Genomic DNA, 68,162 nt, shown 5'->3' on the forward strand with positions numbered 1-68,162 from the left:
TTATGTGATATTAGGCTTTGAGGAGCATGATGCAGCGATGCATAAAAAAAGTACATGCAATTTTTAGCTCTTTGTTTCCTACAGCTATTATTAATTAAGGTTCCAATCCTGCAAATGCTTCTAGTCAAGCAAATTGCCATGAATGCAAACAGGGCTCTGTAAAAACACAGGAGTACTCCCACGTGAAACTGGTGAAATGAATAGAGCCTGAGCTCTTCAGGGCAGTGAATATCTTTCTGTTCCAAATACTAGCTAGTTAGGGGTTTCTGCTCCAAGTCTAGAGCTCATCACACTATAAATCATAAGCAAACACACCTGCAAAGTAAGTGACATAATCCCAGCAGCTATTAAAACCTAGATATTTTGTAGTTATTTATTCCTGGTCCATAGATATATGCATATGTGTCTTTCTCCCTCCAGAGCAGAGAAAATTAGAAATGACTAGGAATACACACTGTGAGTAATATTTTACTCATTAATGTGTAAAAGAGGTGATGAAGATTAGTGACTTATCACTCTCCTTACGTCCCCTGATGGAGGCAGAATTATGAAATATGCCCCCTGCTGCTGGTCCTGCAAGGGCCTGGAAATGTCAGCCAGGGGACAATAAATATTTCAGGTAATGGTAGGGTTTTTTCCTCTATTTCGGTCTTTGTAATGTAAGCATGCTGTGTATTTACCCAGTAAACGAGTGTAAGTCATAGCGTACAACATTTGATGCACAAAGATTTGAATCATCTGTATTTTTTATTCTGGGTGACTAAAACTTGAAGTATAATCAGCAAAATATTAACTGCGCAGCACAGTAAGAAGCAAGCATTGTTAAAAATACACAGTGCTGAAAATGCACTTCGCCTTTTTTCCATGCACAACTGTGTCTGTATTTTCAGTGGGGGCTCTGGTAAAACGTCTTTCAAATACATATACAGACCAAAATCCACAATGCAAATTGTATCAAACAATAAGATTAATAATATGTAAAAATGCCTTTTTTTTCTCTGTGATTAGTAATTTTAATAGGAGAATAGACTGAGTGTAGTGTCTAACTGTCAAGATCTGGAGAAATCAAAATGGAAAACATGTATTTCAGGCATCATTGACTTGCTTGCACGTGCACTTTGAATACATTTCTAAATACAAATGAAAGATACGCGTTATTAAAGTACCCTACAAGGCTTGTCATAACTGTTTTTTAGTTCAGCGTTCTTAAGTGGAGATAATACTAGAAAGAATGAAACAATTGTTAAATTGCAATATGACATGCAGATTGGGAAACAAATAGTATTGTGCAAGATGGTTCAGTTTGCAAATAAATTATCTATTTAAAACAAACACACACCAAAGTTTTGAAGACGACTTGTTCTGGGGCTTTTGAGTATCTAATGTGGAATGCAAGTTTCCCATAGCTTAAACTCTAAAAGCATTCCTGAAACATCATAGTTCAGGTGTGAAGCCTCAAGTGCCTTAACCATTTTAATATTTCATCAGTTTATTTAAATTAAATAGGAAGCATAAGATATTTTACTGGTTAGAGTGGGCTGGCAATTCAAATAACTTTTAATGATGTAATGCAAACTTGTAAATCATTTTCAGTGAGGGCCTCGTACTTCAGCACAACTTTTATGTAATATACTAAATCGCTGGCATAACTTTAAAATTTGTAATACTTGGAGATCATGAAAATTAGAACAGAATCCATATGTATACGGGAGAAGTAGCTGAAAATATGGATTCAGGCTTAACGTTTTTATAGATATGTTGTAGTCTTTAAAGCAGAAGTTGTGTCTGATAAGTGTTAAACCATGGCACATGTAAATGTTAAAAAGAGTGAAATGGAAGTACACCACAGAAATGCAATGTTAAAGTTATGTGGTACGGATTGTGGTAGTGTAATTTCTCACAAAAAATGTTTTTATGGCGAAGTATAGTGAAGATACTGGTATACCGTAGGTTGACAAATGGTAAATGTGATTATTGTCATTCTTAACTAGTCAGGGATTCAGTATTTTTGACAAGTCAGCCAACAAATTATTCATTTTCTGTGCAAGGATTTTCAGTTAAGGCATTCAAGCATCTCTGAAGTGAGGCATAATCGCCAGGCTTTATTATTGCTTATATCTGTAGGTTTCCATTGCAGCACAGGTATCAAGAGAAACGAATTATATTGCTTCTATGGGAGTTAAACAGGCAAAATTTAGGGAAAAAAGAAAAGACTGAAAATAAACATACATCTGTTGTGAATCTGGATTGACTCTAAGGTTAAATAATGATGCCTGCCTTCACCAAATTGCCATGGAAAAATACGAACTGATCATAATTACAGTACAATAAAACCTCGTCCTCTTGCTTTGGTAGGCTCTTGAGTACAATAAAATCTTTGGCTAAAATAAACTGAATTCATATTTGTAAGCTTTCTCTTTGACAGTAAGGAGAATATTCTGAAATAGCGTAAATTGCCATCTTTTTGCTGACTTCAACAAAGTTATGACAGTTTATACCACTCAAATGGTGGTCCCCAAGTATGACTATCTATCTCTTTGATTTTACTGTAATACGCATATTGCGAATATGCAAACCACACACTCAAAAGAACTGTTCAAGAATCCTACTTACATTCTGATAAATATTCAGGAAGATGGTTCTTTCAGCCTCCAACGTAAAAAAAATGAGCAAGACTACAAAAGTGCTGAGGAGGAATTGTACACTGGTTCATTCAGGTCAATTTTATATGATCTCTTTCCCCATAAATCGTAAGTTAAAAAAAGAAAAAACCACCACCAAACCCGAAAAACACAAAGCAAATGCAAATATTAGCCCATACATGAAAATATAAATGATGTTCCAAACTGTGTTGGCTCCAGATGTTTTTATGAGTTAAACAGTTTACTGTTTTCATATATTTAAAACATTCTATTTTTTCACTTGATGTTATAAGCTTTGGGCAAACTTGCTGGCATTGATTTAAGTTATGCTTTTGTACCACATATAGGTCAAGTGCACATTCTGAAAAGATATAATATGAACAAGAATTCATTCATTAATATTGAGAGGTAATAACTGCTTACACTTTCTTCAGCAATTATTTCACTGAGAAGCTTTGCACTGAAGCTTTCTTTGACTGAAAAGTCATAAATTTTTACAAAGGATGGTATCGTATAGCCATAGTTATTTGACAACTCTGCACAGAAACTTTTTGAAGCATTTCAGTAAGCGTTTGAAGTTGTTTATTTGCCTTAACATTAGTTGCCTATATTTGCATTCTCCTTATATAGTTTAAAATGAAAGCATAAAGCTGCATAGAGATTTGTATTTCCAGTTCTTGCATGGTTAAAACCTCTTATTAAAGAAGTAATAAGAACACTTGATGTAGGACTTGTGTACTTATTAGGGGACTTGGGAGCCCAAGGAAGCACAGTCCCGAATACTCAGATTTGATTATGAAGCTAATGGCAAACACTTAGCCGTGCCATTATAACTTTGCTATTGCGTTCTTTTTTTTTTTTGCTCTTCACCTTTTGGAGCCTCTCCTACCTCTCCCTAAAAAGTGCTATTTGGCTCCGTCTCTTATTTCTCTTGGAAACCTAATCTTTCTCCCTCCCCCTCGCACCCTCTCACTTTCTTCATTGTGCTTCACTTATTTCACTTTTTTTTTATCCTGTGCGAGAAATCCTGTGCGGCCATCTCCTAGAATTAAAAAAAAAAAAAAAAAAAGGCATTTTTACACTGGCTTCGGTTTGGGACTTCCCCGGCCCCTTCGCAGCTGTGGCGGTGTCAGGGCTCCAGCAGCGGCGGCGGCCCTTGCAGGAGGGGTCCTGGCATTCCTGCCCCCCCCCCCCCCGGCCGCGGCCCCGGCCCCCCCGACGGCGTCTCGCCCCCGCGGCCGGGGCGGGCGGGCTGACAGCAGCAGGTTGGAGAGCCGCGGAGGGGGAGCGGTGCGGTGCGGTGCGGAGCGGTGCGGTGCGGAGCGGAGCGGCCGCCGGGGGGCCGCCCCGCCGCTCCCCGCGCTCCCACCTGGGGCCGCCTGCGCCCGGCCCCGCCGCCCGCCCCCGCAGCCCTCGGGCCGCCGCCGGCGGGGAGACGGGCCAGGGCCGCCGGGGCCGCTGCGGGCGCGACGCACCGCACCGCACCGCGCCGCGCCGCACCGCGCCGGTCGCTATCTCGCCTCGTGGCACTGCCTGTTTCTGAGGGACACCACCACCCCTGTGCTCGCAGCCCGGCGAGCCAGCAAACCCAAGAGGGGTTCAGCCATTGAGTTTTCTTTGTACTCCTCTCTTTTAATATTAGAGCACATATTGAAACGATAAACACAATGAAAAGCACAAAATATTTCATCAGTGTTGTAACTGTATATTTCCTTTATTCTGAAGAAATATCAAGTTTTGAACAGTGCACAGAGGCAGCAACTTCTGCTTTGGACGCCACTCTCTTTTTAAAGACCGCATTGTTACAGTTAAATCTAAAGACAATTTTTAAAAAGCATTAGATGTCAGAAAAGGGGGGAAAATCTTACCGTCGAAAGACTGCTGCAGGTTCCAGCTCAGTCTGAAACTGCAGGGAAAAGTGGAGCAGCTGCTGAACAAAAGTTTTAGATTTTTTTTTTTTTAGAAAGTCTGCAAAACTAATTTCCCACAAAATAGGACTCAATTTCCGTTTAAGAAACTAGCTCTTGCAAATCTCATACAATTCCTGATTTTTTCCAACAGCAATTGAAATTCATTTTATCTTTCGCACATGGACCCAAGAATTTAGACTTAAATTGCAGGAGTGCAATGGTTTTCCTTTTTTTTTTTTTTTTTTTTTTTTATTTATTTTGATTTGGGGGGAGGAGGAGGAGGAGGAAGGTAGAACGAGGAGGAAGGGCTAAGAGACAAAACGTTTCCGCAGTGGGCACCTCTTTGGTCAGTAATCAATAAATGCGTTATCCTAATTTAAACCAGTTAACAGCCGCCTTCGTGGCTACTGTTAATTCCACTACACGCATGTTACAAAAAGCAAGCCAAGCCCAGACTCTCTAGGTTGTCCCTCTTGAGCCACTGAAGACCGGAACGAAGGAAATGAAGATACAGGGAATAAAAATTACGCGAGTTCTTGTTTCGAAGGGGCAGGGGGCAAGAAGGCAGACTTGTCTTTCGCCGGCCAGATTTGATCGCCCGGTGAGCGCCGGTGGTTTCGTTGCAGAACCAGCCCCCTGATGCTGCGGGGGACAGCGTGAGGTGCGTGCGGGAAGCCGAGGCAGCGCTGCGGCTCATCCCGGGCGCCGGGGCGGCGGGTGCGGGCCGAGCGGAGTGAACGAACGCCCCGCACCCGCGGCCGCACCGCGCTTCCTCGGCGCGACGGATGGCGGCGGCCGGCCCCGGCCCGCGCAGCCCCGCACGCCGCCGCGGCCGCCTGCGCGCTGGGCCGCGCTGCGCCCTCCCACCTGGGCGCGCAGGTGAGGCGCTGCCAAGCACCCTCCAGCCCCCGGGAGCAAGGGGCGGTGGTAGCCCCCGCACCCCCGCCTGCCACCCCTGAGTAAGCCCCGCGGGTTTCGCTTCACGTCTTTATTGCGGTCCCCTGCCCGCTTCCCGAGGGGGCAGTGGCACCCCCGGCGGCCCCGTCAGCCCCGACGGGGCGGCGATGGCCCTGCGGGGGCCGCGCGGCTGCGGGGGCACCGCCGCCCCCGCCCTCTCCCCCCCCCCCGCCGATCCGCCCCGGGGGGCGCGGGCGGCCTCGCCGGCCCCGGGGCAGCCCCGCCGGGCGCCGCGGCGGGGAGGCGTGCTCCCCGCGGCCCGCCCGGGGGCAGGGAGAGGCGGGCTGCGCCCCCGCGGAGCCGGCCCCCCGCCGCTGCCGCGGGCGCCCGGGGCGCGGGCGCGCAGCGCTGCCGCCCGCTGACGGAGCGGCTCGGCGCGGGGACGGCGCTGGCGTTTTGGAGGGAGTTTGCATGTGGTCAGTGCTGTGTTGCTAAGCCAGCCCCCAGCTCACATTACACACTACTGTATTTATAACCTCTCGGAGCTGTTTCCCCCTTCAAGCAGTTCTCTGGGACCACCTTCTATTGGCTTCAACCTCTCCCACTTCTTGACATCTGAGCAGCTCTGAGAAAGGCTCATCTAGGTCCGAGTGTTTATGCAGCGGAGACTGGCCACTAGGGCTAAAGACCTGGATTATCTGAGCTCAGCTGACTGCTGCAAAGTCTGTCGTTGCCGTTTTGGAAAAAAAATATCCCAACCCCGATCTGTTTACAGTGAAAGTTGACAAAGGGTGGTGAAGTTGGATCTTTCCTAAACTCTCCTGCCTGGAACCTGAGACTTGCATGCCATGGATCACACACTCTTTGGCTGCCTGCGCAGCCCCCATGCCACTGCGCAGAGCTTGCACCCTTTCTCCCAGTCTTCTCTTGCCCTGCATGGAAGATCTGACCACATGTCCTACCCTGATCTGTCTTCTTCTTCTTCCTCTTGCATAATAGCGGGATACCCCAATGAGGAGGGCATGTTTGCCAGCCAGCATCATAGGGGGCACCACCACCATCACCACCACCACCACCACCACCACCAGCAACAGCAGCACCAGGCTTTGCAGACGAACTGGCACATTCCTCAGATGTCGTCTCCTCCCGCCGCGGCCAGGCACAGCCTCTGCCTTCAGCCCGACTCAGGAGGACCCCCGGAGCTGGGCAGCAGCCCCCCCGTCCTGTGTTCAAACTCTTCCAGCCTGGGCACTAACACCCCCACGGGGGCAGCGTGTGCGCCAGGGGACTATGGCAGGCAGGCTCTGTCCCCGGTGGAAACAGAGAAGAGGTCCGGCAAAAGGAAAAGCGACAGCTCAGGTAACGGCTCTACGCTTTCCCCTGCGGGGCGGGACCCCCGGGCGGAGGGTGCCGGGGGGAGCTGCGCTGCCGGGCCCCGGGTCCCCCGCCGCGGCTCGGCTGGGCTCGGCTGGGCTGGGCTCGGCTCGGCTGGGCTGGCCCCCGCCCGGCCCGGCCCGGCCCCGGCCGCCGCGGTGCTCTCGCCGCCCGCTGACACCGTGCTGCCGGGTCGCTCCTTCCCTCAAAAGCGCTCTCGGGATCTCCATCATTAAAGCAAGCTTTATTAGGGCTACGGGGAGAAAAATAAAAAAGGAAAAATCCAGCACGTGATAGAGCCTGAAATCAAGGTGGTGGTGGTGGTGGGGGGAGAGTTTCCTACAGTCAAGGAGAGAAACGTTTGTAGTTTCGCTGAGGATTTTAGCATCTGGTCCCGCGTCCCCCTCCCCCCCGCCCGATACGCCACCTCTGCTTCAAAATTCAGAATATAGCGCGCTCCTTCCCCTCCGCCCCTTCTCCGCGGAGCTGACTGCGGTTCCGAGGCGATTGCACAACGCTTGGAAACTCTGCCGTGGAAGTGGGGATTCGGGAGAGGAGCTGGTGCCTTGCTGCTCTGTAGGATCTGGGTGCGCCTGCATCAAATCCTTAGCGTGGAAGGGGCAAAATCTGGAGTCTGTAAAGCAAACGGGTGAATGGGAGTTTTAGAAAGCTGCTTCACTTCAGTTTGCTGGTGGCGGGGGCGGGGGGAAGGAAGGAGCTGTCTGACTTTTAAAATCACTGCAATTCTTACTTAAAGACGAGCATAAAAACATGTAGATCCGCAGTCATTCTAGGGCGATGATTTGGCATCACTGAGCGTGCAAAAAAACTTGACATAATCTCCACTTTTTAAAACGGCAAAGCCTGTCAAAGTCCCACTCTGACAAAAGCCACTCGGCGAAGGCAACGCGACTGATGGCACTTCCGTTAGGGCACACATAAACCGGGGGGTCATCAAAAATATACTGAGACAGGCAGGAGGCACTTGAAAAAGAGAGGGCTCAACAGTTTGAAAACTCAAGAGCAGGCGTAGCGAATTGTTTGTTATCGAGGAAGAGAAAGTGAAAGGCTTTTCCAGATATTTATGAAGTTCACAACTGAAACTGTGACCTCTTTCACTCGAAATGTTGTGCGCGTGGTAAAGTGGTAAGCAACAGAAACTATTTTAAAAAATAATCCTCAAGGATACCATCATTTTCTTCATTATCCGTTACATTAAGAAACGTTTACAGTAATCCAGAACGGGTTTAACTGAATTTCGTCTTACATAGCTGGTATACAGGCTGAAAACTCTTCCAAGATTAAAAGCCGTATTTAGTTAAAACACTGGTGGCGAAATCTATTGTTGCATCTTCATTACATTTTATGAGATAAAAGGAATTCTCTGATTTTGTGAGGTGTATGAGCAATACTAAAATTTGAGTCCCCATTACTACTGGGAAAATAACTGGATGCCTGTCGGTGTAAGGATTTATTGTATTTGTCAGTCTATTTAAAGCTGAAGGAAAAAAGGAAATCGGTCCCTTTCACTGTCAGGGAAGTATCTGTATCGTTTTCTGTTTTGCAATGCAAACCAAAAAAACACCAGTGGGGAACGTCCCAAACCTTAGCCTGAAGTGACTGGAGTCTTCCACTGGATTTAGTGGACAAGGGTTCAAGCCTTTAGCCATGGTTACGCTTATCTTGTGCTCTACTCCGAACCTCACTTTCTAAGACTTTCTGAAGATCAAGGCAGGTAACTATTTCCTCCTCCTTTCCACTAAGAAAAAAATATTATGGCCATTCACGCAATTGTGAACCTCTTAAACTGAAAATAGGCATCTTTTGACAACAGCTGGGTAGCTGCTGCATCTTTGGTTTTTCTTCAGGAAAAGCCCGAGTTTTGGACTGAACATTTAACCCCACCCCTTTATTAATCGTGAACTCTGGTGCTAGATATTTAATGCCCTTCTAATGTATGGCAGCAAGAACTATTTTTAAGTCGCTGCGTTTCTATATTTGTCATCCATAATTGCCCCTCATTTGATTAAAAATCATCCCCTTTATTTCTCATTAATCGTTTTTTTTAAACAAATTACTGTACTTGAAAGAATTTCATCCATGCCTTCCCCACTTTTTGGAGACATATTCATCACACTTGGAACTACTTCAATAGACATTTGTATAAAATCCTAATAGTAAATAACTAAGAAGTGAAGAGAGACTGTTTTAAGTTTCAGTGCCAGCATTCTGAGACAATTATTAATGCTCTTGCTTATTTACAGATATGTTTCCTCTTCTTAAGCATATCACTTAAAGCCACAGAATGTTCAGTGTTCTCTTGAGCACAGAATCAGTTCCGCATTTCAGAGCTGAATTAACCTTAGGCTACCCCTTTCTTGCACTGCTCTGCTTTTATTTCTGAATGTTTAAGATCAGGAACGTTGATTCATAAAGCTGAGTTTATAGATAAAGAAAGTAAAACGTGAACATTCCTTGTATCACTTATCTCCCAAACTAGTAACTGTTGCTCAGCCATATAGATAGTCTGAAAATTTACCAGCAGAGATACCCCATTTTACCTATTTGTTATGATGGTGAGAGTGTAATTTTTTAAAATTATAAACAAAAATCCAGAGAGCGAGCAAAATTTTGGACGATGGACTGTGTTTGTCCCTGTGCTTGCTCTTTTTCCCTGGAATTCATATATTGCAAGGGAATGGGAGGATAGAAATATTTTGCGCTATGCTCTGTTATACTTTTGTTTGGGATTGAGAAAGCAAGGTGAAATGTGCTTTCGTGGTAGTTTTATAAACTGTCTGACTTACAGTTTTCTTTTGCCCTAACCCAGGTTTTAAGCAGTTTGGGAAGTTCCGTTTGAAGATATTGAATAGGCTGCTACAGAACAGGGTGAAATTGTCAACTGTTCTTGTTTTAAAGGTCCGGGAAATACTGCTTACTTAGTCATCGACCCCTGCATGCTACAGCTGTCAGTGTCTCCAGGTTTTGTAGTTGCTCTGTCATTATCTTCAGAACATTCCTTTCAACCTGCGTAGGCCCAGAAGTGGGTCAGTAAACTAGCCTGCGAGTCGAGGGGTGATGAACACAAATCTTTAGAGGTTAACGTTTTGCAGTGAATAATGGCATCTGCATCCTTGCCTTTGTAACTCAGCTCTGCGTATGTCAAGGATGTAGGAGTAAAAAGAAAATACTAAATTTGAGGATAGGTTACAAATAAAATTGCTTATTTTAAAGTGCACTAATGGTCAGAATTATCTGTGTGCTAATGAGGTGCGGATGAAAACCATGCTGAGTGTATAAAAAACATATTCTTGGAGTGCTTTGTTGCTTTGTGGTACGAGTTGTTCTATATGGAATATTTTGGATTTTTCTAATGCCTCCCCTTCTCATTACTTGCCTGTGACTTTTGAGGCCATTTTATTTCTGTTTTTTATAGAGTAGGTTTTGATTCTCAGACGATGCAGAACACATCAAATGCAAAATTACAACTGCGATTGTCTAAGTTGGCTTACTTAGGTCCAAGTTTTCTTAAAACTTCAGTCGGGAGAAAAGCATATTAATGCCTATACAGAAAGTGTAATCTAGGTTTACTGAGAAATACGAAAAGAAAGTGAATCTGGTAGCCTTAAGGAAGCCTAAAATGCTATGGCGAAAAAAATATCTGTACTATGCTGAAAAGACCAGGGGGAGGCTGAGTACTGTTGAAGGAGTTCTTCTAAGCACTACAGCTATTCAAACATTTAATTGCGATAGATAAATATATGTTATAAGTAAATTTGATTCCAGTTAAAGTCTAATGTAATTAAACACATGCCCCTAGGCATAAGAAGCCTTTTTTTTTTTTTTTTTTTTTAAAGTTTGACATGGAAAAATGTTTTTATATGGCGCAGATTTCCAAGGAAAGGCTAGCAGGTAATAACAACTATTCATATTTTTTACTGTATTTACAATAGTATCATATAGAAACACTGCTGTTAAACCTACAAAAACATTTCAGGAATCCAGTGTTTCAATAGCTGTTCTGCTGGGTTTTGTTCATTGACAAATCACACGAAAAGAAAACAATGCTCTTTTTTCCAGTGTTTTAACATCTTTTATAACCTAGCTATTCTCAACATGCAAGCAGTAAAAAGTTACATCTCCAGGGAATTTATTTTAAACACATCTAAATATCATAAATCATATATGCTTGTTTGAAATGGTCTCCAAAAAACAGGTCATTTTGATAGATGATTATAAATACTGCGAAATCATGGGTTTTGAGGACTTCTGATTGGTTTCTGAAACACATCAGTAAGAAAAATGAGCTGCACACTTGTAGTCAAAAAGAACTGTGTAACTGATTCATCAATATGTCTGTGCTTTTCAGCATGGTTGTAAATGGAAGCAAGAAAAAATACATAATAAAGCATAGCTTTTCTGGAAAGAGTTAATTTGTTTGGTATCCAGTATCAAAGCATCACTTACCATTAAAAAAACCCACCACCAACAAAAACCTCTGTAGATTTCATAAATGAAACAAGTTCAAAATCCGATGAATAATAATCATAGTTTTAGGAGAAAACTTTTAAGGCTGTGGCTTAGCAAATGTTGGGCTACCTGGTGGGCTACTTGCTGGATTGTTTAATAGATGAAAATTTGCAATACATTCACTTTTGCTCTCAGGAAATATAACCAGGAACTTTTCTAGGACTGTAAAATTTTTAAACACTATTTTACTGATACATTCTCAGAATTCTTTGCCCATAGCCAAAGAGTAATTTTGTGTGGACAGAAATAAGTGTGGCCTCTAATTATGTATTTCTCTCCGTTTATATATACCATTCAGTAGGATTTACACTTCCCCCTCCCCCGCCCCAACCTGCCCTTTTAGAAACATTGGGGTCCCAATCCAGACCTTCACTGGAGCACAAATGTTTTTGTGAGAAGGTCTATTGACCCTAGTGGAACTACTGAAGTGCTCAAGGTTTTTTAAGCCGTTGGAGCTTAATTCTGTTACTCTGTTTTAAATCTTTGGCACAGAAATGTAATTGCATGTTATTCTCTTATTATTTGGTATTAAGCGCTACCAAGGATCCCAGTCTTCAAAGCAAAGTCTCTGAGGGGTCTGGATGAGTAAGAAGTGTGGTACTAGAACCAAATGCAGAAGGAGATATGGACGCATGGGAATTAAAGATCCAAACATTCTGGCAATATCTGGAGAAAATTTCACTAAAACTTTTCAAAAAATCACGGTTGTAGTCACCTTTCAGGATTTTTAAACTGCTGCTGCGTGACAGGGAAAAAAAAATGCTTTATAATTCTTGCAGATATTTATTGATAAAATATTAGGATTGCCTGATTGTTTGAGCTTTGCCAATTCAGCGTTATATATGTAAATTGAATTTTAATTTCATTGGTTTTAACATCCTAGGATAAAATTTGTCCTGACATATCTAGCATAACTTCTCTAGTATTTTGCACAGTAAGTGATCAGTTTCCAGATTTTTATTGTCACATGCTAATTATTTAGTAAGTGTTTTTTAATTGAGCCTGTTAATCTGCATATAGTTTGCTGTTTGGAAATACTCATTCTTTAGTGATGTGATGACTCGATATGCTGTATCTTTGAAGTCCTTAAGAGTAGAATTGAGCTCTGTGTCTTGAAATTCAAGGAAAGGTGGCAACATCATTTTTGCTGCTGTCTGCTAATAATCTGATATCGCCCACTGGATTATTGCTTTCAGCAAATACAATGTTACACGGCAATATGAATGGTCGCTGTAGCACGTTTCTTTCAGTAGCAAAAAGTATTCTACCAAGCAGTTTTGCTAGTCTCCGGAAAGGAAACAAAATAAATCTGGTTTCATCTGCTAGAATGAGCAAAGTTTAAATCCATCATTAAAATGTAGTTTTGGTGGGGTTGGGTTCAATCTTTATTTTTGCTGTGTTATCCTGTGTCCTTGTTCTAATACACTTTAGAATGCAACTTGAAAGGACGCGAAAGGAAAGTCATATTTTTTTGCATAAATACTTGCATATGTCGCTAATAAGATTTCTAACTAAAATAGTGTGGTGTTAGAAAAGTTTGATAAACAGTGCTTGAGGCTACTTCATTACATCAGTGCACAGCTGGGCGCTGAACCCAGCCTTATGATCTGTCTCGAGCCTGTGCCCTATCCTTTTATGTCTGTTTCCCTAGTCTATACAATGACAATACCAGTGCTTTCCTTCCATTTGTAAAGTACCGTAAGCTTTTATTTAATGAAAAGCTTTGTGTGCGTGTGTGTGCGCGCGCGCGCGCTTTTTTTAGTAGGCTTTAAAGACTTACAGATCTACATCACCACTTCTCAAGTATTGCTGGTGGCAGGGTAGGAGCGAGATGGTGTGCAGTCACCCTGCAGAAAAAGCCTTCCTCCCACTACTCAACAGGGCGGTCGCATCACCTTCACCAGCGTGAGCTTGTGTGGCTGCATAGGTGTGCACAGCAAGAAGTCATTTGACTTCTGGGGTGAGTGTCTGGGGTCTTTGATGACCGCAGAGCTGCTTTTCCATTGTATTTTGAATTGTTTGAATTCAAAAATAGCCTGATGTAATTGTGTTGGATGCATACAGTCTAGTCTTGTATGTATTTTAAGTATTTGAATCACTAAAAAAAAGTTACTAAAATAAACGGTTTATAAACATACATGCTAAGGGAACTTTCACCGAAGATAGTCATGACAAAACTCCCACTGATTTTTGGTAGTACCAGATTTTAAGATGTGCGTTCTTACTATGAATGTAGCTTAGCTTGGGAGAAGGAGATAGACCAGTCAGCCGTGCTAGTGCTTATGCTTTTTGTGATGCGCTGTCTCGCATGCTTCCAACGGCAAACACAGCAAAGGAATGCTTGTTTAGAAAAAACACTGCTGCCATCGGTCTTAGTTTTCTAGAGTTTGTTGTCCTTGTTATTTATTAATATATATATTCCAAAATCTGTGTCCTTTGATAAGTTTACCTAAACCATATCCATTTAAAATAATATTTTAATAGACAAAAATTTAAATCACACTGATGTTATTCAGTCTCTGCTAATTTTATATATATATCTGTAATATCACTAGTGCAGAGTTGCTTCACTGTATCCTAGCATTCACTGAGTGATGCAAAGCGGAAAAAAAAATCATTAATATAATGGGATATAGTAGTAGACAGTTCACTGTCATACATGAAAGGTTGCTTCTGAAGTCTTCTATGATACATTATAAATAGACAACTTAGGCTGTCAAAATTCTACTTGTTAACATCAATGATATTAAAGTTGCAATATTCATTGTAGATTAGGGAGGATGTCCTACATTTTGAGATCTTGGACCTACAGAAGACAGCAACATACCTCCTATTCAGAACGTGAGTTTATTTTCCATGTGGAATTGTGAATTTTACAGATAGTTTTGGGGGTAGGTTACTTGACTGGAAGTTGTGCATATTACTAAATAGGCATGCGACTATACATCAAAAGAAAAATCAGAAATCACATTTGGAAATCGGCTACTGAATATTTTATTGCTTAATGACGAATGTAATCATTCAATACTATGCAGTCTGAAATCACTGGAGCTTCTTGCTCAACACAAAGAAAAAAAGCCATCTGAACTTTATATTGAAAATTACCTGTGCTGAATAAACCTTGCAGTAGTGGGAAAAGGGGCCCTTAAAATACATAAACAGAAGAAAACATACATGAAAACTTAATGGTCATTTGAAAGAGAAGTTATTTTGTACTTGAACCTATGTTTCTTTTTATCTTTCTTTTCAACAAATGAAACAAAATAATTGACCAAACAGCAGAAGAAACAAGTCTCAAAGGAATGAATCAAATCTTTCATTTATGATGGAAGAGCATAGTTTTACTAAACCAATAAAATCCAGTGGATTATGAAACCCTAACTGGAAGCCAAGTAATCTTTTTTCTGTCTGTCTTTTTTTTTTTTTATGAAGCTGCTTCTTGAACTAGAGAAAAATTGGTTGATTGAACATTATTTTATAGCAAATAGGATATGAAAAACTAAAACTGAAACAGATTACTGCAGGCTTTTAACAGTCCTTCTTCCTTCTGCATTCTCTCAGATCTGTAATAGCTATTTTTTATTTTTAGCAAGTGAGCCTGAACAAATCCTGCCTTATATAAACTGCGTTAGATGCACTTCAGTACCCTCTGCCACCACTGAGAGTTTTAATTCTTAGACTGTGATCCTACGATGATGCCAGTATGCATTTAATTTTGTATGTTGGGAGATGAAAGAAATCTTGGGTGTGCTGAAGTCAAAACTAACTACTGAGTGGAGCCAGGACTTCACAGCAGAAGTAGTTGTATTACTTTGATACAAACACACCTGAAGTTAAGCGTGTGTTTACACATTTTGGTGAATTGGGGGCATTAGTCGCTTACATTTACCAAGCGGAAAAAACTGTTTCCCACTTTGGTCCTTCTAAAAATAGATACTAAAAAATCTGTTGGACATATGTGGACTAACAATATAGCTCTGAAGAGAGTTGAATGAACCGTGGGGTTTTCTACCTGCCAAATAAAAAATGGCATATTCCAGAAGAATGCAATGTACCCTGAGTGTGCACGGGGGCTTCCTTGGAAGGGGGTGTTTTTGCAGGGTGAGTGGGGCTCCTCAGGCACATGGATCTCAGTAGCTTTTCAAGCCTTTCATTTGCTTCCAGCTGGTGCAGAATACCAGAACGCTGTAGGCCCCATCCTCGTAGGATATGTGGACAAGCAAAACCTACTTGTTAAAATGTGCTTATTACTGTAAAAAGAATGGTAGGAACAGTGACTAGATGTCTCCTAAATTCATGAAAATATCAGTTGGTTTAGTGAAGGAAAAAGAACTGAAGTCAGATGTGTTGATAAAGTTATTTTGCAAGGCTTTGGTACACGGAGCTGGTAAAAACAGTGTGAATGGAAGCCCGGGCGGCTACGGCGACGTCGATCACTCGAAGACGCGTTGTAAAGCTTTGTGCTTAGAATGCCAGACAGTATTTTCTGCCAGAAGAAACCAGCAGTCTAATGCGGGCTAAGGCGTGTTCACTCCTTTCAAATTGATATTTTCTGAACTAGACTTTAAAGGCTAGTAAAAGTTCATGAGTCATACTCGCCTTACATAGGGCTCAGGGAGAACTGAGAACGTTGCAAGTCCTTTGCACTTTGGAATTACTGATTTGATTGACTCAGAAGTGACATAGTAGTATTAAGCTCTTTTTTTTCTTTTTTTTTTTCCTTTCTATATTTTTGTTTTGGTAGTACCACAATGACCTCAAGCCACAGCTGTGTGTTAAGTCTTTGCGCTCCTGAGGACATTAGAACAATACACACTAATGGTCTCCCTCCCGGCTCCCTCTCCCTCCCTCCCTCTCTTTCTTTTTTTACACAAGTCCATTTCTGAAGGAGTGCATGCCTATATATCCTTTCAATTTCCATTTATCCTTGCAGAATGAGCACTTTCTTTATTGCAAAACAAAAAATACCACCCTTTACCTTAATCAGATTTCCATTAGATGTTAACCTACAATAACTTAAGAACCGTAGCGATCTGCTAAATAGAACAGTACTGTTAGGTAATGTCAGTCTGTTAGGCAATGCAAGATGAAACAGTTCTGGATCAGTGGAGCAGAGTCAGATAAAAATAGGAGGCTTCATTAGCAGTTGTTCATAAGGCGTCTTGAATCCACAGCATTATCTTTTCTTGTATTATTACTACTTTAATTTACATGATTTTCTAATAGATTATATTATTGGGCCAATAAAAAGAGTGACTGTTCTGTCTGTATTATTTGTTTTTATGAAACAATATATTATTATTAAAAGTAGTAAATAGAACAACTTAAATTATAAAGTTTTTTAAAATTATGTGAATACATACAGGAGAAAAAGCTGGAGACAAGGGCGCAAATATTTTGGATTGGTTTACATTATGAAGAAATATGCTGCCAAACTTTCATGTAGCTTTGGTTTAGCTTTGCATTTTAATTTTTTTTCTCCACTCATTTCGACCCCTTTGCTTTTTACACTTCGATACATTGCTACAACTTTACGAGGCAAACATCTTTATTGCTTTAATATGAGAGTATGTACAGAAATCTAACAGTATTCAAACCCTATAAAGCTATCTTTATTTCACTGGTTCCAAATTGAAATTTAGACATGCAGAGAAGGCGCCAATCGAGTTTGCAGTCTGCTGGCGTGAGAAATATCAGAGATTTAATGTTTTTGTATTTGCAAACATATCAGGAGAGGTTTGCCAGACATGACACCCAAACAAACACTTTTTTTGGATAGAGATTGTGCATTTCAAGTACAGTGGCTAAATGCATCCAGCCGTTTTGAAGTATGTTTGGTGAAATATAACTTACAGAATGACCCAGTCCTTTAAAGTTCTTGGGAAAGCCGTTTCCTTCCCTCCTGCAAAAGTCACTCACTGCTTTGCCAGTCTGTGTACTGATGCTCTAACCCTGTTGAAGCTTAGGTTACTGTGTATAATTCTCTTGGAATTAACAGTATAATGTTGAAAAAGTTAAGCACAGGCATGTTGGTTGCTACTCTGTCATTGATTCCTTCAGCTTGATGGTGTGCGGCTAAGAAATGTTTGTAGTTCCACAACATATGGGTAGATACCATAAAAATATTATTTATGGAGGCTCTGGCTTGCTTTGTGTTTTTCAAGCATGTTTTCACAACTAATTGATACTCTTAATTCACACACACACACACAAACTAAAAGCTGCATCCATGTTAACCTTGAAACATATGGTTGACTTCATTATGTAGATAAGTGGAAAGCTTGATGCTACCCATATACTGGAGTCTGGCTACATGTTATTGCTGGCCTATTAATTAAAAGGACCTTGTTAATGTATCAGCAGACTCTTATTACAAAAGGCGGAGGTGAAATCCACACAGAGCTAGAAATGCAAGAAGTACTGCTCTTATCTGAGGTGTTCATATGAACCTACATAGAGTCTTACTAGTTCAGAAGTTATTTGGCGAGGGGTACGTGTTCCCTAAATACCTCTGGAAGAGTATTTCTGCAAGTTTGGGAACTGAATTAAGTCCAGGGAACGTGTGTAGCATGTTGCACAACAAGCACAAAAAGAAGGTCTCACTAATCAGCCTTTGCACCTTCCTGGCCATGTCATTTAACGTCTCCTATATCTCTGCTCTCCATAAAGCCTAAGAGCTAGCTTTATGCTGTTAAGGTCAGTTTCTTTATAAAAGCAGACAGCATTTCCATTCCTTCCAGGGCAAGAATGCACAGACGTAGGAAAAAAATGCTCACAAAAGAGACCTGGGGGTAAGCACAAAGCATCTTTTTACAGGGGCAAAACAACTTTGTCCTTGGTTTCCCCAGTACAGGGCCATGGGCTGCTGCTTGTTCTGAATAGGGTGAGAACTATGGTTTAGAAGATCTTATTTTGCCACCAGAGTTTGCAAGTTGCTTTTATCAATCTTCTCTCTCTCTGACATGTTTTCAGACTGCTTTGCAAATGACTTTTACACCACTTAGCAGAAATCGAATCCTGTTTTCCTGCCCTGGCCCTCTCTTGGCTCCTATTTTAACCCTGCCAAAACCAAAGCTGATGAAATGATCCTACCTTTCAATCATACCCTTTTGAAATTCCCTTCCTAGAATCCTTCTTCTGGTTCCAGCTTATCCTCTCAGAGTTAAACTGTTATTTCCCTGCAAGGCGTTGCCCAACTGCTGCTCAGCCGGTGTTTCGGATCCTGTTTCTTATCTACCTCAATGTTTTCTCTGGGCTGTCTTAAGTGTGTTCTTCCTTTCTCCATTCACACTCTTCTCTGTCTTCTGTATGGCTCACGTACATGCAAGAAACATCCAGAAGCAATATTCTGTCATTATCCCATCGGCCCCAAACCATTAATTGTTTTGCTGTGAACTTACTTTTGATAACTGCAGGTCAGTCATGGTTCTTCCATGAATTTATGGTGTGTAAGAAAAGTGTGCAAGGCTGGGAGTAAACAAAAAAAAGGAGAAAAAAAAAGACTTTTTGTGTGCTGTCTCTTCTCTTCTTGAGGTTTTAACTTCATGAGGGTGTGCACCACAGAGCAGATTGTGTAAACAGCTATAGTGGAAATCAGGCATGACCCAGACATGACAATGCTGATGGTTAATATTTAATACTAGTGATGTACCCAGCATCGAGCAGAGCCTTGTGTAAAAAGGTAGTATTTGAAACTAAGCCAAATGGGTGAAAAAAAATGAATCTAACTTTCTTAAAATGCACTCTTTTAATTCCAAGATTTTAGGTAATAATTACTTGTGCCAGAAGGAATGTGCTTCAAAGAAAGTAAAGTCTCATTTTGAAGGGGCCTGTAAACTCTTTAAATAGCATTGGCAATTTGTCCTTTCAATCTAGTTTTCTGTACAAAGAATTTTGAAAGCGGTAAAATATTTTTTTGTGGTTCTATTTCATTGATATAATGGACATGAATACACATTTGTTGTGTGTGTGAGTGTGTGCGTGCATGTGTGTATCAAACCTAAAATAACAGCAGATAGGAACCTGGGATAGTCCACTTGATTTGACTGGACCAGCACTTGGTTATACTGTGCTGTTTTATTTCTAAATGTGTTTTAAAAACAGTTTGGGGAGAGTGAGGGAGCTGCAGGCAGGGAGAGGAAAGAAAATGTACAGGAGTCTTGCTGATACCTTTTGAATGCTTGGGCTTGGCAATTTTGCAGTTATTTTCAATATCTAGAGTTTTTCAACGTAATATCAGCAAATAGAGTGCATGGTAAAATTACAGAAGATATTAAATTTGAACTCTGGAGACATAAATTCACATGAGGATCAGATCACAAGATTGGCTGCTTTCCGGCTAGTCTCCAGTGGGCTTTTTTCCATATCACAAAAATCACCATACAGTTTGGCACAACCTTCAGGCTCAATGAAGAGGATTCTGTTCCAGGACTGAAATAGCCAAAAGCACTAGATGCCAGAATTGAGGTGCATTTGCAGTGTAGGACGGAGACAGTTTTACAGCTTTTGTCTCAACTCTTCTTTCGCGTTGCTAGGAATAAATCTCTTTGGGTTTTGGTAAGAGTTCTATCAACTTTATAGAGGAAGGAGGGAGGAATGAGACGCTAACCTTAGTATTTGTGACTTTATAACTAACAAAAACCTAGAAGTGTGTTGTGTCAGTAGCTCACATTTCTGCAGCACACGTTAGAATCTAATAGACAGTGTTTGAGAAGATTTAAAAAAATTGGTAAACAGATACTTTTCTGGTCAAAATGAGAAAAAATTTAAACAAGAAAGTTGCAGACTTCTGAAAGTGATGGAGTCCTGCTCCCTTCCCCCACCTCCCATCAGCAAGCTGATGTTTGCAGCAACTTCAAAAACAGAAGACTTCTCTGTAATCCTAAATGTACATAAGGAACAGATTAAAGTCCTGATTTGCGAAAAAATTTGAGCATATGCTTAAGAACCATTGACTTCAATGGGAGTTAAACATGTCCTCACACACGCTTCTTGAACTGGAGACTAATAAGGATATTAAAAAGGATCAAGAGGCTGCCCCCCTTCAGGAAATGCTGCAAAACTGTCATAGCTGAAAGCTTTTTTTGTCATAATCATACTGACTTTCATCACTACCCTCCTCACCTCACTTCCAACCTTCACAAAGAGGAGAAAACAACCCTTCTCTCCCTCTCTTCCCCTCTATTCTCCTCTCTTCTCCGATGCCACTCTATGCCAGACTAAGCTTTCTCTGGCTCCAAAAAGGAGAGGAACTACAGACTCTGCAGTGTCCATTAGGGATGCCATTATTTCCAGGGTAATGAATGTGGAAGATGGTCAGATGGTACAGTGGATGGTGGCTGAACAATCCCCCTGAGGGAATTAATTACAACATAACTAATTACACTGCTGTCTAGCTATGCAGACCTAGGAATGATTGGAAGGACATAAAATACAGTACAGGTTAAGAAAAAAAAAAAAAAGAAGGAAAGGAAACGTTGCTAAAAAGTCACACATAATTTACCTAGAGGAATCCTATTTACAGGGAAAAAGGTACCCCCCGCCCCCAAACAGCAATCTATATTTATATTCTTTTATTAGACGAGTGACAGATGGAGTGAAGTAGTGATGACTAAAAGGCTTGAGTGTGGGTTGATTTCTTTCAATTCAGTATGACAAAACGGGTTATGTATATGGTTCGTGAGTGTGGTACTAATTTATTAAATGCTCATTTGGACTTTAAAAAATAGCTTGCCTTCATTAGCAGTCTCAGGAAACAGACTCCATGGTGTAATAAATCTCACTTGCAGGAATTTTGGCCTGATACTCATCTTAAAATGCTCCCAACTTTCTTTTTCTGAACCTTGTCTCATTCTTTACTACAGTCCTAAGTAATTTATCCTTTCTCTTCATCCTCCAGCATTGGAAGGCAATTCTCATGCATCCTTATACACAGGATTAGTTAGTTTGGGGATGAGTCTTTGTTCTTATCTTCAAGTCATTCAGTCCAAACTTTTTGTTTTATTTTCTTAATGAAAACTCTTTCTACAAATGAAGGTCAGAGGGAACTTTGGCATAATGGCTGTTTAGCTTAGTATCACTTATAGAAAATAATTTATGTAAGAATCATAAAGCAGTAGGAACCTTAAACCTGAATACAGTTTGGAAAAGAAAATCTGATGAGGAGAATGCTCATTAGGTATAGGAAAAGCTGAAAATGGACTGTATGTTTCTTTCCGTCCCCCAAATTTTATTAAATTAGCTCATGTAAATTAGTAAAGATGTTTCCTGCCAACTCTGTTTATATGCTTCTTGAAGCAGCTTTCTTTCATTCAAGTCAGAAAAAAACACAGATTTCCATCAGTGGTTTTGTGTTTTCACTAGTTGCCGTTTCCTTTGCTGCTGTGTGCGTTGTAAAACTAAAATGAAATATCCAGTTGTTCTTTACTTTTTGTCCAGCTGAGTCTACTTATTCATGAACCTGCTTGATAGTGTTGAATGTTTCAGTATTCACTGTGATAAGCCTGCAGAATTTCTGTGTTCTTAAGCAGAGACTTTCTTAAAATGTTTGAATTCACACATTTCTGCAGAAGGGGTTTTCCCATAGTGGGAAGAGGACTGGGAACAGACCTTTACTCTCCCAGGGTCAGTATCAGGTAATGCTGTGCATTTCCTATGTCGTGTTTTAGTTGCAGAGGTGTGGCACTACCACGTAGTTACATTTGCCTGTCTCAATAGTTGCCCTCTAACATTTAAATACACAGTCTTATGGCTACTTAGCACAGCTTTCAACCATCTTAGGACGTATCAGGGTCCAGACACAATGATGTATCCTCTTGCAGAGCATTGCAGCTCCTGTATCAGGCTCCGCACCACTGTAGGATGGGCATAATTGTCCTGAACAGCAGGAATTATGTAGCCTTAAAACTTCCCTTAGCATGATGTGGCACAGCACACATTGACTTATGTTCTACTTCCACATCATGACGTGATCTACTTTTTGTTTTCTTATATAATTTACTTGGTAATTTTCTGACTGTTTCTGCTACTGTGTTTTGTTTTATGCTGATTTTCAGTCTGTTCTGTCTTCAAATCTGTGAGTTAATCTGTGACCACTTTTTGATAGCCAGGAAAGATGGATTCATATTTTTTTAAATGTATCAAACCAAAAAATCTTGTTCCAAAAGATATTGTTTTGAAAGATATATTTTTACAAAGACTTTATACAAACTTTATGTCTGCTACTAATAAAAAAGAAAATATTGCAAATAGTCCCTAACTGGGCATTTTGCTAAGTTAGTGTTTTATTCATCTTATTATACTAAGGAATTTAAAAGCTAGAAAAGCTGGCATTAAACTGAAAGGGCAATGGAAAGTTGGTAGCCTAAACATTTGTTTTGATTCATATAGAAGGAAAGAATTTGGACCAGATGCTTGAAAGAGCTCAGAACCCAGCAGCCCCCATTGTTCTTCATTTAGGTGCCTAAATGGTAACAGTCGGGTGTGCAGCTTTCTTGAAAGCTGATCCTTTTGTGTTGTGGCAGATTTTAGGCTTTAGCCTATCTCTTCCTGGCTGTAGAACTTTAACTGTAAACATTTTATTCCAGAATTGGCCCTCATCTATATCCTTCAAGCATTTGCTTATAGTTAAGAGATCTATTGTTAATATTGCAGGGCTGCAACCCCTTCAGCATGTCCTGAGTTTTAAAAAGATGTGTCCCTCACGTTGCTTTCATACTGGGGACCTACTTCTCTGCATCTACTGCTTTGGTAATACATTTTCAAGGACTTCAACCAGCGTGTGGACTCTTTTAAAAATGCAGTACAGTCACATGCTTTTGTTTGCTTTAGGTTGGCAATCCTGCAAAATATAACGTATTTTAAAGAAACCAGGGCTGTGCACTTTCTTCTGTAAAGTAAGCTCCCAGTCCTAGAAAATTTCTTGAGTGAGGCTAGTGTATAGGATGCTTGCAAATCATTATGCTTATACATTAAGGTTTATAATATACAGATTATCATAATATATGTAATCGCAAGATTGGGTTAAATCAAGATCAAACAAGGCATCTAGTGTGCCTTCTTATAGTTAAAAAAGATAGTAAAATTTAGCTCTTGATTTTACATAAATTCTGTATACACACACACTTTCACACACAAATACAAACACAGTAAAAATAACATTTCAACTTTTATTGTGCTGTGGGCTGTATAAGGTGTTGTATTTGATTCAAAAGTGCCTTTGGACTTCATTCTTGGATTACAAGTTTTTAAAATTTAGATATAATTACTAAAAGGAGGGGACTATTAGTGGGCTTAGAAGACTAATTTTTAATAAATATGCCACCATGCTACCCTGCACATCAAAAGTAGAGAAGATGGGTGGGTTTGAAATAAGACACCGGAAAAAAATCAAGGAGAAAAAAGTTGAGTTTCCAACTCTGCCGTAGACTTCTTGTATGAATTTGTCTACTAGAACATTGCACAGAAGCACCCAAGCAATCTCCAGGGCTGGAACTTAGCACATACAGGTCAGCATCATGATTTTGCCAGGCAAACTGCCCCTGCTGAGAAGCAAGTACGTTATTTTGGGCAAATCACCCTGACTACACTCCCTACAGAAGTCCTTGTGTAGACCCACTAGTTTCATTTCCTTCAGAGTAATTTCAATAATCTTTACACAGTGCTATAGTTATTCCATACTTCAGATCTTCAGTCTGTAAAATGGGCAAAACTGGCTTACAGTTCCTTATGTATAAACAGAGCTAAACTATTCAGGATGTCAAGCTAGACTGGGGAGTAGGTGGAATCAAAATGCAATGATAATTCCAGTTCCTAAATGCTGGGTGAATTACCGATCAACGTATTTTTGAGCAGGTATGTGGCTCCAAAGAATAAATAACACTTTTTATTTTATAATCTTAAATAGAGGCATTTTTATCATTTTGATGATTTTTTGAGCCAATTATTGGCAGATGTGCTTTAGCCAACCATATGTATAGAGGTGATGTACAGATATATTTCTCTGCCTCAACAAATATTCCAGCTTCTTTCCAAATGGTGTGTTTGTTTGGCTGATGCACGACCTCAGCCAGACATTTTTCTGAAATTGAATCCAGATCAAATGGAATGCCCTGCTGACTGGCTGGATCTCAGTGCTTGCCTTGATCAATGTTCCTTACCCTTATAGAAAACGGGCAGTTGTCAGGTTATCTGGGATTTTCAACACAGGTTCCTATATCTTATCCATAAATCTATTTTACCTTCTTTGACAGATGCAAATATCACATCCAGTTAGCATTTGAAGACTATAGCAACATAAATTTGGTACTATCTTGCTCTAGAATGTTTTATTTATTTATTTTTCACATTGAGACCATGCAGTTCTCTGAGTAAACCTTCATGCATTGCAAACCTACCAGATGTTGAAAACCCTGTGCCTTTTCCTCCTGTTGGACTGAGTTTGATCAGCTATATTGTACAATTTATATTGGGTCCTACTAAAGTTTCATATCAATTTTCATGTTTTATTGCTCCGATGTAAAATTCTCCTCTGCCTCGTTCCATAGCACTAGGAGCTATTGCCATGTTGTGAATTCTCTCTCCAGAGCTAAGAACTTCTCTTCTATCCTGAGATTTAATTGGAAGAGATTGGACACCCAGTTTTTCCTTGTCTGTCACTGACTGACTTATTGCCAGGAGATATTCAACAGTCTGGCTCCTTTTGCTGTCTTTTCAAGTCTAAATGTAGGCCATCAATATACCTGGATATTTTTCAGTACAGTGGTTATTACATTTCTGTACAGAGCTCTTGGAAATTGTGTGAAGGGTGCTATATAAATGTACAGATTAGAGTGGAGTGGATTAAATAGGACTGGATTTCTGGAATGCACATCACCCCTTACTATGAGTTCTCATAGTGTGGTTAGAGCCAGCCTGTACTGCATGAAAATTTTTTTGTGATGTCCATTTAACCAATAAATCTGTCATCACTGACTGGTCTCCATTTCCTCTGAAATAAACAAATCACTATTAGGTTCTTTGAAGCAGCAGACTGCCAGGAAACACAAAAGTCACTTTTGCTTCATCCACAGAGATAAAGTAGTTAGTAAGTGGAAATGAGCTGCAACTGAAGGAGCCTCAGTGTTCTCACACCTGCTAGAAAGTACAGTAGATTTCCACACAGCAGGAATTCAAAGAAACCTCAGATCACTGTGTTCAGTGAAAGTGAGCTTGCCTAGCCAAGAAATGAATTGCAGGCCCTTAGAAACTATTTAAAGAAAGCCAGTTTCACAGGGATGGAGGAAATTTGAAAGAGTCCAGGAAGATCTTCTAGGTCCATGACATCCATTGAGTCAGCTGTTGTTTGCCTGGTGCCATATTTCTGACCTCCACACTTCTCTGGCTCCCTTTTTGAACTAGATGGTCCTCTGCTTGCTGCACTTGGTGTTTCATCCATAGCTGCGATTTATTTCATTCCAATCTCTGTTTCCCAACAATCTGTGGCTTAAGTCTTATCTTTTACCTCTTTTCAATGCGAGAGTCTTGAAAAGCTGGTAGAGTCCTTAATTCACTCTGGTTGTTCTCTACTGAACTACTTCCACTGCTGAAAAATGTTATGAAAATTAAACTTCTGACAGGCGAGTGTAGTGGTTGTGAAGGGAAAAAAAAAATCTTGGTTTTAGGTTCTGTAACTCATTTTTAGGTTAACTAGTATAGTTTACTTCTTCATAAAAGTGAAGGAAAATGTTCCTGTTAAAAATTTGCAGTTATTTTCAGCAAAGTAGCTTTAAGCTTTCTTCCTAATAAAAACTGACTTTTGACTTGTGCAAATGTCTGTGAATATGAAAACTACAAGAAACTGCTAATGGAAGCTGAACTCATGAGAGGAACAATCAATAATAGAAGATGACTTTTTTTAGGAAAAACTAATGCATCTTCATTAGGGGTGGACCCCTGGCCCAGCAAAGCTAATGAGATTTTTTAAATGAGACAGCTTTACGACATAGTTTATAAATAGTGTTGAAAAACCTTTCATATTTCTTTATCCATTCCATTTTTTATGCTTGTTTCTAAATCATTTGATGCTTGTTAAGAGTTTTAACATCAGTATTTCCAATGACATCTTTCCTTTGTTGGAAAACAGTGTTAGTACAGTTTCAGTAAAAGTTCTATCTTGGATTTGGATCCCCAGCCAGTAATTTTTTTTTTTTTTTTTCCTTTAGTCCTATAAATAAAATATTTAATTTTGTTCTTATCCAAATCCTTTTAAGTGACTTATTTTCAGACTCATGCTGATATTCCACTCTATTTTTTATTGCTAGAAAATTTAATACTTCACATTTTGAACTCACGATAAGGTAGAAACTATTCTTGTAATTACTGTGAACATAAACACAGGCTTCAGTTGTATCCTGTCCAAACTCTTATTCTAACCCCTGTATTCAGATTGTCCTCTGATGCATTGTGTGTATACTGGGTTTTGTAAGTTAATATGGACTTTTAAAAAAATTTACATGTTTTTACCAGTAGTGACTTAAGGGGACATTCCTGTATCTCTCCCTTTCCTGCCATGGACTGGGTGTTTGCATGCTCCCAGCACAGTGCCAAAGTGTCTCTACCTTCCTTAGTGGGAAGATACTGGAGGGTTGAAGGGAACTGGAGAGAAAGACAGAGCTGTGCAGATCCAGGGGGGTGTGCTTCGCCACAGCCTGTCCTGAGCCAGGAGCTTACCCCATCGCACGACCTCATGTGAGGGTGGGATGGGGCTGCCCTTCTTCCTTTCTTTCTTATTCTCTGGACTCTGGATTGCACTAGTGACGGGGAGATGTAAAAACAGACCCCTGGTAAAATGGTATAAAACTAAACCAAAAGCAGTATGGCACTTGCTGTGGTGCCAGATGCCAGATCTAATTTGGAAAACTTCTGGAAATAACTTGGGGCTCCAGTGGATGATATATATTTCCTGGCTCACGTTTAATCCCACGTAAGTGGTGTTTCTGTCAATAACAGAACAAAAGTAAGGAAAAGAAAGGCATGTATCTGTCTGCCATACGTATGACAGTTCAATTCCTACAAAGTACACTACTTGTTTATAAAACTGGGATTAGTTTCCAAACTGCATTTGCCAAAATATTCTGAAATGAATCCATATACACTCTGAAAAAGTGCTTAGAGATGATTTTTCAGGTCTGATTTTGGTAGCTTCAAGTCCTGAAAGACACGTTTGTTGAAACTACACAACTGTTTAGGTCCTGATGTATCACAGACATAATCTGTGGTCAGTAGGAATAAATAATGAAATAGTGGGAAGAATTGGAGAGAACAGGAGAGATTATAAAAATTGAATTTCCTGAAAATGCTATATTCCAAATCTAGCTGGTGGGAATGTAGGAAATATGAAGTAGAAGATACAGTCTGGTCATGCCTTATCTTTTTTTTTTTTCACCTCCAGTTGTCATCTTTTTGTTTGTTTGTTTGTTTCCCAGAGACTTATGGCCCATCATTAACAATAATGGCTGATGGTTGTTCACATGAAGAAACATCTGCACACCTGTATCTTTGTATCAGTCAGGTAGCATGTAGAGTTCTGCATAGATGGGAATCCTGTTTTTGCCACTTTCAAGGTTATCTATAAAAGAAATAGAGGCAAAAAACCCATAAGATTAAATAAGCCCATGTATACCTTAAAGGATGTGTGAATAAAATTGCATAAGGGTTCTTGGATTATGTCCTTAGATAATTTATTTACGTAACTGCTAAAGCACCTTGTTATAGGAAGAAGGAAAATTTGAGGGCTACTAAACACTTAGCTCTACATTACATGAACTTCAAGGAATTTTAGTTATATGACAACTGTAAAGAATGTTTTTACATTTTACTGAGCAAATAAGGGATCACTTTCGCTGTTGATTTATTTAATATCTCTGAAATTGTAAAGAATGCAGTGAAGAAACAGATCTTTTCCAGATCAAAAATAGTAGAATGAGGTAGTGCTAAAATGGGATCTTCAAGCCATTTTAAATAAACCTGGAACTCAAAACTTTGAAACTTCTGTCTTTGGTTTGATAGCTAGTTTTGCAACAGTTAAATGCTTGGGAGTTTCCTGTTTAGTTTGTCTTCCAACAAAAAATTGACCTGAAAAAAAGTATCATGCAGACTGTATAAATCCAATCAGAAAGATACTTCTTTTCAAAGAATGAATGCAGTCACATAGACCTAGGTTTGGAATGATTGGGCAAGCTCCAGGTAAGCATCAAAAAATTTCAGGGGTTGTTCAGAGCAAAAGCTACAGCCAGTTTTTCAAGGCTGGTTCACTATTTTTATTTATGCTGGTCGAGTACTTTTAGTGTACAATGAATTGAAATAATAAACAGCTTTTAAGCTACTTTACAAGAACCAAAAGATGTAATGTTCATGAATTCGGTATATTAATATGGCAGAAAAGAATTAACTTCTTCCTGTGTGTACTACACAGCTTTTGTTTGTGTTGTGTGTCTGTACATAACATTAAATCAGAGTTAAGAGGGCTTTGTATCTGCTCCTGTAAGTCATGAATTCTGGAGCCACACTTTTCTTTTGGGAGTGGAGATTCAGTCTTGGGGGGAAAAAAGACCTGCCTCTGCATTTGTGAGCCTGTCACACTCCGAAGTTTTATAATTGTTTCAGTGGAACACAGCTGTCTTAGAAAAGTCGTATCTTGGAGAGAAAAAGCTGCCAGGTTGCTCAAGCTATTTCTATGGGGGGCTTTAAACAGCTAGAGAGAGATCTTGAGGTGGACTCTTTACTTCACGGGGGAGCCAGCGCACAGAGCAGGAAAGGAAAGTGGTATGTCATGTGAATCTTCATGCTAAGCAGACTACTAGTGTGTTTATGTGTCAACTCAAACTTTTTTCCAGGATGCGTGACTTAATACCTGCATATGTATTACATCAGTTACCAAATTCTGCTCATTGGTGCCTGCTTTGTTTCAGGTAGGACGGGGCATAATCTTCATCATCTGGAGCGAGAGTTAAGCACAGTGAGAATCAATCCAAGCAAATACACAGAGGCTAGGCAGTGACAAGGGCATCTGCCTGCACGTCTTAACATCAGGAGGAGGGGGGGTGAGGCGGAAGGCATTCAGAGAGAAGGAAGCATTTCAGACAAGTACTTCGGTCCTGTCTAGAGTCAGCTGTGCTTTGTCCAAGTGATGATTTGTACTGGATATAACGCTGCCATCTCCTACATTTTTCTTAATATTGATTTAGAGTAAATGAGGAGCTGAACATGATTTTTGGCATCTCAACATTATTGCCTTACTGGTTCTTAAGTACTTTTGTAGAAATATTGAATGCTTTGAGAAAGAAATGGTATAGATATTCCAGGACATTGTATTCATAATGATTCACAAGGTTCTGGATCTGAGGGGAAAGTCTGTGTGTAATAACCTGTTAAAAATGGGATAGATAAATTTGATGATCAATAGCAGCAGAAGATGTAGAGAAATGACTAATCCGGAACAGCATTGTGGGTCATTGAAGGTCATTTTCCTTAGAAAAATGGGTGCAAAAGGCAGTGTACTTTTCTGAGGACTTTCTACCGCTTCTTTCTTTTCACACACACATTGCTGAGAGTTGTGAAACAACTTATTGTTCATATCCTGTAGGAGTGCTCCATGGGATTGTGATTTGTAAACAGGTTTTCAGAACTGGATTTGAGCTAATGACTTTCATACACTATGTGTGTTCTTTTACCAAGTTTTAAAAATTATTTTGGTTCCCCTAAACACCTCCTGTGTGCAAAGGGAGTTTCAAAATGGCTGTTTTCTAAATATGCTTAGGAAGATGAAAGTCTAAATACTCATAAGCGATTTTACCCCTGGGCAACATGACGTATGAGTTGCCTAAAAATAAATGTCTGATTTTCATAGCTCTCTTATTGATAAATGCTTATCTTGCATTTGCAATGACACTTCTATAATTTCAGATATTGCTTCCACCCTGAAGCCATTTTTGGGTGATTGTGGCTTGTATTCTGGAGTTTTAGGTCAGATTTCTATGTATAAGGATCTCTTCATCTGTTTGAATTATTCATTTATAAAAGGAATAGATCATACCCACATTGCATATTACCAATTTGTCATGTAGAAGATATGCTGATTTATACCCACAAAAACTGGTGCTTTCAGATGTTAAAGCATCTGAATTACTATGCAGCTCAGCAGGCCCGAGTTATCTATTGACATAGCTCTCACAAAAGGTTTGCTCACCTTCTCACAGAAGTCTACAAAGGTTTGCTGAGAACTACATATACATTTTCATGTTGCTTTTGTCCTTTCATTCTTGGTTTAGACCCCAACATGTTTCTTTTCCTTGGCCTTTTGCTGAACACAAGTCTGAGGACACTGCATATTTTGACCTTTTCCTATGATGCTTTAATTTCCAGCAACCTTTGAAATAAATTATACTTTTTTTTGTCATAAGCATACTGTAAGGAATTTCAGCATTGCACCACTTAAGAAGACCATTTTGATTCAGAGAAACAGACTGCATTGCCACTGCTTCTGCAGCTGTACGTCAGCGAGACATGACCTGAACATCATCCTATGCCCTGTCTCCACACCTGCACACCTTTGAGTAGATCATAGACAATCTGACTCCTCCTTGCCCTTCTTTTCCCCCAGGTCTGTTATTTAAAATGTGAATTTTCTGTGATACTATTTATATGCAAAACAATATGCAATTATACAAATTTGGCCAGTTATTGCCACACCTTACTCGAATAAGGAACAAAGTCTTGTTCAAGATAGGAACTGCTGTTTCCATTTAGATGAATTGGGAGACTAAGCTGAAGGACATCACTACTGTGATGTTTTCCCTCAGTCTTTCCTTAAAACCTACTCTGGTATACTACTCAGGATGATGATAGCTGGGATGCAGTGATGGACGTTTTCACTTGTTTGTTACTGCCATGAAGAAGTGAGGTGCAGCATAGGATAAAGGCATTGTCAGCTCTTGGGAGCACGGACCTTCATTTGTTAGTATGCAGTGTCCAGTAAAATGAGGAGGCCCTTTAAGCAACATTGCTACACTAATAGTAAAGAATAATATATTTGGAACTTTCTCTGTCTCATTCTATTTATGCATACATGTCTTCATTCAAAGAAAGAGCTTCTACGCTCTTTCTACAGTTTTTGAACCAAACAAATGTCCTTCTAGGTAGGGAACTAGCCTTCCTAGCTGAGGCAGGTATTCTTCAGTCTTTGAATTGCAGTCTTTTCCACGTAGTATTAAAAAAATGTATTTGTTTATTTATTTCCCTTTAAGGCTTAGTAGGGTCATGCATTAGTGTCCTGATAGTGTCCCTTCTCTGAGAATTAATGATGAATAATTTCAAGTAGTAGCAAACTGTCTGAAATAGGCTGTTATTATCTCTCAGTGCAAGTTAAAGCAAATCAAATAAAAACAAATCAGTATTAGTTCTTAACTGATTAAAAGGCATTTTTGATGTATTAAGATACACAAAAGCAAGTGTGGGTCTATTCAGTAGCTTTTGGGGGCAGGTCCTATTTACAAACAGGGCACCACCCACATAAATAATCCTGTTTGACTTGCATGTTAATATATGGGTGAATTAATGCTCATTAATATGTTGAAGGAGGATGGTTAACCTGAACTTCTTATCTGGTCACCATTGATGCAATCCAAGAAGGAATGACAGATGATTTTTTGATGTTCTCAGCCTTGTCTTATCAACGTCTTCTTGTTTTGTCCACAAAACTGAAGATTAACTTGCATGGCAGTTACTGCAAGACAACTTTTGTCATGTAAAGGGCCTGAAGGGCTGACATCATGAAAGTGAATGAAGAGAGAAAGGGGCTGATATTGAGATTTTTAATAGGGACTAGATCAGCTTGAAAGAGGTGAAATCTGTGGAACCAGGAATGGAAGCCACCATTGAAAAAAATGGTTTATGTATACATTTTTATTGATGTGACTTAAAAGCTAAGGGAAGTAAAATGAGAACATTCTGTTGTAATTGCATGACTGTGAGATTTTTTTCTTCAGCATTAGGTCTGAATAAGCAGCTGAATGACAGCACACCAAATAAGCAAGCAGTCTAAATCCCAAAATAGAATAAGTAGATGATGTAACCAGTGAGGTCTTTTATGGTGATGGTAGACCAAAGTCTCCCTTGGAAATAAGGTAAAAAAAATAACAAAAGAAAAGACAGACTTTAAAGGGAAACTACAATTCTAGGAGCAATGTACTGGGATTCTCTGGTGGGCTAGGTAAAACACATGATACAAAAATCATTAATTTTTTTTTTTGTTTACATTTTGAGGCATGAGAAGACACAGATTTCCTGCTTTCAAAAAGAAAGTGAAAATATATGGGAGTAGGAAGGCACCAAATTGTGTTTAGAAAAAGCTTAGTGTTCAGCTAAATGCACAGATGCATAAACTAAACACTTTTTATGCTTAAACCACTGTTTATATAGTAATGAGGATTTTCCATCAGTTTCTTCAGTTAAACAGTAGCTGTCTTTTTGCTGTTTAATGGAAACAAAGTAGTCTTGCATAAAAACATCAGCTATATCAGCATGTTATGCTCTTTTATCTTTTATATGAGTTCAGCATAGTCATAACCCTAACAGACCAACATTTTAACCTCCTTTCCTTTCGAATTTTGTCTCGGATTTGTGAAATGAACTGCGTCCAATTTTGCTTAAGAAGCAAGCTGGGGTTTTGGATGATAGAGAAAGTCAATATCCAGTTTTTGTTTTTGTTTTGAAAGATGGAGAAAGCTTGTTTATGACTAGAAACATCCACCAAATGCTCTAACACCAGCATAAATTAACTATTTACTCAAAGCCATGTTTACATCTGCAAAAGAAGCTATTACTCCATGTTTTCAGTGCCCCAGAGGCCTATAAATCCCCTGGAAAACATTGCAACAATGTAAAACAACCCAGTGCAGTTATTCCACAAGTACCATTTTTATAGGGCTGTGCTGTACCAGAGCATGCTCAGTCCAGTATCTACAATAAATCCAAGCCCTAGTGACATTTGTTCTACTGACTGGAGTCACTAGGGACCGCAGAAAGGAAGGAAGATGCAAGTCATGCTACTTGGACATTTTAAATAACCAGGCAGCATGCAGATGAATCCTATAAGTGCTGTGTTGCTAAGGAGCTCTCAGCAGAAGAGTGCGTAAGAGAGGGAATGAAGTTTTTCAATACTTTACTTTCAATCTGCCTCTTGACACTTTGTCATACAACAGACAACTGAGATTGGATGGCTCAGGTTTTGTTTTATATCAACAGAAACTATCAGCCAGTATATTGCAGGGATGGTTATGCTAAGCAAACAGTCCCTCGTTCGTAGGTGTCCCCTTTGCCTCAAAATCCTGAGCAAGGATGTGAGAGGCCCATGTTCGGGGTGGCTAAAAATGGATAAAAAAGATTGGAAAAGCTCCTTTCTTGGCATTAAAGTTTTTCAAAACTGTGCAATTTTAAAATAAGATACCCATGATAAAAATAGTATAATGTCCAATCATCTTATTTAATTGGGTGGAAACTCAGTGACTGAGTAGTTTAAAATTAGATGGAATAAAGTTTTATATTGAAAAGAGTAACGCCCCAGAGCTCGTGTCTAACTGCTGTAACTCATTTTGTTGGAAAGCTGCAGACCTTTATTCCACTTCTTAATATACCTCTTGAATTTGTGCCGTTTCAGAGCTGCTACATACTCATTTTCAGAGCTGCCAGACCAGAGTTCAGGAGGTATTTTTTGAGGTTCAGAGGGGGATTTTTCTACCTCCACCTCCTCACCCCATTAGCACTGGCAAATGCAGCGTTCATTGTTGTTGCATGAAGTCCATCCCTGGAATTGCTGGTTACTAGTATATATGCTGGGATTTCATTGTTGCTTCAAGTCTCTGCTTTTTAGAGTATACTCCTACATCCTCCAGTAGGTATGCTAATTATTTTATTGCTCTTTTTTCCCCTATTTCTCTGATCTGATAATCTCAAGTATTGAGTCTACTCTTACTGCACAGCATCCAACCCTAGACTATATGGATGGGAAGAAGAGCAAAGAAATAAAACAGCAATTTTACTTTCCTAGAAAGATGGAGTTCAACACTTTCAGAGTCAAAAAGGGGGGATGATGTTTTACCTCCAGCCTGCCAACCACGACTGTATGTGACAACCGATCACAATAGAGAATGTGGGGACTGATGTGGGTTGTTTTACAGAAGAATTAAATAACTTTTGTATTTGTTTTCAGTGTTATGACTTTTAGGGTGGAGAAAAAAGTTATACCTACCCAAATTGTATCTTCAATTGTAGTGAATGTTTCTTGATTTTCTTATCCCAGTAGAGGTAGGCATTTAAAATGAGCTTTGTTTAAAAGAGTAAAACAAATACTATCTGGGATTGTAAAACATATATAGGATTTACTATGCTTTGACATGCACTGTCAGACTATTTCACTAGCACATTACTTTACTAGGAAGGCTTTTCTTCTCCAGCTTATACGCAGCAAGTTGTGTGAGGTGAATGATGGAAGAGTCAGGCCATATTATTTAACATTTGTGTGCCAAATGGCCTCTCTTATTTGGGAAAATAAAAGTTTCTACTTTTGTATTAGTTTAGTGATCACAGAAAGACTTTCCATTACTGAAAAGGAGTTGGAAATGAAGCTGGGGACAAAATGACCTTTTGATTTGACTAACATACTGTGGACTTGTGGTTTAATTATTGGACGCTCTTGGGTTTGGGGGATTCTTTTCTTTTTTTTCTTTTTTCTAAATATATCTGTTCTCAGAGTGCTCACTTGAGACCTGAACTTTATGTACACACTGACATGTTTGCAATTACTTATTACTGTACCTTCTCTTTCCAAATTAAAAATTCAGACTATGTAAGGAATATCAACTACTTTGGAAGTAGCAGTCCATTTTAGACATTTAAAGGAGGCTTAGACCTCTTAGTTACTTTAACTATAGTCTCTCTATATTATACAAGTAAAAGGGGAAAGTACAAGTATGGCATAAAAGTTTGCCAAGGCTGTACTTGAACCCATAGTTGAAGTGACCTCCCCTCTTAGATATATAGTAAATATTTTCTTGCACTCTAATCTTAAAATAATAGGAAGTACTCCAAACAATTATGTTGTGGCTTTTTGCTCACATCAAAATTGAACGTTTTTTTTTATTGCACCCTGCCAAAGCTTTCCATTATGAGTCACAAACTTTAACTGTACAACAAGTTTGATTGTTAGCAATCAAGAAAAATTACTCATCAAAAAGCTCTCCTAGACTGTAAAATTAATAGTAAAATAGATTTAGCAGAAAACTTAAACCTGCACTGTTAGTTAGATTTTATTTCTTTTACAGATTTATTTCCTTTATCCAATATGCTATTTAGAGAACTATTTTGGGTTTTCTGTTTAATTATGTGAGCATTTTTCCATCCCTTAACAATTGTACTACAGTTTGAAAAAGGAAATTGTGTTAGCTTCAAACATGACAAATCCTTTGGGTGTTTTTAATGGATTCTGCCATTTACGATAATCATTTGAGAAAACACAAAGAAAGGAAAATGTGGCATGCTGCTAAGTAGGAGAACTTGTAAGTCAAAAACAGCTGATAGTCAGGACTTCTAAAGTAGTCATTAGGAGGTTTTCTATCTAGTATTAACAGATAGTAATAGTTTTAAGTGAAAAATGAAACTTCCATGGTTGCTCTGAAAGCCAATGGTATAAATAGTTTAAACATCTGAAAAATTTTATTTTATAACCCTTCTTATTTTGGTTTCCCCTGAAAGACAGGTAATTCCATTTAATTGCATGTGGGAAAGTACTTTCCACTGTTTTTCCATTTTTATAGTTAGTGTTGTACTTCAGCACAATGTTGTAAAGTAAACTGTGAATGAAATAGTAGAATACACCCAGAACAGCAACTCTGTTTGGTAGGAGAGTACGTGTGTGCGTGTTTTTCTGTTCTTAAAAAAAATCTGGATATCTACTAAGGTATGTTATGAGCACAGCTGGGCCTGTTGGCTTCATTGTAATGCTTTCTGAGGGATAATAAGATTTACAAAACATGTCACTAAAACATATGCAGGCATGTGCATTTGCACAGAAATCTATGATATTTCTTAAAGACCCAGACAGGGATTACAGTTGTGCCTCACGCTGAAAGCTGTAATGCCACACTAGCTGAGCCACGTCCAACAGGGGCAGCCACCAAGGCAGGGAATGACCACATGAAATTGCTTGTGAGGATCGCGACACTCATCAAGACTGTGAAATGGAAGGTGATTTGTGATCCTGCAGTTCTGCAAGGTGCTACATACACTGCAGAGGCCAGTTATGAGTGTTTCAAAAGGACAGGTTTTAGAAAGAGTAAAAACATTTGAGGCAGACTGTTTGAAAAAAAAAAAATGAAGGGAGAAAGGGCACGCTAACATAGGATTAAGCAGAAATATTGGATGTTAGATTTGCTCCAGACACTGTTTTTTTCTGTCACATGTTCAACATATATAAAATTTTCACTACATCATTAAGGAGTTCCAAAGAAATCTGTTCCATGATGAATGGAAAAAAAAATTTGCCAGTGTAACACACGTGGAAGAATTACACTGAAAAATACCACTGTGAAATGGCTTCCTGTTTCCTGTAGCAGCAAAATAATTCTTAGAAAGAGTTAAAGTAGAATTTTTGGTACCCATTTATATTTTCCTTTGTGTAACTGTATCCTGAAGACCTGCTTTGGAAAGATGGGTGAGTAAGGCAATATGGAGCCCTAAAGAAACTCCAACTGTATTAAACTTCTGTAAGTGTTTCAACTTTTATTGCTTAGTATGGAAAACTAAAATCCTGGATTCTTTGGCTTATGTGCAAACTATTTATTTTTTTGTTCGGACAGGAGCTCATGCAACTGCAATAAAATTCTTTTAAAAAGCAAACTTAGAAGTCAGCAAGATTTTGACTGTAAGTTCTGCATGTATATTTTGAGAAAATATATATGTAAGAGCCTAAGAAAATACTTTTCTTTAATCAACTCAAGACTTCTCATGATCATACATAACGTAAGCTGGGACTTATAATGGGATCAAAATCAGCTCTGACACCCTTGTCACTGAGAAGCAATTCCACTGAAATTCTTGAGCTTGCCCCAGCTTGCCCACTGTAATTTGGGGAAGAACTTGGCCTATCCTTAGAAACTGGCCCAAATGGCACACTCTTTTCTAGGCCATTTGCTCTAGTGAAGGTACATATTTTGGCACAATGATGTGGTCCGTTACAAGATCTACAAGAAATAGTATAGATTCTGGCTTTTACTGGTTTTTTAATGTAATGTCTTGTGAGTGAGGAGTGGGGGCAATGGCACTGTCTATATATAGCACGTCAGCTAAGGAAGAAAGAGCATAAGGCTATACACTTAGTGAAGTCTGGAAATTACACCTTGATTTCTGCAAACTTTGGATAAGGTGACTACAGTGACTATGTAAAAAAATTGAAGTCTATTTGCATACGGATAAAACACAATGATTGGTTATTAGAAGGATATGTGGAAATTCACAATGAAGATTTATTGTACTGATATCTGAAAACTAAATAATTGAGATCTTTATGTGGAGTAACCAAGTTTGTAACATCTCAATGAAAGTGTTTTACTCACAGATTCGAAGAATAATATCCACAAGATCTGAACTTTCTAAGCAACAGAACTATTAGCAAGAGCTGACTGCTGTTTGGGAAGCAAACATCGTTAGTCCTGCAGTGGAATGTATTGCTGCTTTAAATGCAAGGGACTTTGAATGTAAATTTGAAAGCATGTAAAACTAATGGCCATTTATATAAAGAAGTTAATACAGAAACAAGGTTTGTAAAATGCATTGCTTGACATGTATTCCCATCCCCACTGTACTTTGGATTCTTAATATTAACAGTGGCAGTCTAACTTTACAGAGAAAAAAATAATATAACTATTTTCATGATATTTAAATTCTAAATAGCACATGCAGGATATATACCGGTATAATTTCTCTATATATTTCTTAGCAGCAAGTCACTGCAACATATTTTTCCATTCCTTAGCCTCATCTCTGTTTTTGCTGGCAATATCTTAAGCTAAATATTTAGCATTTTATGTCATATAAAGTGGAGCAGCCTCAACTATATTTTAACTATGACAAAGAGGCAGATCTACACATACTTGTGAGAAAGCATCTCCTCAAAAAGCTCACTGGCCAAAAGGATTAAAACATCCAGAGTGCATTCTTTATCACTAAAGTATTTTAGTTGTTTTTTTTTTTTTTTCCCAGACATGAATTAAATATGGCCTTTTGTTAAAGCTGAGTCCCAGAACACTGCCTATGTTGGCTGCTCTATTTTTTTTGGCAGGACAAGGGTCTCCCTGCTTCACAAAGCTAAAATGAAAACTACAACCCATCATTTTAGGGAGATAAGACTTGTTGAGAGGTGATTATCTAACTAAGTTCTATGTGTCATATGCTGTTTTCTCTTCTTAAGCAACCACTTCCCTACAGTTTGTAGTGCTTTAGGTCTTTCATGTACCATCTTTACAGAAAAAAATCTATTTTCCTAAGTATTTTTATACAATAAAGTAGGGCCAAAAGGAGTATTTTAATGCCTCCTTGGAGTTCCGATACAGCTGCTGTCCAGGGAAGGGCTTTCATCAGACCGATGATGATGACTGAGGCACACACAGTGTTTGGAGTGGGTTTGGTCGCTCTTCACTTTTATTCTACTTCCTTTGGGTACGAAAGAGCCTCTGTGGGAGACATCTAGGAGGTGGGACTTAAGAAAATAAAGATTATATACACTCCTATCTTAACTACCGTTTTCTCCACTTGGATGTCTTTGTTCTAAGAGGCTTCTGCATGGAAAATTTTTTGGTTTAATTTTGTAGGTTAACTCTTACTCAGGAGAACTCACGGCTAATCTGTGGGGAGATGGTGCTGGCAGCTCTCACCTTCATTTAATGAAACTCTTCTACAAGAAAGCAAATTATAAAAATGGTTCGGTAAATAGGCAAACAATCACCACGTGTATGTTATTCGATGCTGCATGTAAGAGATGTATCTCCAGAAGTCCAAATGGGAATTGAAAGTCCCACTGGATAAAGTCCTATTAAAATGCAGCTGGTAAAGTTTCTTTAAGGGAAATCCTGTGTCTCCTTTCCTAACATAAGCTATAATTATACAAACATTTGGGACTGACAGTAGTGTCTTCCACATGAAGATCTACTAACTAGTGTAATTATTCATATGAGAGAATTCATATGTTGTCTTCCATATTTGCATGGTTTGAAGAAGAAATGACATGTACATGGTATATAGTTGGATCGATCAGATGACCTGGCAGAAGCACATCTTTTCCAGCACAGGTATCTTCAAGAACCTGCAGCATTAGCCATCGCAGTGTTATGAATCAGTGTTTCCGATACTGCAGTACAATTCCTAGACTTGTACTTTCAGGAGGCAGTAATAACAAAATGTTGGCAGCAACAGCTAGTAGGTAATGGTTTAGGATGGTATATAGCGTGTTTCAGAATACTCACTGGTTTTGCTGTGCCAGTTCATGTTTTTTTTGGGAGTGGATATGAGGCTGTTTTAAATTGTTAATTGTCACAGACTGGGTTAGAAAGCATTAACTCAATAAGCAAACAAAAGTTTGTTTTCATTAGAATGAAAAGAAGGATTCATGTAATTTTGACGTCGTACTTGTGCTACTGTGCAGCTTTGCCCATTTGCACATGCAGAGTTGTGAATTATGGAAGTGGTGACGCTGTTTGTTCCAATTTTCAGAAAGGATTCTCTAAATACATTTAGTGAATTGCAGCTCCAGAAATACTTTTAATGACATTCTCAAAAGAGGCACTCACAGTGAATATGTTCAGTGATTTGGAACTGTACTTTTAACTGAGCAAAAACTTCTAAGAATATTATTTAAATGACTTTAAAGAGAAGGAAAATTATGAAACAAAAATAGATTAATTAAGTCTGCAGCATTTGGTTGCACAGTCTCAACTGGTGCAAATAAGAGTAGGTGCATCAAAGTAAGCATAGCTATGTAGATTTAACTAATTTTTTTGGTACAAAGATTATACTCAAAAGTAGGGAGTAAGGATTTAAATTAGGATCCTGCAAAGCAACGGGCAATGTTTTGGACACAGGGTAAGTTTACGTACTAATTCTGAGCAACTTTGAATTGAAAATTTAGAAAAAAATGTCATGGAAAAACGTCATAGTATTCTCTATTAAATGCCAAAAATGTTTGAAAGTGACTATTTCTGGGTAAATCTTGCTCTCATATGTAGTTGCTGGCAAAACAATAGGAACCATATGGAGACCTTTATGCCAGCTCCTTGCTTGTGTCTCAGTGAACTATTTCATTTTGTCAGAAAATATAATTAACTATAAAGCATCAGAAACAATTAGATTAGGCAATTCAGCTGTATACCAGTATGTACTTCTAACCATTAAAAAACATAGTAGTCCTCTCCATAATATCCGTTCGCAACTGTAATAGTACAAAGTTGCTTATTTTCTTCATATGTGTATTTCAGATTAACGATATTTTGCTAGATGATTGCCCTCATACTAAAGTATTTTTCCCTAAGGTCATATTGCTACTATCTCAAAGGAAAAAAAAAAAAAAAGTACTTTGCATTGAATCACATATCATTGTTGTGTCCTATTGATGTTTAGAAGCTTTTGTTTACATGTTAGTGATTTAAACAAATGTAGAGGAATTAAGTTTGAAAGAAATGTTCTTTCACACGACATTAAACTACTCAGAAGTAACAAGCTTTTTGCGTTGATTACTTTGTGTAGATTCCTTCATTGTAAAGTAAATAACCATGTAGTAGTAGTTCTCTGCAAACACTTGAACATGATTTATAGAAAGATATGCAATTAAGAACATTTAATTTATCCAACTTCACTATAAATTTATAGTGAAATAAATTTAGAAATAGGTTGTTCATGGTAGGTGCTTTCTGAGAATAAGTGTTGGAAGATGTGAGTGAAAGCTGAAAACCTGGACATTGAATAACAACTCTAGGGGTGAAATTCCGATGGCTTTTTTGTCACAAAACATTAGTGGTTATTGTCACTACTCACTCTCAGTATGGATGTCAGGACCTGAAAACCATCTGCAACTGCCAATAGAACGCTAGTAATCTGACTTACTTTTGAAAATTTTTGTCTGGGATCTTGCATTGCAGGTATTAACTGAAAGTTCATTTCTGTCTGAGAAATGAAGGTACGTCAGCTGTTGAACTAATCCAAGAAAAAATAGCAGGTGCTTCTTGCACATTTTGCCTGTGATTCTGACCCTACCCAGTTAGCAGCAGAACTTTGTATCATGGATATTCTGACCAATCTCTTTTCCCTATTGTGTGACCAGTCCTTTTTTTCCTAGGCATGCATCAAAAGCAAAAATACCAAAATGACCACTTTTCATAGTCTACACATAGGAGTTAGATCCTGTGTTTGCTTAGTATGCTTCACCTCTCAATGATGTAGAGAGAAGGAAATAGGAACTCTGGTGGGACAATATGAATGTCGGGATTAACAGCAATCCTTTCCTTAGAGTAAAGTAGAAGTAACTTTTGAGGGTGGGAATAATGCAACTAGTAATGATTTTTTGTAAAAAAAATTGAGCTATTATTAAACTCAGGAAAAATCTAAGCCTCCAAAGATCTGTAGAACAGTCATTTATAGCTTTGAATGTCTTTCCAAATGGTACCTTCTACATCAGTTACCAACAAGAATTTTTGTCTAACAGGAGATATTAGAGATGCTGCCTGGAATTTCTGAAAACTGATAAAATCAGTTCTGAGAAAGAGGTATGACCTACATCCCTCAAAGCAGTGTTTAACTGCCTACGTTACTTGACATCCAAAGAACAAAGGTTTACAAAAGGGAGACTGATAAGGTACTAATACCTGCACGTAGGCTACATCTTCTGAGAGTGTGCCAGAATTTGTTTGGGAGAAGGCGGAAGACAGACAATATAGATTGCTGTGTTTTTCATCAAGTGGTTTGTACCATCTGTATATATTTTACGTGTGCCTTTTGAGAGGCAAGGAGTGTAACTTAGATCCCCCCAGGCTTTGTTCTCTGCCTCTACACTTACCATTTGGCATAAGATGTAGCCAGTAGAAGAAAACTAAGGTTGTCGGGACTTTTTTCTTGTCTTAGTTACAACAGCTGCAAAACAGATGTAGGCTGACATGAGTTCTGCCAAAAATCGCTTCCAAGTCTCCCACCCATTTTCCACCAAAGAGAAGCTAGTCAGGTGATATGAACAGAGACCTGAAGGTCAGAATAGGAGCTCCCAATCCTGGCTCTATAGAGACTGTTAAAAAGAAACAATCAGAAAACCTAGATTTACTGCTTTGGAAATTAAAACAACCAAAATTTCTAAAATTACTATTCCAAGCAGTACGATATCAATAGAAAATAAAAGGCAATCTGTACATGAACCACAGCAACACTGCAGCAGAGAAAGTCAGATGACAGCAAGAGTTCATAACTGGTGTTCACCTAACTGGCATCCATCTAAGTCTCTTTTTAGATATATTTTCAATATTTCAAATGCATTAAGGAAAATACCGTTGTCTTGCTGGCCAGATCTTTGCTGAAACAGATTTCCTAGGATTCCAGTTGTTCTGTTTTGTGAACCTCAGTATTGAGAGGGAGTCAGCTTTCTGTGTACCTGTCTCAGGTTTCTGTGTACCTCTCCAACTTTTGCTTTCAGCAATATTTGAATATATCATGTGTTTTTTTCAGAGTACCTTGACGGTTACAAATGTATTCAATGACATTCACAACAAATAAATAAAAACCTGAAACTTTTCCACTGTGTCATTCTGCTGATGAAATCATACTGCTGACAAAACTGTGGCTGCCAGGCACTTACAATCCAGCATTGACTTAAAGGTAGTATCCAGCAATGACAGAAATGTCTAAATAACCAATTGTCCAAGCATGCTTATATTTGCACAGGATCTGTGTGGGCTAATATTGCTAGTAGTGCTGAATCCTCTATGCTGGCAAAGATGAAGGACAAATGCTACTCATGCAGTTACATTTGCCTTTCCTTACATCAGTATCCCAGGAACGTGGAATTTAGATGCTAACTGCATTTGTAAATTGGGAACTCTGAACCATGAGTATTAACCTGAACGATGACTTGGCTCCTTATGGTTTTGCTGGCTGTACAGTGATTCTGTTTCCCTCATGGAACCATCTGCTTGCAGAAAAATTGCTTGTGATATAAGTCTCAGTCACTTACAGAGACTGGTATCCTCCTGAGAGATGTTTGGATGGGTACTCCTGAAGTTTTTCCCTTTGACCGTTCATGATAGCAGTAGCTACCAAGGTTTTACACCCTTGACCCCACTTCCTGTTGCATTTCCAGGCTTATGTCTTCATTTCTAGTATTTAATTTTCAGTATGGTGTCAGTGTCATCTGTAGGTGCATTACTTTTATTTAAGGTCACAATCTTTAGTTTGGAAACCAGTGAGCCATGGATCTTTCTTACAGCAAATATTGACATGGGAAGACTTCTTGGCTCATGGCCTCACACAAGCACAGGTTTGCCAAGACAGTTAAGAGGACTTTAGCAATGACTTGCACGAAATACATTTCTGTGTCGTGCTGCTGATAAGGAGTATGCACACCTACCTGCTTTCAGACATGTATGAAACATATGTCTGGTGGTATAAGTCTGAATGCTAAGAAAAATTATTTAGGTATCATCTCTCTTCAGTGATGCATTGGAATGCTGATGTAGTGGTTTAAGTATTTAAGTTCAGGTCATCTACATAGTATTTGGACCTTATAATGAGGTGGCAGACGAGGAAATTTCAAGGAAGAAAAGCAACGTGCATGTTCCTGCAATGGAAAAATGTGGAGAGAAGTTATAGTGACTCCAGTTTGCCAGCTAGTATGAAGGAAGAAATGTGAACTTCTAGGTTTAAGGTGATTTTGATCTGTCAAGTTTTCTATGTTGAGTTTGCACAATGGGCCTTGGCCCCACACTGTAGTCAATGGGTATGCCATCTAATGGGGTCCTATCCTAGAAAATCCCTACTCCAGTTGTGGCTGAACAGCTCCCACACCCACTCAGCAACTTTGGTGGATACCCTCAGTCATACACACCAGCAGTACACTGCACGTTCGAAGCAAAGTTCTATGTGTCATGTCAGCAACAGTTAAGAGGTTTGGTGATTTGAAACCATTAGCTTTAAAACATTTTAAATTAATGACTATAGCACTGAGTCAAGAATCAATAGTTCTCATTAAAAAAAAAAAAAAGTTCCCTTCCAAGCAACAGAGTGACTGACAAAAAGTGAAAACATTTTTATACCTCTTTATAAAGAGTAGATAGTTGACTGTAGTTTTGAAACCAGAGTCACTGGCCAGTTGGACAGTCTCAGGCATGTCGATGATTCATCTGACACAGAGTCCCAGGGAGTGATTTCTTGTGCGCCTGTTCATTTGGATGTTGATGCAGGTTTCTATTTAAATCAGCAGCTGAAGTGTGAATTAATCTGTGACATTTTTAAGATGGTTCATGAGGCCAGAATTTGACTAATGATACTCCTACTGATCTCCTGCTAATTTTGGATTTATAGGTGTTGTATCATACCCAAACTTATAAATGTCTGGTCCTTTTCCCCGCCCCCCCCCCCCCCCCCTTTCCACTCTCTCTTTCTCTGTTTTCTATTTTTTTCTTTTTTTTTACAGTTTGATCTCTTTTCATTTATTTAAACAGACTTCACTGACAGCATCAAAATGACTGTCACTGAGTTCAGTAGTTTGGCTCAGGAACAAATGTACCTGTTTCTGAGAGTAAAAGGAGTCAGGAGGCTGGTAATGAAACTTTCAGCAAAGCTCCTCTGATTGTGGCCAAAGTATTCCTTAGGTAATGAGCTGTAGTGGTAGCAAATTTCCTATACTGATACCAGCTGTGGTATAACCTCCCTACCTGCACCGTGGCATGAGTAGGAGGAGATCCCATTATCACATGGGACGTGCTCACTGATTTCTTTTTGGTGTGTGTTCAGTTTCCTATGCTTTGTCCGTTACCTTTCCCTGAAAGTGTAACTGGACTAAACTTTAAAGTGTATTCTTTAAAACAGAGCTTTGGCTTAAGGTATTAGTGAAATGATAGGAGAGAGATATTCTTGAAATATTACTCATTAAGACACTAATCAAATGATACACATCCTGTACTGGTTGGATGCACTGAGAGTTGCCAGAAGTGGGAAGGAGTTGAAGCCTGGCAGAAATTCTACAGAGAACTGTTAGGAAATGAAACACTGCAAGATTTTAAGCTAAAGTTTGACATGCGTGAATGGAAGCAGCAGCTCACGTCTGTCAGAATTACTGCTGCTTTCCTGATTTACAGTGAAGAATCCATAGGTATGAAAGCAAGGGTGTGTTTCTGAGAGAAGAAAGTTTGAAGAATGTAAATTAAGCATGTTGTTATCTTTGGGCTTGTTTCCTATTTAGCTGTACACTTGTCATTACTTCCATTTTTTCATCTTTTTTTTTTTTTCAGATTCCCAAGAAGGAAACTACAAGTCAGAGGTCAACAGTAAACCCAGGAAGGAAAGGACAGCTTTCACCAAGGAGCAAATCAGAGAGCTAGAAGCAGAATTTGCTCATCATAACTATTTGACCAGGCTGAGGCGATATGAGATAGCAGTAAACCTTGACCTCACTGAAAGACAGGTACTGATGCAAAAAAATGGACTTTAAACGCTTGCCCAATATTTCCCAGTGGTTAGTAGCTCCTCACAGTAGAGCTCTTGTTTATGTTACTAATAGATATGTTGATATATCAGACTGAATGTTTATAGCCAAATGATATACATTTATTATCTCTCTGCTATGCAAGTAATTTATATTTTTATATGTACCAGCTACAGATTAGTTTCATCTAGTAGGCAGAGATGGAAGATAAAAGCATAAGTAATATATCTGTTAAACTATTGCACATCTTTTCTAATCTGCCCACACTGATGTGGCTGAAGAAGTGGTAGGTCCCAAATACTGCATGCACAAGCAGTGGATTGGCCTGCATGCAACAAATATGAGCATCTTGTTTTAGTCTATTAAATATATGCAGTTGCCATTTGTCCAGAGTTTCTGAACATCCTGTTTCCAGATGGCAGCAAGAATAGAAACACCAGCAAAACTGGAATACAGGCATTTTTAACCACTTTCTCTTACCCTGCACTGTGAAAGCAGAGGAGATGACGGAATTTCTTATCACTGTTATTGGTTTCCTGCTCACCAAACCCTGGTCCAGGAAACACTTCTGCACGTGCTCAAGTTTCATCATGCATGTTGTCACATTGATTTCTAATGGAAATATTCATGTTAAGCATGTACTGAAGTGTTTCAGGATCTCATCCCAACACACTAAATAGGTAGTAAAGTCACATTTGAAATAATAATTACATCAACATACACATTTAAAAAATGTGTTTTAGTAAAGACATTTAGAATACTGGACTCAAGTACACCAAATCTGATGAAATATTACCTACAGTTTTATCATTAAAATTGAAAGCTTTTTGCCCACTGATAGACAGTCATCCTTTCTTCAGGAATCAATATTAGATTGAGGGATTGCTTTAGATACAATCAATAAGATGGTGATATATTCAAGGGAAGGTATCAAAATAGCATCATGATTTGTGAACTCTAGATATGAGAAGTTTTGCAATTTTCTTGAGTTTCATTAACACCTACTATAAGTAGACATCTCAGTGAAAAACGAGCCTTTTCTATACATATGAACATACATTTACTCACACAAGCAAATGAAACAGTTTTTTTCTTTGAAGGCTTCTAGAGAATGGCTGTTCCTTCCAGCTTGTCAAGAAGAAGCCAGTAATTTCTCTTGTTTGACTTGAACACGTTGCCAGGTTCCACTGGGGTCATTTTCAGTTATTTAAATACGTTTGTTATATTTGTAAAGCACACAATTTTGTATCAAACAATTGATAAAATTTTGCCTTTCATTTCCACTGTCTAAGGTAAGCTGAGACAAGTAGATTAACTTCCACACCTGATTTTGACACCTAAGGGGAGGAGGAATGAATTCTTGTCTCAGTGACAAAGGTAGAGTCGGTGTGGAACTGAGCAATGATAAATAAATTTTAAAAAACATCTGCTGGCCAATTTGATGGGAATCAGTCAGCTGAATTCAGAAAACATATCCCCATATTTAATAAAGGTGAATTTGGCATGGAATTTAACTATTCTCCCTGATAAATTCTTCATTCTTTTCTTCAAAGATCAGATTGACCAGTACAACTAAATGAAGAGACAGTTCACTATCCTAAAGCAAACAGTTAAACTAAAAGCACTTAACATACTGAAAAGGGACAGATAAATACTGAATATTGTCTCTGGAGGAGAAAAGGCAGCCTGTGCCTCAGAAGTGCAGAAATTAATTTAAGTCATGGGAGCACTTGCTGTTTTCTAGCTGTCACATAATGTCGGTTCTAAGCATTCTGCTGATAACTATGATAATTTCTATAGAATTATAACTAGCTTAATTATGTAATCTAATTCTTCTCTGCTTCCCCAGATTATCACAGAGTGACAACTGAGCTGCTAGAGATAACTCCCTTCCTTCCTTCCTTCCTGCTTTCCTGCCTTCCTTCCTGCCTTCCTGCTTAAAGCAACCCTTGCTTAGAAAAGGAAAGCATTAAGATTTTTAGCTTGATAGAGTCCAGTTCTGTATCTTGCCATGATAAAATGGTTTGAGAGAAAAAAAAAAAGATAGTATAAAAACTGTATTGTTAATCGAAAAGAAAAAGAAAGTTGAGAGGAAATTCTGGACATATTTTTCAGTTTCTGAATCATACTAAGCCAAGTAATGATGTCACTTCCAATGTTGTCAATTAGACGTGTCTCTTTTTTAAATCAAATATATTGCTTTGATGGAAAAATGGTGTAAATAGGCATGGAACTGGGTGTGAGTTTCCATGGTATATGGCAGTCTTCAGAAGCTGAATGCAGTAAGTCAAAAGCCTTGACTCTTCTTGCATACTTGTTTTACATCAGTATTCCTTCAGTGACTTAAAAAAAAATACCCCAGGGTGAACCTGGTGTCACACTAATATTTCTTTTTTTTCCAGTTAAGAGACTGAACTCATATTCAGGACCTGTCTTTCCATTATTAGCAGAATGAATGATTATTCTTGAGTGGGATAACAGCACTTATTTGTTTACTTACTACTGTTATTACTTTCTTTTACTAGCTGTCCCAACAGAGGAGATCATAGTTGACACCTATCTTAAACAGATGCAACAAAAACAGTCCTGACTGAATTAAATTATATTGATGGATTCCAAAAAAACACTCTCCAGTGAGGTAGCATTTTTAGAAACTTGCTATTTCTGGAACAGTTTTCCTTTACTATTTTTCCCCCAAAGGCTGCATTGCAGAAAATGGTACCTGATAGGCAGTAGTTCCTTTGTTTGAAATAAGTGAACACACAAGTGATAATCTTGATCTCATCACAGGCTATAGACCTATTTGTGTTGGAAGCTTTCTTGATCTCTCATGAAACATTGAATTTGCACACAGAGAATTGAAACTTGCTTCAGATAATACAACGACAAAAACCAGCAGTGGGCATTGGGTGAACTAACGCATCTGCTCAGAAAATAGGTTGGAGAGCAGACCTAACCCCTGATGGAATTAATTGTTTAGCATAATTGTTTTTACCAGGTTTTTAAAAAATGACAAGCATCATATTATTCAGAGGGCAGAAGAACAAAAAATAATCTGGGGAAAGTATTGTTGGGTCATCCTAAAGTTACAACTTTCAGTTATTTCCCAAGATGTGAGATAAATCACAGAACCTATTATCTTAAGAAAGCTCTATCTTCCTCTTGACTATAGTGATAATTTCAAACATACGCTGCAGCTTAAAAGAGGCACTGACCAACTAACACTTCATAATTACCTTTCTGGCATTTAAACAAGCTGTAGAAAAAAACATATGTCTGACCATATTTAAAAAGCTATATAAGGGTATTAAAGTTTTCTACAGTCATCAAAGTAAGGCTCCATTTGACTTTTTAAACAACTTACAAGATCAGTTCAAACATAAATGACTCATGGAAGGCCATTTCACAAAAATAATAATGAAAAAAACCCCTCACAACATATGGATCAGGAGAAGGAAGTAATCCCATCACTCCCTAAAAAGGAAACCTGAGTTAGAAGACAGGAGGATGAAATGAAATAAGTGCCTCAATTGCCTAGATATTAAGAGTGCACTTTGAGAGCATTATAAGCACATCTGGTGGTAGGATGGCTCTATTATGGTATTGTAAGAATTCCAGCAGTATAGGTACATATAATTCCTGCTCCATCTCCTTTAGAGTGCACTCACAATCCCTGCTCAGCCAGCAGTTAATAATTTTCAGCTGGCAGGCCTATATTATATTTTGAAGAGCCAGTTAGACTAAAAACTATCTTAGCTCCCTAGATATTTGTAACCTTGACAAGCGCATTCTTGGCTTTTTTGTACATCCAGATAAACTTGGAGAAGGTTCCATGCAAACTTTTTAATATCTCGCTGTGGGATGAGGAGAGGAAGCAGCTGCAGTGGGGTATCAGAGGCGTGGCAAAATGGACATTTTTATGGAGTTGGTCCTGCCAAATATAGAAAGAGTAGGAGATCTTTCCACCTCGCAAGATCTTTTTGCATGGAGCTAATCAAAAGAGTAATGTTGCAGTTCTGCAGGCTAGCTAAGGTTACCGGAATAAACAGTTCAAATATGTAATGCTTCTGTTTGCCAACATAAACGGAAAATCCCACCTAGTCAGATTAAATTCTGCTGATGGCAACGAGAAGGTTTATTTCTTCTTAACTTTAATTTCCAATACCTGCCCAGAAGCCACCAATCATTTATAAAAGGCCTGAAGCCATTGATTTTGCATGGACAAAGGACAAAATTTTGTCAAAATGAAGAGTGCTTTTGCATCTGTGTTTGGCTTCCATGTATGTGGTACCAACACGGGATGAGTGACAAAGGAAGAAGCTTTGTAATGCCTTTTTCTCCCAGAAAGAGAAGCAAGCAGCATTATTATTTAAATGCATTTCGGCAATGTTGGTATAGTACCATAACCCACACTATAGCACTGCATTGTTATGACTATACAAATAATAAATGAAGTTTTCCATTAGAAAAGTTTCCTTCAGAGCTGGTTACCTCAATCCTTCATCACAAGTGACTTCATTAAAATCCTTTTCAGCATCGCAGAGCTCCGGGGAGGCTAATCACTGCATTTTTTAGACTTGACTGGTAAGGTAAGAGTAGCTCCCCTTAGTCACCTGGGTGAGAAACCAGGGAGTTCAATGTTCCTCAATTAGGTGTTTGTTCTGAACGACCTCTGGAAGAGTAAATGTCTCTCCACGCATCACACAGCATGACTAGTTTCCTACTTTAGGCAGCTGGATTTCTAAGGTTAGGTGGTGAAATTATTCCCCTGTATACTTTCAAACAAAATCAAACAATGGATTGATAGGACAAGCTTGGCCATATCTTTATTGTGCTGTCAAGTCTTCTCTGAAAGGCAGCCGCTCATTCCAAGCTTCCATGTGTTAAGCACTCTCTATACACACTATAATAATGAGCGGGTGTGGCTTGAAATCCTTTGTATTGTTTGTTTTATATAAAGTAACACTCTTCATAAAATAGAACTCACTAATACTTTTATATTTGTCTTGAGCAATATAAATACCAGCAGTAAGAGTTACTGTGCTAACTCAGTTTGTTCTTTCTTAGGAAAGAATGCTCCTGGCAAACAATTATAACTCGTGCATAATTTTGATTTGCGTGATAATTCTTTTAAAAAACCTACATGGCAAAACTTCAAACAGCATATTTACTTTTGCAGTATTGATTGAATTTGAACAAGCAATTCCATGTGCAAAGATCCAAGTGCCTCAAGCTGTTACTGCTGAATGGACCCTACACCTGCAGAGAAACCCCGTGAGGTTCTGGGTGGGGAGAAACCTCTGTCTGTGCCAAGCAGCATATGCGATATAGACAGAAATATTAGCAGCTCATGCGGCTGCTTTTACAAAGTGAGTAAGGCTCTGCTGTCCCCTACCCCTACCCTTTATTAGACACAAGTCGAGAAAGATGTGGCTTCTTCTGTCACCTGTTTAAGGAGATAGGAGCTTTTTAGGTTTGTCATTTATAGTCACTTTAAAAAACAGAGAGAAGAAATCAGTGAGGAACAAATGGTATCAGAGAGGTACAAATGAACATGTAGAATAAAGGTGATTTTTTTTATGCAGGGCATTGAAAAATGTAGAATCTCTTTCTGGTTTCACTAGTTTCTTCTCCTCAAGGCAGGCCCTGCTGAAAACAGCTGCAGCTTCTTGAGGCTTACTAGCTTTAAAACTGGATGTTGATTTTGAGGCTAGTTTACCATCAAAAGACTAGGACTGGCTTGTTTTGGAAGGCAAAAAGGTCCCTCCAGCTTTGAAGTCATGCACTGTGGAACTAGTTTAAGTAAGTGAATACAAATGAGGGTGCTTCTTACTTGGGCAGGGAGATGGCTTCCACAGCCATAGAGCCCTGGAGGATTGTCATGGGCCGATAGTCAGAGGTTGCCTTCTGCCAAGTCCCACTTCTTGACATTTGCCTTTCTTCGTACTAAAGTAGTAGCAGAAAAAAGCATCAACACGCTTAGCCAAAAGCCAGTCTTAATTATCCACTGTCTTTTAACTTTCACACTCAGTTGACCTGTGCAAGATGGGCACAGAATGATGCATATTAGAATTTTTTTCTCACGAAATAAAATGCTCTACATGTGAGTAATTCATGCAGGTAAATGCCTATATAAAAAAGAGGCAAAGTTTAGCTAAGTCGATCATCCCCACAAATTAGTTTTCCACCATGTGTTTCTTTTGTAGATTTATATATATATGCAAAGAAATTGGATGAAGGTAGACTCTAAAAAGAAATATTATAGGAGAATAAGGTAGAGGAAGTTCTAGCAGCAGCCTCACAGATTGCCTTTCTTTGCCTCTGGACAAAAAAGAGAGATTAATTTTACAAAAAATACTCCCTTAGATTATGTACAACAAGCCAGTAGGAGGGAAGAACCTGAAATAGTGTGTCTCATTCTGCTTAAGGTATGGTAAACCTGAAACCTAGTTAAGAGAGGTTTTGAATAGGATGGGTTAGCTGTTTGATCATGAAATTAATTTTGAAGATCACTGGTGGAGAAGATGGCAGTTCTTTGGATGGAGTAGAGGGAGGTAAATTGAGTGCTCTCAAAGACTTCTGAAACTGGAATAAAATACTCCTGTCACTGCTCTCCTCTGAAATATAATGTCTATTCCATCCCTGTCTAAACGTGGGAGGTAGAAAGGAGAATGTATCACCTAAGCAGTACCCAAACCTCAACTGACTTCTATGTAACGAAAAACCAGAACTCACTCCTACACCTTCCTGGGTGCCAAAATCTCCAGCTGTCCTTTGTGCACCTGCCAAAACCTCCCCTTTTTCTCAACAGCTGCTGCAAAGTACTTGTGCACATTCAGTGCAAAGTCTTGTACAGTAACACAGAGCAGATTGCTTTAAATCAGTGAGCAGGTGACTTAAGCAATTTTAATCAGAAGGTTCTGGTACCACTCATTAATTTCCAAAGAAAAGTTAATTTTCTCCAGTTGATGTATTTCGGTACTATTTTATAATAACTAAGAAGATATTTAATACTCATATTTATTTAAACTGGTTTTAAGCTCAAAATATATTTAAGATTTTTAAGAGGGTTTTTCTGGAATAGAAATTGGAATTCCTTTAAATCATATAAGGAAGAAAATTAAGTTTAATTGAATAAAACCACCTTAACTTGCTCTCCCAGGTATCCAGCATGACTGAAATCCAGCTGAACTATTTAAAATCTTATGTTATCTTTAGTTACTGAAGTGAACTGATAACTCTAACTACCATTTCTGTAAATATTTTAAGCTAATAGATTTGATTCTTCCAACCCTTATAGTCTAGAATAGGAAAAGAAACTTTTCTGGTTTTACATTCCTATTTGCTTGTATAAGTTTGTTGAATAAACTATCACGAAAATACTATCTCTATATATGCAAAAAAGGTAAGTTTCAGCTGTATAACACCAGTGATTTCTGTAAAGTTCAGGAGTATGACTTTCTTTAAAACTTGGCAGCATAAGTGTACTATCTAAAAATAACAGGAATGTTTTCAGAGCCAAAGAAAGTTGAGAAGTAAACTTTTCAATTTTTTTAATTTTGAAAAGTCAGGGCTATTTTTTGTTATCCATATGTTTGTCTGCATTAGAGGAAAGTAAACTGACAGATTAAAAAAAATAATAAAAGAAAATGGACAATGGCTGACCAGGAGCAGAACACTTAAAGGGCTTGGTGATTTGGTCTTCCTTACACATCATTTAGGTATAATAAAACATGGAATTTGGGATACTGACTTCAAAGACTCATACTTAGAAATATGCATCCCTTACAGCAAAGTAACAGTTTCAACTGGCACAGCGCTCTTGTTTCTAATTTTTAAGGTTTGCGAGACATCAGGCCTCAAATTTTAATCTCGTTTGGGACTCCTGCCACTAAAACCTGGAATAGAAAACCTAATTTTAGGAAAGAATCTTTCATTTCAGAAAAGAGCTTTTTTAAAGAGAAATGTCTTTTTTCTTAAAAGAAGAAAGACAGCAGACAGTGCAACTACAGTAGTTTGAATTCAGTCATGCTTTAATTTTTCAGACAAGAATGTCTTTATTAAGAAATACTCATTAATTATAGAAGGTATCTGTTTAGCTTTTCTCTGTAAGTACAGAATGCTAAAATCCCATGTCAAAAGGAAGCATCTGCATTCTACAGAGCATGCTAGAAGTCAATTATTCTTAAAATTAATGTGACTGAAGTGCTCTGCTGAAGAAGGAGTATTAAATCAGAAGTTTAGGTGATATGCTTATTTGGAACTAAAATGATATGTTGATGTCCACATCATAAAGTTGTATTAAAGATATACATGCAAGACAGCACATAAAATGGCCCTTAAGCCTACTAAGGACATATATATCACAAGTATAAAATGATTACGTTAGTAATGTAGACACTGTCAACCTCCTTGTTTTGAATCTCCTCCCGTGATTCCCACAGAGTAGACCTTAAAATGAATTGGTCACAGCAAAAAGATTTATCTTCTACATCAGGAGATGCGCAACGTGAAATCATTTACTCGTATCTTAAGTAACAGTCTAATCATCAGATGTGGAGATGCAGATGCTAAACAACTTGTTGACTAAGGGAAAAGAAACTGTGCTTTCGTGCCAGTAAGCAGATGCGCTCAATAGACTGGCTCATAAGTGCTGATTTAGAAACAGCTGTTAATGCTACCATCATCTTTAATATAGTTCATTTCCCTCCACTTCCTTTGTTTTCTGTACATACATATGCTCGCTCTATACAGTTCAGTTGTGCTAGTCAGAGGGTGGAGAAGAGGGAGTGCATTTTAATAAATAATAGGCAATCAGGACCTGATTCTGGGAAGTGGTGAGCACTCTCAACTCCTGCTGGAGCTAACTTAGACTTGAAAAACAGCATAAAAATATTCATAAAACCTACAGTATCAAGTTTGTCATAGTAGACCTTTAAACTACTTTAAAAGGATATAGTTTTTGCGAAAGTTGTAAATGGCACAAGCTAGTTCTTTCACTGGAAAAAAGTTCAAGAGTTTTTCAAGTTCACTTCAGTAAGGGCCTTTTCTCCCTCCTTTATTTTCATTTTAATTTTTTATTTTTCTTTCAGTCATTCTCTCCTTTCTCTCACTCTTGCTCTTTCTCTCTTTCTTTCGTTCTTTCTCCTCTCTTCTTTTGGTTTCTCAGGGTGTTTTGTTCTGATGCATGTTTTGTGCAACACCTGTAAGTTTCAAATGAGTTGTATGTTTGAAAAGCACAGTTTTCCATGAATCCAGATAAATTGACACTCTGAAGTACTTCCCACAAAGTTTGCTTCACTTCCTTCCCATTACTAAAATACAGATGGATCACATATCAGTAACAACTGTACCCTCCATAATTGACTCTTCAGCTCCAAAGGAAGTTCAGAATTCCAATATCTGAATTTGATCTCTAGAGGAAATAACAAGTGAAGGACCTGTCTCATATTATTAGCACATGAGCATTAAAGTCGTCTTCTAGAGTCCATTGAACTCCATGGAAAAACTCACACTGACATTAGTGTACTTGGGATCAGGTCAAAAGCAGATTTCAGTACTTTATAATGGAGGACACACAGAAATATGTCTAAAAAATACCTAACGTATTCCCTCATACAGGAGTCCTGCTGTACCTTAACACAGAAAATGACATCAAAATAAACTCATAATATTTTCAGTGATAAACTTCACTATAATTGATTTCTAGCTTTTGAAAATAATCTTTGACATACCAAATAAAGAAATTTCCTATTTGACATTCTCTAAGTAAATCAGATGCAGATTATTTGAAGTCATTAATAAAAAAGCCTAGAGCTTTTTTTTACCTTTTTTTTTCTTTTTTAAATTGTTACCATTTTCTCTTTACGGGAAGCCTGACAGGCTATATGCCAGTCAGTAGTGTATATTGTCCTATGGGAGCTCCAGGGTTACCCTCTTCCTCCTACACTCAAGAGAGTGCAGGCAAAGGTAGCTGGAGTCCTTTCAGCCCTACTTTCCTTAAATGCCATGTTTCCCAGACAGTGGGTCTTGTGCAGACATAGTGTTGCATGCTGGATCCTCTGAGGAATTTATAAATGTATCTTGCACTTATTCTTGAAAAGGGAAGTCATCGTCCTTTAATTGATTTATATCAACTAATAGACAGGTGCTAACCTAGACTCATCCCTGGTGGAGGCATTTCAGGGCATGGTCGGATGAGCTAGTCTGAGGGTAGGTGATCCGAATGAAGAGGTACTCCCCAGCCTGTCCTTGGCTACTCATTACCTGGAAGCTGGTGCTAATCGGTCCTCCTGGGTTTAATGCTCAAGGAGAGAGACTGCTCTCGACTGTGGTTTTGTGAAGTGACCTGAATTATAAAAAGCAGCAGCAACAAAATATTGTAAGAAAAAATGGAAAACAAAAAATAATCATTTATTAAATTGGAGTAGAAAACAGTAAAAAAATGTCAGCCCAGCAGATGTGAGAGTTTAGCTCTGTCTGTGAGGGGAGAACAGAAATGAGCACCTGCATCAGGAGCCAGGCAGTAATCTTCCTGCTCGCGTCTGTCCCAGCCAGACCAGTTTCTGACAATGACTGTACGAGTATTAGCTTCAGTTTCTCAAGTATCCAAAAATGAAATAGATGCATCTGGAAGGTGGTTTGCCTTGATCTCTCCTGTTCCAGTAAGTTACAGTAGGTTGAATCCAGGCTGTGCATTGAAATTTTTGCTTCCAATGCATCATTGTCATTTTTCTTGAAACCACTTCTTTTATACTTTATTATTTTGTTTCAGGCTTTCAATGCTGCGACTTATTCTGTGAATGTTCAAGGACATAAAAATATCCGGAGAATTGCTTAGGTCTTTTAAACATCACTCCAATCCTGTCATTTCTTCTTACTGAATAAAATTCTCTCGGCCCTTTTGTCAGAAGAAGAGTGATAATATTCTGTGGTACTGGGTTGAATCCAAAGTGTATTATTTTTGATGTTTAGATTATCACTGCAGTTACATCTACTGCACTGTCTGGCACCAGTAAAGTAGTGTCTTTTGCAAGAGAAACTTAAAAAACAAAAATAAACAAAATGACATCTTAACTTCCCCCAGAAAGCTGCCAATGCTGTACTAATGCTGTACCCTTTTGAAGACACTGTTTCCATGGACACATCTGATATGTGACCCGAGTATGATAATTACCAACATCACAGCAGCCAGTAATAAATACCTTCCCCTTTACACTCATTTCACTTTACAAGCCAGATTCTTTGGCTCTGATGGGTTGACTAAAGGAAAGGATGTGCTGTGCTTTGAGGCTCTTAACTAACCTGGAATCATTTTGCTCTGCTCCCAAGTCACTGGCTTTAACAGTTCACATCATTGGCTTTAACAGGAATATAGAGCATAAAAAAATAAATATAACTCTCTTCCTTCCCACATAGAGATAGTGACACTAACTATCAGTTCAATTGTAGTAAAATTTTAATGTAAAATTCAAAGTGATAGTAAAGGTTAAACACTGCGATGTTTCCTGGATGTGTAAGACAGATTCAGCAAAACAGCATTTTTGTGGCTCTATTACTCATGTTGTACAATATGTCCTGCTGTGCCTGTTCCTTGCTATTTCTTTTAAAACTCTGAAACACATTCTGCTGAACGCAGCAGAGGATACACCAACATCGCAAGCTTTCTTGCTTTCTTTCCAAGTGAAAAGTTGCAGACATTGTTTATTTTTCTGTGGAACCTTCATGTGAAGAGCTGCACAGACACACACGCATGAGATTTTTTAGCAACATGAACTCTGAATGGATCAAACCCAACAATCTTCTATTCATATTTTTCAGTGACAATATTTTAAGTTGATCTGAAATCAACTTTTAATCTGGTCCAATATATTCGACAGATGCTATGCACATCTCTTTTTTTTTTTTTTTCTTTTCTTTTGGCTATTGGAAAAAAGTCCTTGTGGTTTGCAGTGCTGGTACTTTAGAACTGTGCAAATAATTTAGGTTTACTTCCCCCCCGTATATTTCTATGCAGAGAAGGGGAGGAGGGGAAATGAGTTTCAGCTGGAGCAAAATCTTGGGGTTTAATGTGACTTAAATACAGATACATTTTTAATCTTTCATGCTGTGAATTTATTTTCCATTCTCATCTGAAATTATTTGCTGGATTTGACTCAAATTTATAAATGCCTTGCCCTCTGGCTTTGGGGGTATTTATTTGTCTGAAAAATTTGACCAGGTTCTATGGCTAAATGTAGTAGAATTAACTATCAGTCAACTAGAATCATTTAAATACATTTGTGAAATAGACAGGGAATTTGTAAGTTTTGACAGTAAGAAATGCTCTTTCAGACACTTCAGCAAGTAAAAAAAAAAAAAAAGAGCTTTTGAAGTGCTCCACCTGAAATTCACCACCAGTTTACAGAAACAAACAGGCAGGAAGCAATGCAAACTTTTCAGTGCAAGTTCCTTTCCAAAGTAACTACCCTCCTTTGAAGGGTAATTAAAAGCACTGTAAGCACGAGGGGCAGCACTATGGGTCCCTGCCACCAGACGGGGCTCTCTATTACATGAAATGTGGGTTCTTCTGCGCAGTCCCTTGATGGGACCCATTTTGCCTCTGTTTCCCTGCCTGTGAAATGGCATTAATAAGTTTTTCAAGAGTATGTGAACTTTTTAAGGTTTTCTAAAGGGCTCTGAGATCTTCCTGTGGAGCTATCTGCTGCAGATAGCCTGGCTGCCTTCTTGCGGTAACCCCTTTCCCTCCTTTGCAGTTGTTATCCTCACATCCCCAGGGTTCATGTCCTATCCAAAACTGGATTGCTTGCTCTTCAGGGAAGGCTTGCTAAGCTTTTTACCATACAGACAGAAAGGCACACTAAAAAAAAAAGAAAAAAACCCCAAGTGCTGTGCTACAGCTAGAAAGATCATTATTACCTTCAATGACCCCATCTTTATTTTCTTGTTTTGTTTTTCTTCCGCGAAGGTAAAAGTTTGGTTCCAGAACAGACGAATGAAGTGGAAGCGGGTAAAAGGGGGCCAGCAAGGGGCAGCAGCCCGGGAGAAGGAACTGGTGAATGTGAAAAAGGGCACGCTGCTCCCCTCCGAGCTCTCTGGCATCGGCGCAGCTGGTCTCCAGCACACAGGGGACTCACTAGCGAACGACGACAGCCACGACAGCGATCACAGCTCTGAGCATGCACACTTATGATACACAGAGAGTGTCCCAGCTCCGTTCTCAGGAAAGATGCTTTGCTGGCAAGCCTTACACAGGCATCGTTTACGTATGCAAGTGACTCTGGCAGTGATTTTTAAAGTTGTTATGGAAAATTCAGGCTTATTGTGTCGGCTTTTCTTGATTTTTAGATGGTTTACAGTAAGTGCCATGTCTTAAAGGTGCCTCAAGAGTGGAGAAGTGGAAGATGAACTTACTTTGAACATTCCAGATTTGTTTGTCATGTTTATGACAGCGGGCAGGTATTTTTGCTTTAGCTTGCACTGAAAATTACATTGCTCTCAACAGACGTTATATTCTGAAAACCACAGTGCCACAAAATCACTATCTAGTGGATAAGAAATGTATTTTAACTCTGTATATATTTACCTTACAGCATTTTCCTGTCTTCACTAATTTTAGCAATGCATTCATATTAGCTGATGGCAATAGTCACTCATGACAATAAATGGCTTTTTGTCTCTTTATTTTTGTTTTGTTTTTCCAAAGACATACAATACATGCAGATACTTTTGTTCAAGTAGAGAACAATACAATAGTGTCTGCTAGGACACGTCCTTGTATGACAGACAAAACAAACCTTATGTTGCATTTACTATCAACTGCTGCTAATAGGGTATTATTAAACTTACCTAGCTCCTCAATTCTTCTTATCTTATAACTGCAAAAAATGATTTTTAGGATCATAAGGATAGTCCAGTAACCTGCCAAAAAATGTCATGTTCCACTCATGCTCGGCGGAAACTTCCCAAAGGATTATTCATTTCTACTTTGTCATAACTGAGTACATTGATAAATACTGACACTCTGCAGAAATGTTGTCGCTTCATCTTCAGTTTAAAAAGAACAGCAGATAAGCTGAATGTTATTATCAACTGCTTCTGTTGGTAGAAATCAAAATATGAAGGTAACTCAGTATTGTGTCCCATGTGTAAAATCAAGACACATTTTCTGTTATAAGCTTTTGTGTACATACAGGCAAATACCAAAACCCAAAATTTAATGCAAACCATTGATTGTACTTTGTAAAGAAATATGTTTAATAAATAATCCTTTTTAAATAATTCTGGTCTCCCTACAGTGATTTCATAGGATACTTAAAGTGTTTTTTGTAAAAGTCTTAAGCAGCTCTGCCTTTTTTGGGTCTTTCGGAACTTAGTCTGTGGGCAACACAAAGCTATGTTTTCAAATTTAGGCTTTTAATCTTGGATAAACCTTCTACCTTGATCCATTTGGGAAACTCTTTCCTTTAGCAGGAAAAAGGCATCTAGTAGCTAATGATGTCTTCAGCCAAAAACAACAAGAGTCTGTTCAACCATTTTTCCAGATTTAGAGCAAATATAAAGGGTTATTTTGTTGGACCTTGTTGAAATGGATGAAATGGAATAAATATCAGGAAGGGATGCATACTTATATTATCATGCCTTTGTTCAATAAAGCTGTTCAGGAGAAAAAACCAAAATATCTCAAAAAAATTCGGAGATGAATTGGACTGGGTAGCATGATAGAAGGAGCTGAGTGAAAGAAAGAGCGAGCAAGAAATGTGCGTATCCTAGTAAAGGCTTGTGAGCATTCACTGAAGCTCCGCTATGTGGAGCAGTAGGGCATCATAAAAGTTAAATGTGATCAAGAACTCTGTGTCTGTTTTCCAAATCCTTTCCACTGTAGGTTTGATCTTTCTTGCACATTAATTGTTGTCATGATCATTTTAGTTTAAAATATCCAAGCAATGGGTAATTAATTTCTTTAAAGACTTCAGAGCATTTTATTGATTCCAGCAGTTAAGGGGTTTTGCATTTGTTTCTCAGTTCTTTTTCAAATGCCTTTGTCACACAAAATTGCTGAGAATGGGAGTAGGATAGAGAAGTAAGCCAACTACTTGTGAATACTTGATGTTTTTGATTTCATGGCTGGATGGGAAAGTTTTTTTGGGTGGTGGTGGTGAATATCAAAACAGGAAAAAAACCCTAGTGATTCAGACTAAAGCTTTTTGTTCTTGGCTGGTTTTTTCCTCCCTCTTAAATGAAATATAGTTAAATTTCAAAATGAAAAATTAGAATGAAAAGTTGAAAAAAAGCATCTTGAATTTTCAAATAACACTTTTTAACAACAGAGATTTAGTCAAATATAATGTGACTTGGTTTGCTAGTAAAGAGAGGAGAGAAGATTATTGTCTTTCAAATACTCTGTTTGCCAAAAATGCCTTTTCAGGTTTGCAGAATTGTTTGTTGCTGTCTTTCATAAAAAGTTTAAGACTGAATCTGAAGAGGGATCAGCCAAGTTTGAGCTGACATTTTACAAAACAAATGGAAGTGCTTTATTTACATTATCTGAAATGTACCAGCAATGTGTTCCTAGCCCAAGGCACTTTGAAAGGTGTATTATTCTGTTAGCGGCACCGTGATTTGACCGGGATACTTGCAGTGGGGGAGCAGCCAATATGTGTGATGATGGCAATCTGTGAGCCATAATAATCTCATTACCAGGAAGAATTTTTTCCTATTGAGAAAGAGAGTCTTTTTTCCATTTTCCTAGTTTTAACTGAATCTGTTGAGACTTAAAGTACAGGTTAAAGAAAGAGAAACATGTGCAAATGGATTTACAGTGCTAGTAGAATTTTTGTTTAGATAATTGAATGCACCTTCAAACAAAGGACCAAATTATGTAACTTTATATTACAGAAAAAAAAGACTACTAACAAAATTGATCATCTCCCATGCTTTAAAAGCAGCTCAGACTTTGAATTTGGCTGTAAGGTGCTAACTGTATGTAGTAACCTCTCAGACTACTTAAAGACCTCCGGTGGCTTTAAACAACGGTTTTGTGGGTACACCATTGGTAAGTGCAATATGGTGCAGAGATCCCACACTGGCAGAAGTTGAAGCTATGAAGTCTAAGCACAGTGAGCTTCCTACCATGGTCTTGAAGGAATTTACTTACAAGCACAGCCCCACAGAAATACAGACATGCTTCTTCCAGATTTCAGCTAGCTCATGTTCAAGCCACACATAGCAGCAATGAACGCCCTAGGCTTTAACTCCACTTTGCGGGTTAACGGGTCTGCTTAGGACTCATCAATGCAGATGATGTCTCATCTTGTTCTGAATACCCCGATTACTCAAAAACTGTCTTATGGAAGCCCCCGCAATCAGTCCCCTGCTGTAATATATTATGACTTTGTATCAAAGTTTCAGCATAATTTTGCTGCTGAAAACAGCTATGGATAAGGGCTTTTGAACTATAACTTGAAGTTTTGTTTTATCTTCATTGGCTTATATCTGTCTGCAGACTAACAGAGGGTTCTTCTACCAATCTAGCCATACGGTATAGCTAAGACTGTACCATTTAACAGATGGACAAAATCAAGCCCTAAGATTGTGATTTGCCCAAAGTTGTGCAGGCACTTGCTGGTAGAGTGAAATGTGATGAAACCTAGTTTGGTTTATTTATCTTTATTAGTTCCTCTTATTAAGCAGTGGCTAATCACTTTTCATGACTTGCTGTCAATGAATCCTGCTTCTGAGGACTAAAGATACATTTTTTGAGTTACAGTAATTTTGATTTCCTATCTGTCCAGAGTCTACCTCTCTTTGATGTTCTGTTGTTAGCATATGGCTGAGCCAGACACAGAAATGTGTATTCTTAGGAAACATACACAGAAAATATAATTGACTGTAAAAAGGCAGTGATGTTTAACAGTTTAATTTTCAACATGATGGATGATAAGAATTCTTTTTTCTGCTGTCTCTGGTGTACAAGGCTATATATTATTTGCAGGGTTTCCTTCTCTTCCCTTATGCCTGTTGAGTTTTTATTTTGTGTTTTTGTTTACTATGGCTTCATTGTTTTCAGATTTATTTTGACAATAGCAGTTCAAGAGGTGTGGTTAAAATAACACCATTGCAAGCTGGCTGAATTTATTAAATCACAAATTGGAAGTAATTTGGGAATTTAATTAAATGCTTATCTTTTCTTGACTTTCTTTTCTTTTCATTGGATTCAAAACTAGTCAAAAAAGGAGCACAAGAAGAAGAGACTCTATGCCTATGTCTTTCCACCATAGGCCAAGTTTCAAGGTAGTTTATGTATCCTGCTTTCTTAAATGAAAGCTCTGACTGCTGCAATAATATTATTTGTACAAATAAAGAAAGAAACACCATTAGGACGTGCACTCTTAGTAGCTATGAGGAAACATAGTTATATAAGTTAGGGACAAAATGTCAGCTTGAGCCTTCATTTAGAATTTCCTGGCTTCAGTCAGTTTATGTCTCTTGGGTGAGCTTGTATTTAATAGAGTACATGTAGTATTTAAGATCGACTACAAGATTCAAGAAATTTTAAAGAGTAATGTTTAACCAATTATGTACTGTAATTTAATATTGTTACGTGGTGTGTGTGGATTGAAAGGGAGAATTCTGTACACAACCTGATGTCTATATTCATTTAAAAAAGGCAATGTAGCTGATAGCTGGCAATAACTGGCATAGGGCTTCAGTGATGATGCACATTAGTACCTCAGATTAATAAGGACTTACTAGAGCTCATTTGCTTTTATATATTTCTATTCATTTTCATTTTAAGCCTATAGTCTTTTGACATCATTTACAGCTGAAAGCTGCAGTGTAGAAATCATTTTCAATGTAATTTAAGGCCCCTGGCTGTTAGTCTGGGCCTCCGTGTGGCATAATAAGAGGTTATCGCAGTCATCTGTAAAACTGCAAACGTATTAGAAGTTCCTCCGCCATTTATTACTTCTGCCCAAGTCGTGCATGCAGATCTGTTAGCCATTGTCCTTTTTCTGGCATCTGAACTGTCATGATTCCTATCTGCGGAAATTTGGTGAAACTTTACTTTTGTTCAGTTGAAAACAATCACCTGGGCAGTAGACTTGGCTAGTATATACAAACAGAAACGACCCCCAAAAGTGTTGTAAATGAAGAGTTTGTTAAATAATAGTTGTAGTAGGAAATAATCATAATTCCCTTTTTTGCAGTGCTTTTCTGTAGACAGACTCCAAAGATTTTTTAAAGAAAGGTAAGTTTTGAAATAGCCTTTTTAATGGATAACAACAAGGGACTCAAGTAATTTGTTCTGGCCACCTTGTATCATAGGTCCAGTAAGCCTTTTGGGATTAGGTTCAGTGCCCTACTAAACGTGCTGTGAGGACTTGGTTCTGTTCTTTTTTTATCTCATTTGGCCCTTGAATGCTTTCTATGACAACCTCTTCCAATCCTCGTGACAACGTCTTCCAATCCTCGTGACCCTGACTCTTTCCCCTAACAGGATTCACAAAAAAAGAGTAAATATGTGGTTCTTGAAAGCAGAAGTGAAAGATACGGTTGAGATAAGGTATAAGAATGTGATCCAGGACATTAAATAATAATTAAAATGGCATTAGTTCTGTTCAGAGGACTAATTGACTGGAATAAAGCATATTGCCACATCCCTGTTCTTTCCATAAACAGTTTCATATTTTTGTGTACCAATGTGACTATTTTAGAAATTTTTACCTATTATGTTTGTATCTATTAAGGTTATATATTTGAATTTAAATATGCAGTTCTGATGTCTAACAAAATAACATTACTAGTCCATGGATAGACTTCTCTCTCTCAAGAGAGAGACAAAATTTGGCCATAAGTATTTTTCTGCTAACATTTGGATTTTATTTGTAAATTTTGAAAATTTAGCATCCATTAAGAGAAACCTTGTAAAATGTTATTTTACATTAGTGACCAACAAGTTTCAGATTCACTCATTCTTTAAGTAAACAGCACAATAATTGATTTCTGTAGGAAGTTTCTTATCTTATAACCATATCATAATATCATGGGTTTTGTGTTATAAAAGCATGCTCCAAAACCATATGAAGCAATGAACACGGCAAATATCTATAAAAGTGGTTTAGTATTTAGGAACAGATTCTCATCCTTAGTGTGACCACAAATATATAGACACTGTATGTGTTACTTATGTTTGCTTATGGACTGCAGGGTTTTTAGAAATATGCCTATTCTGAATGCTTACCACATTATTTGCCAAGAAAGTCACATGTACAGCTGAGAAAATACTAAAATGGGCATTTTCCCAAATTAAAAATTTATCTTGAAAAGTGCCTTTAGAAAAATTTTATGCAATCACCACAGAAATGCATTTAAGAGAGTAAAAACTACCAGGGGAAAAAAAACCCCTAGTTTAGAATTACAACACATTGTAAATAATTTTGTATATGTATTTCTATAATTCTCACGTATATACCTATTCATTGGAACTGTGGAAATAAAATGCGCAATTTTTTAGTTCATAAGCGATACCAAGTACAACATAGAGCTGTTACTTTTCTAATTTTAGCATATTTGTGTAAGACATTTGATTCTGATGACAATATTATGAAGAGTTCTCAGGACTCCTTTTATATAGAATATTTTTGCAAGAAAGAAGTAAAGATTCTTCTAAGGAAGCAAAGAACCTCATCTAAAGCCTATAGATGGCAATGGAAAGATTACGATTGATTTCACAGGGATTTGGATTTAGCCCAAAGTACACACAAAAGTTCATACAAATCAGTGAACAGTTCAGGATTAAGACATTAGCCAATAATTTCCAAAGTGACTGTTGACTTTGTGCCTCCGTTATGACACACGGTATCCTGATTTCAATGAAGTTTTGAGTACACAGTGAAAATTAGGCCCACTTTATGGAAATGTGAGTTGAGGACCCCATATTACTAGCCAGTTAAGAAAATTTTGCTCTTGGTTCTAACAAGAGTCTTATAATACAGGATTTCTATAGCTGGCAAATCATCACATTATGTTATTAAATCGTAGGTTTCATAACCAATATAGAAGAAACTTGCTATGCTGCTTTCCTTCTCCTGTAATTTGTGGCATTAGTAGATAAGAAAAATAAAGCACATTATATATAGAGGTAGGTTTGAACAGATGTTCCCGAATGGTTGCAGGGGGGTAGGGGTGTCGAGGAAGGTAAAACTTTCCTTCCACTCAGATGTCTGTCTTGAATTTCTCACAGTTTTTGCAGACAGTTTGGCTCACTTCCAACATACATCGTTGCCTGTCTGGTATGAAAAATGCCATCTGTGGTGTATGGAAGTTCTTTCTTTAAAAGTGGCCTGCTAATTATTCTTCAGGCAGGTGTTACTAAAGTGAAGTCAGGTGTCAAGCATGGTATAACCTTCAAATTGCCTAAAATTGCCCTGTTCTTGTATGCTGTTCTTTCCCAAAAGAATAGAACAGAATATTACAGAGAATGAAATGTTGGCTGATACAGGATTGAGATGACTCATGCAGCAGTACGTATTGTGGTGACACTCAAAAACTGAAAGTTAAAGGATGTGGGCTGAATGAAGTGTATAAATTTTCCAAAACAGATATCCTTCTGATTCTTATAAACTGACTTTCTGTTCCTTTACGTTTGCACTGCCATCTTGCAAAATGTTAAAAATTCTGATGCTCTCAGAAATTTCAGACGGTTAAAAGGTGTTGGAAAGAATTTCCTTCTGTGCTTTAATAGACTGGGAGAGCTGTTTGTTGAAAAGAGCGTGGAAGATGGCTGTATTGTGTGAATGACACCTGCAAATTCTCACCTACATTCACTCTCCAAAACACTCGTGCTTTAAAGCTTTTTGAAGATTAATAGGATGGTTAATGGGCCAGAATCAACACATGGGGGCTGCAGGCAGCCATTCAACCGATCCATGAGACCCAGCTCCCAAGATAAGCACTGCTGCTGCCTCTCATTTACAATAGTTAGCCTGCTCCTCTGTTCCTTACATGACATCAGCCCTCCCAATAGAAGATGAAAACTCACCACACTGAGCCAGATGTTACAACACTTCTCTCTCCCTAGCAGATGAGTGTTGTTAGGAGGTGAGGGATTACCAGCGTAAATGCAAGGCTTCCTATTTCCTATGCTGTTTTCAGAAGGTCTTTTGAATAAAGAGTCCTTTTACTCTTTGTAACCTTGGCGTTCAGAATGAATGACATTGTTAGTGGTTTAAAAAATGAGGATGAGGAAAGCACAGGCACATTTAGTCCTTTTCACAGTACGACTTTGCATTGTTTGCTTTATCAGTGATGAAAGTAATCCAACTTTCTCCCCAGCCTTATGCAGAACACTTGACAAAATATTTACAATAGATTGATATGACACTGAGATAAAGAGCAGTCCTGTAAGTAAATGAGTATCTAGCGCTGTTACATTTTTGATCAAGCCTGAGACATCTGGATGATTTTGAACTACCAGTCTTCTACTACGAAGAACAGTTTTACTTTCATAAGGACTTCCTCTTGTGTTTTCAATATCATGCTTAGCCTCTGACTGACTTAGCATATTGCGATAATGAGATGTACACAAAGCACTGGCATGCAGCATTATTGAGATGATTTCCTTTTTGGCTCAGCCAGATTCCTGTTAAAAGTTATACGGACTCTTAAGAGACTAACAAAAGAAGAATTAAAGACCCAGCAATGGCACGAAGATAAGCCTGATGAAGCTGGAGTTAGGATCTCGTGAAATTAAAAGCAGACTTTGTATGAATACGTTTATTGAAATATACCATTGACATTTCATTGCACAACAAAACCAAAAGACCCTAAACTCCTTTCTTGGCCCAGGCTGAATACCTATCAAAATCCCAGTATTTACTTGTTTGAGTGGGTTCTTCATTAAATTTACAGAAGAGAGGCGTAGACAAACACATTTTGATTAGAAAGAAAGGAAAACAAAGCTGAAAATTGCACTGAAATTGTTCCTGTGCTGTAATGCATTAATGGCTAAAATCCATCCCATACCTGCTCACATTATGGATTAAA

General features: G+C 38.4%; 1 protein-coding gene across 1 annotated transcript; it reads left to right on the forward strand.

Annotated features, from left to right (window-relative positions):
- Positions 1-6,113: 6,113 nt before the first annotated feature.
- On the forward strand, positions 6,114-60,378 carry MEOX2 (mesenchyme homeobox 2). Its single transcript, XM_050891702.1, has 3 exons — positions 6,114-6,808; positions 45,922-46,094; positions 59,083-60,378. The coding sequence occupies exons 1-3, from the start codon at positions 6,298-6,300 to the stop codon at positions 59,305-59,307; spliced, it is 909 nt and encodes a 302-aa protein (XP_050747659.1). The 5' UTR covers positions 6,114-6,297; the 3' UTR covers positions 59,308-60,378.
- Positions 60,379-68,162: the final 7,784 nt, after the last annotated feature.

This window comes from Gymnogyps californianus, chromosome 2 (assembly GCF_018139145.2).
Source record: "Gymnogyps californianus isolate 813 chromosome 2, ASM1813914v2, whole genome shotgun sequence".
Taxonomy (NCBI): Eukaryota; Metazoa; Chordata; class Aves; order Accipitriformes; family Cathartidae; genus Gymnogyps; species Gymnogyps californianus.

Excerpts from the sequence above, each read along its gene's own strand:
- MEOX2 (XM_050891702.1), top strand. The coding sequence starts at position 6,298 with ATGGATCACACACTCTTTGGCTGCCTGCGCAGCCCCCATGCCACTGCG. Across the intron at positions 6,809-45,921 it reads AAGGAAAAGCGACAGCTCAG|ATTCCCAAGAAGGAAACTAC; the intron begins GTAACGGCTCTA and ends TTTTTTTTTCAG. Across the intron at positions 46,095-59,082 it reads TTGACCTCACTGAAAGACAG|GTAAAAGTTTGGTTCCAGAA; the intron begins GTACTGATGCAA and ends TCTTCCGCGAAG.